Here is a 72089-nt window from a genome sequence, read left to right as displayed (position 1 = left end):
CATAAACACTAATAATATTAATAATATTTGTACCTAATACTAATTTAATAAGTAAAATCCTATCACCCTTTCTACGGACCTCAACTACATTATCTATAAACTCATGACTCATAACAATCCCTACACCATTCCTATTCCTATTTATTCCTGTATACCAAATCTTATATCCCCAAGGTTCTATCACTTTTGCTTTCTCACCTACCCATTTGGTCCCTTGTAGACATAAAATATCAATCTTTCTCCTACACATAACATCTACTAACTCTACAAACTTACCAGTTGAAGACCCTATGTTCCAAGTGGCTAACCTAATTTTATGGTCTTGGACTAACTTCTTTACCCCCACCCGTCCAACAAAGTGAGGGAACCCTTGCCTATTGGACACCACACCCGGGCGCCGGTGTGACGAGTCGCTTCTGGGCGACGACCTAGCAACCCTTGCCCAATTATCACTGCCTCTAGGCCTATAGAGTACAACGCATTGCTCAGTAGGGAACACCCCAACGAAATTCTCATATTGGTTCATATTCATAGGGTATGACTAAGTTTTTATGTTGGCTGTCACAAACCTACCACAATCCTCCTCCTTTATCCGGGCTTGGGACCGACAATGTATAACTAAATAGTTATACTCAGGCGGAGTTAAGCTGATCATAGAAATCTGCCAATTTTTTTACATAATGTCTATATAATCATATACTACTGACCCAAATCATATTTTGCATAAAAATATTAGCCAAATTTATGTATTTTAAAATTTTATGATTTTATTTTCTAAGAAACCAATTTTTGGGAAAAAACATGTTTTTAAGATGGTTTTCCTTCAAAAAACTATTCTTTTTTCATCTTTTGATAGCCCTAAACCAAACCCACGTATATGAGGGTTGGTTTAGGGTCTATGATTATGAAAAATAGGTGTAATTTTTGTTATAGATTTTGTTTCGCAAGAGAAGTATAGATTCACCTATCTTTTATCAAAAAATCTGATCATATGTGTGTTGGTTGATCTTTTTGCATGTACCAACTGGTCTACACATATTAAGACCTCAATGTAACCCTCCTCACTCATGTGCAACCCTCTTTTGTATACCCAAGAGGGAAAACACCAAAAGATTGGGTGCGAAAAGGAGAGAAAAGATGCGAAGAGGTAGGGAATTGGGGGAAGACAAAGGCCCTAAAAACAATTTCTCAAATAGGGAGGGCGTGAGCCCCTCTTCTACATTTATAGAACTTGAGTTGAGGTCAATGGCTGGAGAAAATTTTAGCCCTTGATCTCAATCAAGAGTTACCAAATCTAAAAAAACTGTATTTCTTTTCTTCTTCTTTCTTTTTTTTTCTAAGCTCTTTTTTTTTCTAATCTAAGCACACTACAATATATCTATATTACCTACATTACCTAGTATAATATATGCATAATATGTATTAAAATCATGAGGAAGGGTGGTTGACCCCCTTTCTAATTCTTTTAAAAAGGCAACTTGTTTGCTTGGCAAGCAAGTTGACTTTTCAACCTTTTTTTTCTTTCCTAATACTCTGATGGGGTTTGTTTTGAAAATTAGAAACCTTGACTTTTTCAACCCTCTTTCCTTGTTTTTAGTAAGTTGGATTCTCACCTCAATTTCAAACTTGTTTTTATTTTCACCAATTTAAACTTTAAATTGGTATGCCACATAGGATGGGATGCCCCAACTATGGACTCCCACCATTTTATAAAATCTAGTTAATTTTTTAAATCCATTTTATAAAATTCATGCCAAATTCATTTAAAATTAAATTAGAATATTTCATAAATTAATTTAAAATTCACATAAACTGCTAATACATGTAATTTAATTAAATTAATGCCTACTATATTTTTATTAATAAATTTTCAAAATTTTAAACATTTAAGTTATTTATTTTAATTCATTCTATTAAGGCTAAATCTGAATTTTACCAAAAATGTGATTTGAAATTCCAAAAACTCTAGGCGTGTAGGGTTATATACATTTTTTCCTACTTTTTTTTTAAAATTTTTAACTAACCCTATAAATCTCTTTAGTATATTTCTAGCTAAAATTTAGAATTTATAATTTATTACATAATAATTCAAACACCAAGATTAAAAAAAAACCTCAAAAAAAATGGGTATTACCTCCAAATTCATATTTATGTTTAATCAAAATTCAAATTCAAATTTGTGTGAAATAGAATCTAAATTAAATCCAAATTTCACAAATTAACTTCAATTAAACTCAAATTCACTTGAGATTAAATTTTTGAATCTTTGTAATATGCAAATGAAATCTTGATTTAGTCTTAATTAAAATTCTATATTTCACCAAAATATAAAAATTCATTTATTTATTTATTAATTATTAGAAATTTTAAATTTAGTTCCAATTTTAAATTAATTTATCATTCAAACTTGAATTGACATTCAACAAATCTTTATTTAGATTTGAACCAAACCCAAATCCAACTATAATGTTCGAGACACTGATTAAATTTGAATTCAATAAGACTTCATTAAAACTCAAATTAGTTTTCATTTAAGTTCAACTTAAATCCAGATTAAAATTAAAAACCCTGATTCAGAATAAATTCTCAACTTGAAATTTATTCTGAATCTTCGTTAATACTTGAATTATAATTAAATTTATAGCATAATTTTAAATAATATTTTAGCCATAATTTACTATTATTTCTCATAAAGTATAAAAAAATTATGGGTTTTACAATGATGAACAACGCTCAATGGAAAGTTTTTTAATGAAGGGTTGAGATTCATCCAAGGTATATTGCCTAAGATAGAATATTAATTTTTGTAAAGAGTTTTTAAACTCAAAATATTTTATTCCAAGTTTGGAATGAGGGTATGATAATATCATGTTGGTGGCATGTTTTCTAAAATCAGGGGGAACTATTGATGGCAATTGTTGTTGATGACAAATACAATTTGTCTTCAACAACATATGCTAACAATAATTCATGGAGTATCCTACTCTTGACGACAAATAAATGTGTCATTCAAAATTGATGACATTACTTTAAAAAAAGAGGTTAACTAGTGATGACAAATCATGAAAGTTCTCACAACAATCATTGTGTCATTAGCATAACAAAACTTGTTTTGCCTATAACTTTTGATCCTAATGTCAGATTGACCTCATTTTGGCTCATTAAAAAGCTAAAAATCTCCTCTTTAATTATTTTTTTGATTAAAAACCTAAAAGTGGTTATTTTAAAGGCAAAGAATTTCATTGAAGTTATCCTCGTGTTGGAGTAGGTTGAAAGATATGAATATTTCGTATAAAAAATATCTTGGTAAAAAATATAATGTCTACAACTGATAAGACTTTTTAATAGTCTTCAACTAATCAGGTATGGATATATGTTTAGACCACCTCTCCCATCGACTAAGTAGTGAGGGATGGAGAACCCTTTGATTTGGACAATGATGTGCAATGCTTAGTGTATGGAAATACAGGCTTTGGGGAATCATCTTTAAAGAATGAGATGGGCATCCATGTTAGAACTTGGGACACGATGGTTGCCAGACTCTCTAGTTCAGTTGTTGAAAGAACCTTGACTTTGTTTAAAATGTCCTCAACTTTCCTTTAAAGTCTACAACGGAAAACTGAAAAATCATATCAACATATTACTTTTCAGACTTTAGAGAAACCATTGTATTATTACTCAATTATTCTCATAATATTTAGAATAATAATTCATGAACATGGTCATGTGAGTAAAGGTGTTTCCAACTCTATTAAACTTAATGAACTTCTTTGAAGGCTCAATGGATCCTTCCCCTTGAAAAAAGAATTCACTTGGTGAATACTCCGTCTTAACATTCTGACCTTTGATTTGGAGAGTCATTTGTTTCATAGAATTTTGCAATTCCATAATGGCTTGGCTTTGCTCAAGGAATTTTGATGACTCTCCGCTTTCAACACTTTTTTGAGGGGATTCTTCCCTCTTATGAGATATATAGCTTTCTTTTCTTGAGAATTATTCTTTTTCATACCTTTCTTGAGATTCTCAAGAGCTCTTTTTCTTAGGGACAAACATGTCTAGACCAGAATCCAAACTATCTTTAGACTCAACCACTTGCTTTCCTTTGGTTCTACCCTTTCCTAGATCCCTTCACGCTTTCCTAAGACTTTTCTCATCATAGTCCCTAATTCTTATAGGTAATGGGATGCGGGATACTCCCTCTTAAGAATTTGAACACTTTCTTATTCCTCTGATGAGGAGCCTTCATAGATCTTGAAAGATTTGTTTTCTCATGTCACTTTCATGCTCTTTCTCATGAATTCTTTAAGGTGATTTTATTTTCTTAGGAACATACTCTTCATTTAAAGATACCGCTTCTTCATACACCTTGATAACCTTCTTTTTTTTCTTTTTGGGTTCTTCATTCTTGTAATACTTGGAATAGAAAGTACTTTTCTTAGAAACAAGTTCATCATCATCCTCAAAGTCATAGGCTTGTTGACTTTCTCTCGCTTTTTCTTTTATTTTCTCTTTTTTTTTACGGTCATGCCTCTTGAGTTTTTCCTTTCCTAACATGCACTTTTTCTCATCTCTTGATTCTTCCTTCTTGAGATACCTCATCATTTTCCAAAATTTCTTGAAGAGTTTACATCCTTAAGTTCTCATTTCTCATGGACCTTTTCCTCTTTTTCACTGGATGGCTCTTTCCCCTAAACATTATTTTTTTTTGGGCTTTCTACCCTTTTGGTTTCCTGAGACTTCTTTTCCTTGGGAACCTCTTATTCTTCACTTTTCACTTTCCTCACTTCTTTCTTTCCCTTGATCCTGATCATTTAGGTCCTTCTCTTGTGGGATCTCTTCTTGGATCTCAAACCTTAGGATCAGGGCTCTTTGTGCTCTTGTAATCATCCTAGAAGGATTCATATGTAGGTCATCCTCTTCAATCATAGGCTTTTCGGATTGAAGATCATCACTTAGTCTCTGTGATCACCTCCTTCCTAGATCTATCCATGGTTTAGGACTACTAACAAGGTTACAAACAATAACACCTTACACACAATTTTGAAAAAGTAGGGTAATTCTAGTTAATTAGGCTCTTAGCAAACTCACTTTGGGGTTCTATGAGAGAAAGGCCTCCCTTCCATATGAACCTCTATATACCCAAGCTCATGCTTATGTTACGTGTGAAACAGAATCTGACTCATTGGTCACCTACCAATTTACCTAAGCTATTGCTTCTGGTATAAGCAAAGGGATCTTTCAATCCAAAGATGGGATAGAGGGAAGTTGGAAATCAAACACTCATAAAAATTAAAAGGCTTTAATCCTAAAAGAAGATAAAGAAGAAAGACACAAACACGAAGCACACGTTGTCTTACAAACAAATTTTAGAAAACTTGGTAGGAGTTACAAGATGTATTTCTAAGAACTAAGTGACATGCAAAGTTCTAGCAGTGTGTGGAAGAAAAAAAAACTTAGGAAAGTCAATTCCTAAGCAATATGAACAAAAGAATAGCAAGTCCCACTCGGTGTACCAAAAAAAGAATTATATGACCAAAATCTTACCTTTGAAAAGAAAAGATTTTTATTTGAAAAGATTTAGAAAATCTCTTTGAAAACATTCTTTTTAAATAATTGTGAGATCATCGCTAGTACAAGGACAAATCGTTCTTAGAGAGGGATAATCCAACCAAAGCTAAGATTTATTTAGAAAATAATCTTCTTGAGACTCCTTCAAGAACTTGTGCAGCAAGCCTAAAGTGGTGGTTCCATTTAAGGCTTAAACAAAATAGAGAATGTGTGAAAGTGGGTAGGAAGACAAATTCACATAAAGATAACAAGAGAAAGGAAATCAAATATTTATTGCTCCAGCAGAATCTTCCCATTCAATCGCGAGCCAAAAATCTAGCAGAGTGACACTACTCTAACCTTGAATCCTATATGAGAAGGGTATTCCTCTTAAGAAAACTACTCTATAAAGGAAGAAAAGTAAATTCATACACCTAGAGTAGCAAACTTAAATTTTTCTCATAAAAATGTGCGAAAATCCTTAAAAAAGCAACAAGAAAATTATTCTAGGTAAGAAGAGTGTTAAACACTCTCTATTTTCCCAAGCTTGGTGGCCAACCAACGGAGAAATCAAGCTTAAGAAAGTTGCCAAGGAAACTATCTAAGAAAGTTACATAACCTAGAGAAGAAGAAAAGTCATTACCTAGATGAGGCCACTCCCCAAAGCAAAGGAAGAAGCAAAAAAGCTTGAGAGAACTCAAGATTTTTTGAAAATGAAGCCAAAGGGGTGAGCACATTGTCGATGAGCAGGTTGTCGACAGTTGGGCCAACTTTCTGGTGGTTCAAAATTCGGATCACGCAGTTTCACAATCATCATCATGATATAAAACATGACATAAATCATAATATGCAACAAAATACAAATCATGATTTTCAGCAGATCGAAACAGAAATAGGGAGCAGGCATATCGGGTTCCGCATTACACCAAAATCTAGACACAAGCAAATAGACAAATAGATGCAAGGAACATAATAGAAACAACAAAGACATGTTTAGATTACGTAAAAGACTAAGGCGTACAAAAGTACTCCCCTTAGAGAAGATTCGCCCCCACATATAGTGCAAACAGGGTCCGACGTCCTTCCCTCAGGATACAATAGCCTCGACGATCAGAACGGTGCACTCTGACAGATCGTCCTTCGAAAACAACCTCCACGAACTGAAGTTGCAGAAAAACCCCTTTGGGGACAACTCAGGAGAAAGAGAGAGCAACATGAAGAAGAAAACCGCAGAGCTCTTCTTTTCTGAGAAATCTGTGTTACAGCATGTTCGTAACCCCAGCCCTAACCACGCTTTTATAACCCACGAACGGTTATAAAGCGTGGAAGGAACCCGTTACAGAATTCGAGGAGACGTGGACCCGTTAACGGATTTTGAAGAGTCGAGATTTGTTATAGAATCTGAAGAGTCATAACGAGCACAAACTACAAGGAGTCATGACCCGTTATCATTTCTCGTAACCCGTTGAAAAATTCAAATATCCATAGAAACTTTGGGCAAAAAGGTACTTTGGTCTTGATTGGATATGACCCTAAAGAGCCAATTACCCGAACCTAAACCCGAGCCCGGCCCGGCTCGGCTCGCCACGGTGCGGCGCAACGGGCGGGCGTGTGTGTGTGTGGTAGTCATCCCAACCTCTTGTTCTGAGAAATAAGTGTAAGAGTTTACATGTGGGTTATAAAGCCCACAACAAACTCAAACACAATCAATATGGGACTATTCCACCTCATCAAAACCAACCTTTACCAAAAAGGAAAACAACTCACGTTTAATATTTGAATTTTCTCTTCCCTCACTTCTTACACCTAACATTCCCCCACAAATTCAAAGAATGAAACAGGAGGAAACAAAGATGCAAGATAAGATAATCTGCAACAGGACATATCATGCTTTCAGCAATGGTACCTTCTGGTTTGAACCACTACCTTAGTTGACTAACTTTACCCCCACAGGAACGAAGTGAACTGAAGTCTTAAACTTGAACCTTTGATGTAGGAGTATCCATTAGCAACAACATGATAAAGGTTCTGGTTGTAATCTTTAGGGGCGACGCGTTAAAGGCCATGCGCCTGAATCCTGTTTCATGAGTGACTTCAGGAATAACCCAATTTCTTAAATTGCGGCCACACAGTCAGACTCACATAGGTGGGCTTCTCCAGAGATGCACTGCTAACATCTCACCTAGAAGGCTTTGAACCCATTCAGAGTTTTAACTCTTCCTTAACTTGCAGCTTCAACACCTTTCCAGAGTAATCAGAGGAACAAACACATATACATAGTATCTCATAAATAAGGTGCTATCTAGTTCACCATACAGTTTGTTATTACCACATTGAACCTACTTTGTGGGATCTCCACTCAGATAGGTTGGGTTGCTACTGTAGATGAACTACTGATGAATTTCAGTCACATCCCCTCTCTGAATTTTAGGACCAATGACTTATCTAGTCCTTTCGTTAATGGATCAGTTGTGTTCTCTTTGGATCCAACATAGTTCACATCAACCACTAACTGAGACACCAGTTCCCTTACAGATTTTATTCTGACTTGGATGTGTCTCCTCTGCTTTTGGTTATATTTTGTGCTTTTCATTTTGGCAATAGTGGCCATATTGTCACAATGCACAGATATCGCAGGAATTGGTTTGCACATTAAAGGAAGTTCCTTGAGAAGTCCCTTTAACCATTCAGCTTTCAATCCTGTGACATTTAAAGCATAAACTTCAACCTCAAAAGTAGTCCGAGACAAGATGGTCTCCTTTACTGATCTCCAGGCGAGTGTGCCGCCACCCAAGGTAAATACATATCCTGTCACGCCATAACTATTTGAGTTCATGGCTATCCAGCTTGCATCACTATATCCCTCAAGAACTGCAAGGAATCTCTTGTAATGCAAACTCAAGGAAACAGTTCCTTTCAGGTACCTTAGTATCTTGTCCAATGCCTTCCAATGAGTACGATTTGGACAACTTGTGTATCTACTTAATTTTGTCACGGAGAATGAAATATCCGGTCTCGTGCAATTTGCAAGATACATCAAACTTTCAATAATCTAGGAATACCTTAATTGAGACACAGGAACACCAGTCGTATTCTTATGAAGAGGAATAGAAGGGTCATATGGAGTTGCTACAGATCTCGCTTGGTTATAGCCAAATTTCTCAAGTACTTTCTCAATAAAGTGAGATTGAGAAATGACTATCCCCTCAGCTGAACGAGTCAGCTTTAAGCCTAAGATCACATTTGCAACACCCATATCCTTCATATCAAACTTACTACTAAAAAACGACTTTGTCTCATTCACAATTCTCATATTGTAACCAAACAATAGAATGTCATCTACATACAGGCATAAAATAATACAACCATCACTTTTAACTTTGCAATAAACACACTTATCAGATTCATTAACAACAAAACCAAATGATAAAATAACATTATCAAACTTCTCATGCCATTGTTTAGGAGCTTGTTTTAGTCCATATAATGACTTAACAAGTCTACAAACTTTGTTTTCATTACCAGGAGCCACATAACCCTTAGGTTGATCCATATAGATCTCTTCTTCAAGATCGCTATGCAAGAAGGTGATCTTCACGTCCATTTGATGGACCGAGAGATCACAAATAAAAGCCAGAGCAATAAGCACCCTAATTGTAGTCATCCAAGTAACCGGAGAATAGGTGTCAAAGTAATATATTCCCTCCTTTTGTTTGAACCCCTTGGCAACCAGTCTTGCCTTGTATTTGTCAATGGATCCATCTGGTTTCAACTTTTTCTTAAAGATCCATTTGCACCCAATAGTGGTACTACCACGAGGGAGGTCAACCAGTTCCCAAGTGCCATTAGAGACAATGAAGTCCATTTTACTCTTGATGACGTTTTTTCAATGCCTTGCTTCAGGTGAAGTCATTGTATCTCGGAAAGTGAGAGGATCATCCTCGATTAGGTAAGTGATAAAATCACTTCCCAAATCCTTGGTAATCCGTGGTCTCTTATTTCTTCTAGGTTCAACCACTTCATCAGACTCAATGGGTCTGGGATGAGAACAAGATGGTTCTACTCCCACATCTGTCATCCTTTCCACATGTTCAAGAATGAAACTAGAAGTTGAAGGTATATCTAAAGAAGAAAGATTCTGAGGTACACCAACTTTCATGGGAAATACATCCTCAAAGAATGTAGCTTCTCGAAGCTCAACAATAGAGTTTACATCTATGTCATATATCTCAGACTTAATTACTAAGAACTTGTAGGCATAGTTGTTCTCTACATAACCCAAAAAGACAGTATCTACTGTTTTAGGACCCAACTTCTTCCTGTTGTGCTCTGAGACAAGTACTTTTGCAAGGCACCCCCACACTTTAAGGTATTTTAAGCTCGATTTCCTATTTCTCAAGAGTTCAAAAGAGCTACTGTCCTTATGCTTTTGAGGAATTCTATTCAGAATATGGCAAACCGTATTCAGAGCACCCCCCCCCCCACATATAGGTAGGTAATCCAGAACTCCAAAGTAGAGCATTAATCATGTCAGTTAGGGTTCTATTCTTCCTTTCTGTAATCCCATTAGATTGAGGAGAATATGGAGCAGTAAACTCATGAACTATGCCAACAAATTTGCAATATTCATCGAGTTTATTAGAGGTATATTCTTCCCTTCTATCAGACCTCAGTCTTTTAAGTTTTCTACCAGTTTGTGTTTCTGCTTCATTCTTAAAAATAAGAAACTTATCAAAAGCTTCATATTTTGATTTTAGCAGATACACGTAACAATATTTAGTGCTATCATCTATAAAAGTGATAAAATATTTTTTATGATTTCTGGTTAACACTCCATTAAACTTACAGATATCTGTGTGCACTAGATCCAATATTTCAGAATCTCTAACAATCGTATGAAATGCTTTCCTACATTGTTTTGCTTGCACACAAATTTCACATTTTTTAGTTTTATCAATGGAATGCTCAGGAATTATTTTCAAGTTCATCATGCGTTTCACAGAATTGAAATTCACATGACCTAATCTATTATGTCACAAATCAGATGATTCTATGTTATATGCAACATTAGACAATGAATCAAAAGAAACATCATTTTCTAATTTATTACTGCAAACATGTTCAATACGAAGTTTAAACAAACCATCATCTAAATACCCCTTGCCAATAAAGGTTCCAGAATGTAAAATAACAACTTTATTACATTTAAAGTTAAATTCATAACCTTCTCTAACAAGGCATGAACCACTTAGAATGTTCCTTCTAACTATAGGCACATGGTGCACTCTCTGTAAAGATAGAACTCGTTCTGAAGAAAACTTCAGATCCACACATTGAATCCCTAACACCTTCGCAGTCGTTGAATTGCCCATAGTCACGAATCTGCCTGCAGCAGCCTGGTATGAGACAAAGACAGACTTATCAACTCAAACATGCACATTAGCCCCAGTGTCAACCAACCACTCAGTAGGTTCATAAACGTGATAGATTTGCGGGTTAACAAAAACATACCCAGTACTGGTTCCAACGACCTCAGTCACCATGTTGACTTAAGGCGTTCTATCTGTGGTCCCATGAGCTTTGGCCTTCTTGGAAGGACATTCCTTAGCCTAGTGCCTAACCTGTCTACAATTCCAGCACAGTTTGTTCTTTGCCTTTTTCTAGATTTTTGCCTTAGGTTTAAATTGGTTTTTCATTGCAGATTTCGGTTTTTGTCCCTTGCCCTTAAAAGATCCAGTCATCATGTTCACTTTAGGTTGTTCAATTGGCATCACGACCTGTTTCTGACTTCTATGCTCTTCTTCAATGGCAATGGCTACCATAAGATCATCTAGAGAAATCTTTTCTCTACAGTGCTTGAGAGACATACCAAAGTCTATCCAAGACTTAGGAAATTTCTCCACGATGGTCATAACTTGAAACTTCTCAGGAAGTTTCATATCAGCCTCAGCCAAACTATGGATCAACAACAGAAACTCGTGTGCTTGCTCAGTGACCGACTTGTCCTCAACCATCTAATATTTTAGAAACTTGGCAACGAAGTATTTTTCAAGACCTTGGTCTTCGGTATTATACTTTTTGTCAAGTTGATCCCATAGGCCCTTAGCAGTGGTAGACGAGGAATAATACACATCGAACAACATGTTGGACAAAGCCAACAGTATGTAACCATGGCATATACTGTCCTTTTCTTTCCACTCTACAGCCGCAGTTGCCACAGCAGGGTCAGGGTCAGTATCAAAAACCGAAGGGCAGTCGATTTTCAGAACAGACAACAATCCTATCGTAGTGAACCAGATTTTCATGTGTTGCTGCCAACACTTGAAATTCTGACCGACAAACTTTTTCAGCATCACGGACATGTCAACTTTTGGTACAAACACAGAAGAAGTTGACATGCTTAGAATATTCTCTAAGACTGGTGGTTCGAAATTCAGATCACGCAGTTTCACAATCATTATCATGATATAAAATATAATATAAATCATAATATACAGCAGAATATAAATCATGATTTTCAGCAAATCAAAACAGAAACAGGGAGCAGGCATGTCGGGTTCCGCATTACACCAAAATCCAGACACAAGCAAATAGACAAACAAATGCAAGGAACATAATAGAAACAACAGAGACATGTTTAGATTATGTAAAAGACTAAGGCGTACAAAAGTACTCCCCTTAGAGAAGATTCGCCCCCACATACAGTGCAAACAAGGTCCGACGTTCTTTTCCCAGGATACAATAGCCTCGACGATCAGAACAGTGCACTTCGACAAATCGTCCTTTGAAAACAACCTCCACGAACCAAAGTTGCAGAAAAACCCCTTTGGGGATAACTCAAGAGAGAGAGAGCAACATGAAGAAGAAAACCGCAGAGCTCTTCTTTTCTCAGAAATCTGTGTTACAGCATGTTCGTAACCCCAGCCCTGACCACGCTTTTATAACCCATGAACGGTTACAAAGCGTGGAAGGAACTCGATACGTAATCCGAGGAGACGTGGACCCATTAACGGATTTCGAAGAGTCGAGCTCCGTTACAGAATCTGAAGAGTCATAACGGGCACAAACTACGAGGAGTCATGACCTGTTATCATTTCTCGTAACCCGTTGAAAATTTCAAATATCCATAGAAACATTGGGCAAAAAGATACTTTGGTCTTGATTGGATATGGCCAATTACCCGAACCCGAGCCCGGCTCGGCGCGCGTGCGTGTGTGGTAGTCATCCCAACCTCTTGTTCTCAGAAACAAGTGTAAGAGTTTACATGTGGGTTATATAGCCCACAACAAACTCAAACACAATCAATATGGGACTATTCCACCTCATCAAAACCAACCTTCTCCAAAAAGAAGGAAAACAACTCACGTTTCATATTTGAATTCTCTCTCCCCTCACTTCTTACACCTAACACTTTCTACAACCTAGATCATCAATAGTTTAGCCAACACTTCATTAGCTAGGTCATCAACAATTGGGCCAACTATAGATGGTCAACCTGGATATGGGCCAACCAATCAGACTCGGGTCTAAACCCACTAAGATCTCGATAGTGGGTCAATTGATGATGATTAAATTGGACATGGATCAGAGTCAGGTCAAGTTTGATCCATTCCTCCAAACCTTATGCATATTGATCGTCGATAGTTGGGGCAACTAATGACAAACTGGATGGATCTAGATCCTCTTCAGGTAAAAAAACTGTCTATATCTTGGGTTTTATAAGTTCATTTGACAAACGATTTAGTGCATTGGAAACCTCCTCTTCAATCGACATTTTAGGCTTGAAACAAAATTCAATTATGTGAAATGTCAAGAATGCCCTCAAAGTGGGCTCTAATTTTTGAACAAATTATTTTGAAATCGAAAATCATATTCTACTTTTGGATGAAAGTCGTTGAGGATGTTATTTCACACGTTCAAATACGAAAAAAGCAAACTTTCTTTGAAAAGACCTTAAAAACACTAATAACCTTTTAGAATTATTCTTGAAATGTATTTTATCAAATAATACTTTAAAAAATACCCTTTTAGAAATACTTGAGTGTGCTTAGTGGCATTTGGGACAATGTGAAATTCCTTCTTTTCTGAAAATGCTTTGTATATCAATAAATATTGAAGTATAAAAAATTCACACCATAAAACTCGATTCTGGCATGACATGATGTCAGTGACCAACAGTCGAAGTTGGTTCAGGAACCTGAAAAATTTTGGGTGATCACACAACTTAGATAATCAAAAGCCCCAAGATGAAGTATAGGGTATGGTGACAAATGCACACCAAATACCCTTTCCTCCTGATTCAATGATTGATTATGATGATCTTGAATAAAAATCCCCTTCACATCTAGTTAATGACTACCTATAAGCAAACAACTTTACAGTGAACACAGTTATACAGTTAGAAATAATTGATATATAGAAAACCTTTTGATAATCCTTTGCAGTTTGTCATTTGAAAAAATAATATCTAACAGAAAAGCTATCTCAAACATGTGAACTTGGAGGTCGTTCTTTAGTTCACATTGGGCAACTCCATTTCCTAGCCCTCTTACGTTCCATATGAGAATTTTCATAGGGGCACTTCACTTTGGATCTTGGAAGAGCTAGCATAATTAACAAAAGTCTCATTTTATTACTGCTATTGAGAGAGAGAGGATTAAAAATTAGGACATGTAACATTATTTTTTGACAATTATATACAAATGATTCATACACTTTTTTAATTACATTCTCAAATCACATGGCAAGAATATTTATTAAGAAAAAGTCATAAGCATCTAATTTTTGACACCTATTACTTTTGCTTTTATAATATTTAAAATTTAGAATAGGATTAGGATAACAACATGATTTTATGTATATATGTATGATAAAAAGGCCTAGACTTCTCACATCTTTGGCTCCTCCTAATTCTCTTATTTGTCAATTAGGCGCCTCTCTCTCTCTCTCTCTCTCTCTCTCTCTCTCTCTTTTATTAGCAAAGTAAATCACCCATTTATGTAGTCAAGCCCCAGATAACTCATGTTTGCATTAAATTTCCTATGATAAAAAAAAATAAAGATAGAGCATATACATATTATTTGCAATCATAGCTTTTTAAATGTGACCATAATACTCATGCACACACATGCACCAAATGTGAATCTAATAAATACCCAAAAAGTCGAACACTAAACTAATAGTTTGGAAAGAAAAATAGGTTAATTAGTTCACTACAAGAAAAATGTCAATTAGCGACGGATAGTAGCGACGGCATTTTTCCGTCGCCAATTAGCAACGGCTTAGCGAGCGTCACTAATCCGTCGCTAAGTTTCGTGATATTCACAGATGTAGCGATGGAAAATGGTCCGTCGCTAAGCCGTCGCAACATAGCGACGGACCATTTTTGTCGCAAAAACACGCTACGGTTAGCGACGGATTGGGCGACGGCATTTTTCCATCGCTACTTAGCAACGCCATTAGCGATGGACATATTCCGTCGCTAAGGAGTTGTATATATTTACGCCGGCTTAGCAACGGAATAATTTTGTCGCCAATCCATCGCTAATTTTCGCGTAAATCTGATCAGAACCTTTTTTCCTCTTTTCCTGTTTCCTCTCTCCCGCCCTCCCTACGCAGCCCGACGCCTTCCTCCGCCGCCTGTCGCCCCGCGTTCCGCCCGAGTCGTCGCCCCGCCGACCGATGCATTCCCCGCCGGAGACAGGTTCGCCCTCCCTCCCTACGCGTTTCAAGCAGGGGTTAAACCCCCTGCCTTTTTGGCATGGGGGGTCGACCCCCTGCCGGAAAGGCAGGGGGTTTAACCCCCTGTCGTGCCAGAAACGCAGGGGTTTAACCCCTGCGTTTCCGGCATGGGGGGTTGACCCCCTGCCGGAAAGGCAGGGGGTCAGGGGGGTCGACCCTCTGCCTTTCCGGCACGGCAGGGGGTTTAACCCCCTGCCTTTACGGCACGGCAGGGGGTTTAACCCCCTGCGTTTCCGACAGGGGGGGTCGACCCCCTGCCGGAAACACAGGTGGCTTAACCCCTGCGTTTCCAGCAGGGGTTAAACCCCCTGCCGTAAAGGCAGAGGGTTTAACCCTCTACCATGCCGAAAACGCAGGGGTTTAACCCCTGCGTTTCTAGCATGGGGGGTCGACCCCCTGCCTTTCCGGCAGGGGGTTAACCCCATGCCGAAACAGGCAGGGGGTTAACCCCTTGCGTTTTCGGTAGGGGGTCGACCTCCCCTGCCTTTCCGGCAGGGGGTCGACCCCCCCTGTCTTTCTGGCAGGGGGTTAACCCCATGTCGGAACAAGCAGGGGGTTAACCCCTTGCGTTTTCGGCAGGGCGACAGGGGGTCGACCCCCCTGCCTTTCCGGCAGGTCGACTCCGACAGGGGGTCGACCCCCTGCCTTTCCGGCAGGTCGACCCCGGCAGGGGGTCGACTAGCTGGCAAAAAGGTTGGGGGTCAGTTAACCCCCTATGTTCCGTAAGGGGGTCGACCCTCTACCGGAACAGCAGGGGAGTCGACCCCTTGCCGGAACATCTTCTTTTTTTTTGGCGATTTTTTTTTAAAACTGCATTTTTTTGTGCAGATTTTTCAACAGAACCAGCTCGTGCTCAGCCACGTGTGGTAAGTAAGTGACAAAAACAATGCAAATCGGCTAAATACCTGTGGTGAGTAAGTGATGCAAGTGTATCACATGTTATTTAATTTATTAGATGTAACACTTTATTGTTCACACACTCACTTAGTTGTTGATATTTAGGGTTGCTTTGTTGGAGTTCGGAGATCATGCTGAGCATGATTTTAATGTATGAATATGGAAGTGTTCTTTTTTTTTTAGTACGGAGTCCATGCTAAGCATGGTAGTAGTTAGTGAGATATTGAAGTATGTTTGCTGCAGATACATGTTTGCCATTTGTTTGATATGAATGATTACGATGTATTGCAATATTTGATGTAATTGTATCCATGCTTGCATGTAGTTACTTTCAATTTGATTTTGACTTCCATGTGAAATTTTATAATAAAAGCATGCTTCAAATGATTGTATCGTGTCATTAATAGTTTGCACATGAAAATACTAAGTTATCAATGCATGCATCAAAATTCTTGTTATTGTTTGACATAGTATATTGCATGATAAATTTGATATTTTCTTCATCGTAGCATTCTGATTGTTTTCTTTTAATTCGTTAGGATACTATTTGTAACATCATACGACAGAATGACTGCAAACCGTGAATGGATGTACCGTAGGATAGTGGACAATGAGTTATCGCATGAATATATGGATGGTGTTGACAGTTTTATTGAATTTGCAACGGCAAGTGTCAGTACAGTGGATCCTACAGGTCAGATTAGGTGTCCCTGTAAGATTTGTAAGAATAATCGATTTGTAGAACCTCATAGCGTTAGACATCACCTATACAGGAAGGGTTTTGTGAGTGATTATCAGAACTGGATGTTTCATGGAGAAGAATTTAGAAACGATTTTGATGCACGGGTGAATGTGGTGCACGATAATCCATATACGGATTTGATATTTGATGTCGCAGGAACAGAACTAGGTTCTGCTATGAGTTCTAGTGATGTAAGAACTGCCGTAGATGAAGAATCACCAAACGATGCAGCTAGTAGATTTTATGATTTACTTAGAGATGCTGATGAGCCACTTTGGAATGGTTGTGAGAGTCACACTATCTTGTCTGCAATTCTTCAACTAATGAATTTGAAGTCCGAGTATAATTTGAGTCAATCATGTTTTGACCGTTTGTGCATGATTGTAAAGAGTATGTTGCCCAAAGATGAGAAATTGCCACAAAATTTCTATCGTGCGAAAGTTATGGTCAACGCTCTAGGTATGGGTTACAAAAAGATTGATGCTTGTCCAAATCACTGCATGTTGTATTTCAAGGAGCAGGAAAACAACATATCATGCCTGTCATGTGGGCATCCTCGGTTCAAGCCAAAGACAAGAGGCAATGGTAGCACGAGATCAAAGGAAGTTTCATACAAGTCGCTCCGCTACTTTCCTATCACTCCTAGATTGCAGCAATTGTATATGTCTTCAAGGACAGCTAAACACATGAGATGGCATGCAAATAAAGTTCGACACGATGAAAACAAGATCACGCATCCTGTTGACGCTGAGGCTTGGAAGCACTTTGATCGTATTCATCAAAACTTCGCAATGGAAATGCAAAATGTTAGACTCGGTCTATGTACAGATGGATTTAATCCATTTGGGGGTAGATCAACTCCATACTCATGCTGACCAGTATTTGTAACTTCATACAACCTTCCACCAAGCTTGTGTATGAAACGTCCAAATCTTTTCTTGTCTCTGTTGATCCCTGGTCCGACCTCACCTGGCCAAAATCTTGATGTATATCTAAGGCCATTGATTGATGAACTAAAAGTACTGTGGGATGACGGTGTTACCACGTATGATGCCCACAAAAAACAAAATTTCAACATGAAGGCCGCTGTTCTATGAACAATCAGTGACTTCCCTGCATATGGTATGTTATCTGGTTGGAGCACACATGGGAGGTTGGCTTTTCCGTACTGCATGGAGGATTCCAAAGCTTTTAGATTGAGGCATGGAAAGAAGCCTTGCTGGTTTGAGTGCCATCGTTGATTTCTACCTAGCGATCATCCGTTCCGACGTCAAAAGAATGCATTTAAAGCAGGCACAACTGAAACGGAAGGTCCATCCTCAAGATTGTCTGGCATAGAGATTCTAAGAAGATTGCGATACTTTTCAGATGTATTAACAGATGCCCGCAGTCCTACACCCTTCCGTGGATTTGGGAAGGATCACAAATGGACGAAAAAATCTATTTTTTGGGAACTATCGTATTGGCCGACCCTATTGATACGACATAATTTGGATGTGATGCATATAGAGAAAAATGTGTTTGATAATGTGTTCAATACAGTAATGAATATTAAAGGAAAAACGAAGGATAATCCGAAGGCCCGTATGGATTTAAAATTAATATGTAAAAGACCAGAATTGGAACTCAAAGAGTATAATGGCAAAGTACTGAAACCCAAGGCAAAGTACGTGCTCGGACCTGATCAAATAAAACATGTATGTCAATGGTTGAGACAACTGAGATTTCCAGATGGATATGTCTCTAACATTGCTCGGGCTGTGAAGATTGACGATGGACAGTTATATGGGTTGAAGAGCCATGATTGTCATATCTTTATGCAACGATTGATACCCCTAGCATTCCATGATATGTTAGACAAACCTATATGGGGGGTATTGTCTGAGTTGAGCGGATTTTTCAGAACATTGTGCGCATTGGAGGTCGTTGTATCAGATGTAAAGAATCTCGAGGACTCTGTCATCACCATTGTTTGTCTGCTAGAAAAGATATTTCCACCAGCATTTTTCGATGTTATGGAACATTTGATCATACATCTGCCATATGAACTAAGGGTTGGTGGCCCTGTGCAATATCGATGGATGTACCCATTTGAAAGGTATATGTTTTTTTATATTTGTCTCTTTAATGATAGATATTTAGAATTTGAAATATATATTATTGTCAGATGCATGTTCGACCTAAAAAAAAGGTTCGTAATAAAGCCTGAGTAGAAGGCTCTATTTGTGAGGCGTACACTTTAGAAGAGATTTCAAATTTCTCATCTATGTACTTCGAACCTCATATTCCAACACGTTACACATGCCCGCCCCGTAACGATGATGGAGAACAAGTAACTGTAGCTGACAAGCTGTCGATATTTCAACCACTTGGGCAAGCATTTGGTAGTTGCCGATCAAGGCTATTGACAGATCGAGAGCAAGATGCAGCACACATCTATATTCTTTTTAATTGCTCAGCGATCGACCCATACATCAAGTAAGTATATGTATATGCAACTCAATTATAAATCCTTTTATGTTTTATATGTGGATACATGGCTCGGTAATATAAGTATTTGTGGTTTGCAGACGATTTGATCTAGAGTTGCAAAGCAAAGTTTCACATCTCACTGATGCAGAAGTACAAAAAAAACGTGAAACTAAGTTTTTGGAGTGGTTGAAACAGTTGGTAAAGAAGCTAACATAAATTTTGTACTTATAAACAACACTAAGTTACTTAATTGATCGTGATCACAATCATTGTTTATGTCTGTGCATAGGTTCGCCATGGTGATGTTAAAGATCAAGGAATATGTGATTTAGAAAATGGTCTGACCAAAGTTGTGCAATGCTATAACGGGTATATCGTAAAGGGTTATCGATTACATACAAAAGACTACGGTATAAACAAATCAACGATAAATAGTGGCGTGTGTGTCAAGGGTAGCAGCTACGGTGAAAATGAACATGATTACTACGGTGTTATAGAGGAAATAATGGAGTTGACTTACTTAGGCATGAATAACAGGGTTACAATATTCAAGTGTCATTGGTTTGATCCAACTGTAACAAGACTCGACAAAGCTTCAGGCATTGTGGAGGTGAATCATAAATCTAGGTTTGGAACATATGAACCATTCATATTAGCCTCGCAAGCTCAACAAGTTTATTATACTTCATATCCGAGTATAAAAAAGTCAGATAGAAATGAATGGTGGGCAGTTTGCAAGGTGAAATCCAAACTATACCCCGAGTATGATCAGTTATAGGAAGATGAGTTAGTTGAAGACAGCGATTACTATCAATCAGATAATGTCTATGACTTCGCTTATGGTCACGATGTTGCGCATGATATGCATGTCATATCTCCATTGGCCAATGAAACATTCATAGAGAAATGTGATCCAAATGATGTACCAAGTGGATGGGCAAACAATGAAGAAGAAGAAGAAGAAGAAAGTCAAACTAGTGACGAGGAAGAATTCTCAAGCTAGTGAGCAAAATCTTATACTACAAACCTCTATTTAAATGCATTGCAGTACTTGATGTGAGTTGTATTGCAATACTTGGTGTGAATGATTAAAAATTTTATTTGAATGTATTGTAATACTTGATACGAATGATTTGAATGCATTGTAATACTTGATGTGAATGATTTCAATTATTTGAATGTATTATAATTTATGCAACGAATAATTTGAATTAGTGCAATACTTGATGTGAATGATTTGAATTATTTGAATGCATTGCAATGCTTAATGTGAATGACTTGAATGCATTGTAATACTTGATGTGAATTATTTGAATGTATTGTATGACATATGTTATTTGTTAGAATATGGTTCGTGGAGGTTATAGTGGTCGTTCATCCAGTAGTAGCCAGGCTCAGCCTTCATCTTCACGGTCTCCTGTGATAGGTATATCATATAACTAATTGGATGCTTGATTAGTTCAAATGCGCATTCTGAGAATTTCTAATGTGTTTTTTTACAGATGATGGTGCGCCTGTACACGACCCACCTACACCAGTTGATCACACAAGTCAACAGCCAACACAGGAAACAGGGTTTTCTCAGGCTGGCACAAGAATACTCATTCGAATAGTGTATATCGATAATCGACCGTAAGTATTTTGTTTTCAATTATTGCATATCTTTTAAATATTTTATATTGATATTTACTGTGTAACAATTCATGTGCAGCACAAGGTTTGAGCCACAAGAAATAGTACGAGAGATTAGGAATTCACTTCTTCAACATCTACCAGGACCAGTTGCTCAATGGAAAGAGTACCCAAAGGAGGTGTTAGACAGATTGTGGTCCTCATTCATGGTATACAGTTGTTCCTCATAGTTAATGTGTTTCATATTTAATTTATTTAAGCAATGTCTACTAAATTTCTGAAAATATTTATAGGCATTGAATCGCTTCGCAACTACGGTAGAAGAAAATGATGCAAGGAAGGTGTGGCAGAAGGTGGTTGCCAATCGATTTGCAGACATGCTGCACACTATGAAGACTGCAGCAAAAAAAGCATCTGGCGTAGTAGATGATCCATTACTGTGGAAGGGCCATGGTCCTATTACTATCAGGAGAGATTACTGGGATGAAATGTGCGATAAGTGGGCGGGAGATGCATTTAGAAATCGCTTTGCGAAGGCTGCACAAAATCGATCGAAGATGCCCGAAGCCCATCTACACACAGGTGGATCTAGGACATTTGGGAGCCACCTGAAGAAAATGGTAACTCATTAATATATAATATTAATTTTATAAGTATTGTTGCAAACTGGTGTACTAAATCTTTTGTTATTTAACTTCGCAGGAAGCAGAAAAAGGAGGCAGTGTACCATATAAGGATGTATTTGTAGAAACACATAAACGGAAGACCACGAGAGTCTTCGTATCAGAGAAGGCGAGAACGACAACGGTATGTATTAATTCTATTAATAATCATTACAATATATATGCAAGTTATCATAATGTTATCATTAATTATTAATGAATACTTTAAACATTATTTTGTAGGAGGCATATGAGCAACAGATGGTAGAGCGATATGGCGATGACGCTACTTAACATCCATCATTTGATCCTACAGCATGGGTGACTGCAGCAGGTGAACCCAAAAAAGGTCGCGTGTTCGGGTTTGGGAGTAATATGAACACTTCACAAATTATTGGTTCTTCCAGTTACGGCTCATCGACTTCTTGCGCCGACATAAGCTCCAAGCAGCCGACTATTCTTTCCGGTGATGATGTACGCCAGATCGTTAATGAATCACTGAATAACTACTTCCAATACACCGTCGCTCCCTTTCTTCGAAATGAGATCAAGGTTGCTGTTCTGGATAGGGGATCTTCGATTCCAGGTCCCTCTCAGGTATAATCACATATTCAGTTTTTTGTCTGCCTTAGAACACATATGAGCATAATCGAATCACATATATAACTTTTTGCCTGCCTAAGAACACATATGAGCATGTTATAATCACATATTCAGTTTTTTCACTGCCTTAGAGCACATATGAGCATGCTATAATAACATATAAAGTTTTTTTATTGCCTTAGAGCACATATGAGCATGCTATAATCACATATAAAGTTTTTTTGCCTGCCTAAGAACACATATGAGCATGATAGAATCACATATAAAGTGTTTTTGACTGCATTACAACACATATGAGCATGCTATAATCACATATTCAGTTTTTTGACTGCCTAAGAACACATATGAGCATATTATAATCACATATTCAGTTTTTTGACTGCCTTAGCACACATATGAGCATGCTATAATAACATATAGAGTTTTTTTATTGCCTTAGAGCACATATGAGCATGCTATAATAACATATAGAGTTTTTTTATTGCCTTAGAGCATATATGAGCATGCTATAATCACATATAAAGTTTTTTTGCCTGCCTTAGAACACATATGAGCATAATCGAATCACATATATAACTTTTTGCCTGCCTTAGAGCACATATGCGCATGATAAAATCACATATAAAGTTTTTTGCCTGCCTTAGAGCACATATGAGCATGCTATAATAACATATAGAGTTTTTTTATTGCCTTAGAACACATATGAGCATGCTATAATCACATATAAAGTTTTTTTGCCTGTCTTAGAACACATATGAGCATAATTGAATCACATATATAACTTTTTGCCTGCCTTAGAGCACATATGAGCATGATAGAATCACATATAGAGTTTTTTGCCTGCCTTAGAGCACATATGAGCATGCTATAATAACATATAGAGTTTTTTTATTGCCTTAGACCACATATGAGCATGCTATAATCACATATAAATTTTTTTGCCTGCCTTAGAGCATATATGAGCATGTTATAATCACATATTCAGTTTTTTGACTGCCTAAGAACACATATGAGCATGATAGAATCACATATAAAGTTTTTTTGACTGCATTAGAACACATATGAGCATGCTATAATCACATATTCAGTTTTTTGACTGCCTAAGAACACATATGAGCATGTTATAATCACATATTCAGTTTTTTGACTGCCTTAGCACACATATGAGCATGCACAAATCACATATAGAGTTTTTTTACTGCCTTAGAACATATATCATTTATGATAGAATCACATATAAATTTTTTTGCTTTGCCTGCCTTAGAGCACATATGAGCATGCTATAATCACATATTCAATTTTTTGACTGCCTTAGCACACATACGAGCATGATCGAATCACATATATAGTTTTTTGCCTGCCTTAAAGCACATTTTAGCATGGTAGAATCACATATAGAGTTTTTATAGATGCCTTAGAACACATATGAACATGCTATAATCACATATTCAATTTTTTGACTGCCTTAGCACACATATGAGCATGATAGAATCACATATATATATATATAACTTTTTGTCTGCCTTAAAGCATATATGAGCATGATAGAATCACATATAGAGTTTTTTTATTGCCTTAGATCACACATGAACACATGATAGAATCACATATAGTGTGTAATTTATTTCATTATATTTTGTTTATCAATACTGACTGTTCTTTTCTTGTGTAGGCTGCTAGCGATAATCAGCGTAGTGGAGCTGAAGGGACAAATAAAGACAATGAACAAGAAGACGCACAAAATCTTGGCAATGATTAGAAAACTGTGTTGAAGAAGTTCTATTTTTTTATGTTTCCTAATTGTAATTGTTGAATTGTAAATAATTAAACTTGTTAATTTTAAGGTGGAACGATTAATTGTTGTAGATTCTTGTTATATGAAATTTTTTGTGTGGTTTGTTTTTTATTTACAGGAAATATAAATTGTACAGAAAATATAAATTGTACAGTTCTCGGTATTTAATTTTCAAATAATTTTTTTTTAATTTTTTTTCGTGTTTGCGACGGAACCATCCGTCGCTATTCATATTAATCTAGCGACGGCGTAGCGACAAAAGTAAATCCGTCGCCAAGCCGTGGTCGCCGTTTAGTACCGGCGGATTGGCGACGGAATATAGCGCTCGTTATTCCGTCGCAATTAGCGATGGACCTGGCGATAGAATAATTCCGTCGCCAGTTAGCATCGAAATATTCGCGACGTAAGCATACTGTCGCCTCGTTGTCGCTAATCCGTCGCTACCCATGTTAGCGACGGATTAGCGACGGAATGTGGTCGTCGCTAATCTACTGCTTTGTTGTAGTGGTTATCTAAAGATGGAATGGAAAATCTAAAATAATATTAGATAAAAAAATTATCTAAAATATTAAAACAATAATTAAAAGTAGCTATATAAAAATAAAAGGTAAAATATTAAATAATATAGGTAAAATAATTATCTAAAATAGTTGGGGCGACTTACAAATGTGACCCTTGAGAGAGAGAGAGATTATATTTAAAAATAAAACGTAAAATCCTAAATAATATATGTAAATAAATATCTAAAAATAGTTAAGCAATTTCAATAATTTATAACTTTAGTATGATTTTTCGTGAGAGAGAGTTTAAAAGTTACAAGCATGCTATGTGCGTAACAAATTTTTTAATTACACATGCTTAAATAAATTTATAGTTACATTTTCAAAACACATAAAAAATGTAATTTAGAAAAGCGATAAATAATCAAATTTTGGCTTGGATAATCCTTTTCTGCTTTTATATTCTTTATGATTATGATACGATTTATAACGTTGGCAATAATGATCACAAAAAGTTGGTGGTGAAGAAATATCAACATGAATCAATACAAGCAATTTAAAAAATTCATGAAAAAACATGGAGTTACTATGGGATAGACAGCGTGAGCTGTATTGCATAGGTGTAACTGTTTTCATGCAATATTGTGGTGTGATCTTTGGAGCTAAGGATGCCCATGAGCCGAGCTTGGGCTGGATCAGCTTGGCTCGAGAAGAAATTTTGGCTGTTCAAGCTCAGCTCGATCACCCTGCCTTACGTGAAGTGGACTTACCTCTGAAAGCTATAGACACACTCGTGCTCTAGTGGGGTTTGATCCGATGCCTTTATCTCAGCACCCTCATAACCACCCTACTGGTCACTTGGGCGACCCAAATAACCAATTTGGAATAAACTAACTCGTACTCAGCTCATTTAGCTTGGGCTTTTCATGAGCTCAAGCTCGGCTTGGCTCAATATAAGAAACGTATCAAGCTTGAACATCCTCTATTCGGCTCGTTTACCAGCCCTAGTTGTAACAATGCATACTAAGCTAAGTAGCGTGACATGATGAATGTGGTTCATCTGGGTTTGGTCATGACTCATGCCCCGGTGGATCCATATCTAATCCGGATTTATCCAGAATCACAACCAAATCCGACCCGTTGATTGACTGGCCCACACTGCAATAAGAACGGGAGTAGAAATCTCTCTCTCTCGTAGACGAGGGAGGAATCGATCGACGGGGGATTCAAAGGAAAAAGAAGAATGGTGAGTTCCGATTCGAGTTTACCGTTATTGTTAATGCTCTCTTTCGTGACTCTCTTCTTATCTTTCAAACTATAAGCAAAAGGATTCCTCTTTTTTAATTCTAGGTTTTTCTCTGATCTGAATTCTTGTTTATATACCTCTTCATATTTATTTGTATTCTCCCTTCGTCCATACAAGGGTTTCCCCTCCCTTTTCATATGCTCGATTTTATGGTTTTCCCTTCTTTAAAATTTTCCGAATTGGGCTGTTTTATTCTATTAAAAAAATGCTCACATGAGTTTTTTTTCCCTGCTTACCCAAAGTCAGATTTTTCTGATGAACGCCTATAATACATGTTTTTTCAATGTATTTATGAATCTTTGATTTAGGCTATGATATATGTTTTTTGAGTTGGCCGGAAATAGGAGTTTTACTTCTGTGGTAAATTTTGTTCGTTTTTTCCCTATGCCCACCTTACCTTGATCGTAATTATTGACTGAAACTTTGGTCTTCATTTGAATGCCACTGCGATAAAATCTCGAAAACAGTAAATGTGTTTGTTGTAGATCTTGGATATGTGTCCTACCGAAGCTAAATATTGATCACAATGACCACCAACTTGGAGAAGTTTGTGCTTTAAGAGCCAACTTTATCATAGTACTCTTTCTAAAGAATTTCATGACTGAGTTCGGTCCCCTTCGGATAAGTTGAATTATCTCTTACTTCCTTTCTTGTCTTCCTCATTCATTCTTTCCAATAAAATAACTTTCTTTTCTGGTTCATTCCCCTATAGTACCATATTCATATCAACCATTTCCCTGAGTAATTTTCAGATTTTGAGATAAAGACTTCCTATGTCAGTATTGTAGCTATCAGGAACACAGTTTGGAACATTAGAATCTATGTCACACTGATACTCTATTTTGGCTTCCATTCCTCTATCCCATTATATAAAAATCATATTGGAAACTTCATAAAAATGGCCATATCCCTGTATCTGGAGCTGTATCCATGTGACATAGCTTAGAATTCTTGACAACAAATCTTATCCCGTGACATTTATCTTGCACTTTAGGATCTCTTTTTCCCTTTCCTTTTTCCTTCCCCACAAGGATCGGTGAAAATTGGTAAGTAGCGTGTTTGTGTAATTTTCCTCTTGGACAGAACACTGATTGGATATTGTAGGTTCACCGTTCACACGTTCTAGATAATGATTATCAACCCTTATGCTTGACGAGTCAAAAGATTTTAAGTGGATTTAGTCTCACCTTTGATTTCTTAGATACATTTCTTTCCTTAAGACCGTATACTGTTTCCAAAGCTCGTTTCTATCTCATTCCCCATCTTTGTTCTCTTCATGTGTATTACCTTCTGCATGATCATAGATCTCATATATCCTTATCTATGTTGAGAATTTTGACTTGCATTTCTTCCTCCATGATTGTAGATGGCTTCTCCAAGATTTTATCTAAAGTTGGAACATTCGGAATGCTTACTTGGAATGAGGAAAAAATTTATACGAGTTCCTTCATAGAACTATTTGATATCATTACCACCTATCTCGTTCTTGGCAAGTTTATTTTGGGGAGTTTTTGTCTTTTTAATTGTTTCTCTTGGTAAAAATTTCACTAAATTTCTGACATTTTAACAAATTTAAATATGCAAAGAAAAATTTAAAATGATATAGGCTTTAGCAGTATTTTTTATGAACATATAAAGAAACAATTACAAAAGTTTAAAAAATAAAGTAAAAAAGCAAAGGTATATACTTAAAATGTATTTTTTTTTAAAAATATCATGATATCATGGCAATAATATCGATATATGTATGTTATAATCAATACTCTGAAAATATTGCGATATTTTGCCAATAATATCAGCTGAAGCTGTTTTCCTGTTAATATCGTGATATTTTCCAAAAATTGGTGGTATTTGTGGCTCTATTTGATATATTTTCCTTGTTGGTTTGTCAAAAAGTTTATGATATTCAAAATTTGATATCATGTCCCCTTTATTGTTTTTGTCTTTAGGAATATTGATGTGCATTTAGTTCATATTGGTGGTCCTATGTTGGACTCTGTTGACAATATGCTTGTAAATTCCTTTTCAATTGAGAAGTTGACTGAATTTCTGCCGGATGGTGGTATAAGCTAAACATGAAACAGTGGTGGATGGAACATATATTTCCTGGTAGGACTTGCATTTATATTTGTTTATATACCTTCCATTGCTTTGGCCCAAAATCTTTACTCACTGGCTCATGTTTTAATAAGTTTCTTTAGAAAATCATAATTTATTTTTATCTTATTTCTGATGTTATCTCTTTGTGATTTGTCTTATCATCTCAGTTGACTGCTTCTGTAATTTCTTCTCACTTAACTAAATGAAAATTTACTTATGTGGGTATGTGTTTCTATTGGCACTATACAGGAAGGAAATCCGGAGGCATCTATAGATTCTCTTCTGAATGTTGAAAAGCAGATGAGGCTTGCTGGCGATGTTGCTGGGACTAAGAAGGCAGTCATTGAAATTGTGCAGCTTTGCTATGAAGCCCGTGCATGGAAAACTCTTAATGACCAAATTGTTCTTCTATCAAAAAGAAGGGGTCAGCTTAAGCAGGTATATTTGTTTCTTTTTATGATTTTGATCTTTGATGTTTGGTACAGCATTACCATGTCTTGGATTCTATTAATTATGATAGTTTTGTCCTGTACTTTAGAGGTTTGCTAAGGAAGAGGAAAAAAATATTCATACTTCTTTGCTAATGCTCTGACACAAGCCTAGATTTTGTGACCTGATAATGCATATTTGCACACCCTCCCACACAGAAAGTTACAGTTATTTTATTCTATTTTGCAATTAAGATGTATAAAGGGAAAGTGTTTGATTGGTTTAAAGGAACTGTTGTGTTCTTATAATATGCTTTTGCCAATAATTGTTATATGTGGTAGAAGAAAGATAATTAGACCAAGAAAACCTATCTGATATTTCACAATTAAGGAGATGCAACCAGCTTTCTATGCCATTGGTGTCCATAAGTATGGGGTGGCTATAGGGCAGGGTTAGCTTGATGGCTAAAGGGAGCTAAGTCTATTTTGGCTGGACTTGGTCTGGCATAGAAGAGTTTCCAAGGACAACTGAGCTTAGGGTCCTGCATGGACTACCTCAGTTTATCTGTCTGATAAGCATGATAGGCTTGGCCTTCCATAAGCTATTTGGTTGAGCCAGGTTTTGGTTTGAAATATTGGCTCTTTAGGTGAATTGTCTTGATCTTCAGATTTATAGTGGCTGGATCTTTGTCACATGTTATGAAGTTCTCCAATATGACTAGTAAATAAGGTGATATGTTATGTAAGCGAAAAATGGAGTATCTGTGTGACATAGGATTGCATTTGGGTGGACAAACTGCTGCATCTCTTGAATGTAGCCTTTTTGCGCAATTGCCTAGATTACATGACTAGTGCTTGTCATCTTATGTAGTTTCTAGCGTGGTCACTTGTAACTTTCAAGGTAATTTCTTGCCAAGGGTTTTTCTTGGAGTTTTTTCCAATAAGTGTTTTTTCTTAGAAAGATCTCAAGAAAGGAGTTTTAAAAGTTAAAATAATAGAAAAATAATAAGATAAGAAAGTAACAGGTTTTGTACCATTTTTTTTTTGTAAAAATATAAGGAAACGAGTTTGAAAAGATTTTAAAATACAAAAGAAACAAAAAAATACAAAACTGGGATTAAAATCTATAAAAAAGTTTTTTTTTTTAAATATCACAAAAATATCATGATAATATCGCGATATTATGAATTTTGGTGATATTTTTGTTAAAATAAGTCAACTACTTTAGAGTTTTATCTATGCTTAAGGTTGTTTTTATATTTTATAAAGAATAAGGGACCTAAATGTAATTTTATTCTTTTGGCTAATCTCTACTTAAACAGGAGATTAGACCTAATTCAATAGTGAGAACGTCTCTTCCTCTCTCTCCCTTTTTTTTTTTTCTCTCTCTCTCTCATCTCTTAGTCTTCTACTGTACCAATTTACATGGTATCAGAGCGGACATCCTTGGGAACGTGACTTCTGGTTTTGCGCCAAAACTTGAGTGAAGGTCATCGGATCACGTGAAGGTGGATCGCGTGAAGAAGATCGGGTAAGGTGTGTTCATTTTTTTTTTTGGTAGTACATATCTGATAACAGATCTGTAGTCTGACAAAAGTCATGACTCAGATCTGTAATCAGATCTAAAAGTCGTGGTGAAGCGATGGGTTTTCGGTCAACCCGATTTGGTGAATATAGGTTTGGGTGCTGTGCAGACGTCGTGAAGCAGGCGACATGCGTTATCTGTGTTTATGTTTTGGTGATAATGGAATGACAGTGTGGAACTGCATATTGTATCAAACTATGTTATGGTGTTGTGCAGACGTTGTTATCAAGTTTTTTTTGTCCAGATCTGATACAGATCTGCAGTGTGGACCTGCATATTGTGGAACGTCGTATTCGTTTTTCTTTTGATTCAAATCTGATATAGATTTGGGTGTCGTGGTGAAGACAAATCACCGTCGTCGATCTGCGTATTGTGGAGCAGATCATTATTTAGTGAAGAACTCAAATCTGATTTCATAGTGGATTGGAGAGTAGATCTTTTTTTTTTTCTATAGTCGATCTGACTTTCAACTTGTGAGAGTTTTTTTTGTGCTCGTGGGCTTCTATTGCAGCAACAACATTTATTGTGATTTCTGAGTTATTGTTAATCATTATGGGTGAAGTTCCCAAATCTAATTACAAGAATGAGGCTATTGGGGAATATAAAGCCTTCGCCAATCCTTTCTCATATGGTTCTTCCATGAAATTGAATGAAACAAACTATGCAATGTGGATCAGGATGTTTATGATGTCGGTGTCTGGACATCGTAGAAAACATATTTTATTGGAATCTGAGCCAAATAATAAAACAAGAAAATATAATACTTGGAAAGCAGATAATGACATTGTTATGTTATAGATCATGAATAACATTGAACCTTACATTGCAGATGGCCTAATTTATTATAATATGGCTAAACAAATGTGGGATAATATTCGAGATACATATTCTTAAGAGACTAATGTGAGTCGTATTCTCTAAGTTGAACAAGAGATATATAATTTACAACAAGATGATTAGACCTTGGCCTAGTTCTATGCCTCTGTTAAGGTTGCCTTTGAGAGACTTAATGCTTACAGATCTCTGTGTTGCTCAAAACAAAAAGATCATCAAGAACAAACTATGGTTGCTCGGTTCCTCACATGCCTATCCTCAGAATTCACAGTTGCTAAAGTCCAAATGTTGACCGGGACTGATGTTCCTACTCTTGCTGATGCATACAATCGATTGAGTAGACTTGCCATCTCTCTTCCACAATCTCAATCTGCATCTCAGTCATCTGCTTTAGCTGTTCCATCTAGTTATGGACGAGAAAATACTCTGAATGTTAGAGGCAGAGGTTGTGGAAGAGGTTTGGTAGGTAGAGGCAAATTTCAATGTACCTATTACGGAAAACCAGGGCATTTAGAAGATCGTTGCTGGGATAAACATGGATGGCCTACCCTTCCTCCATTGAAGTCAAATGTTCCAAAAGCTAATGTTACAAAACTTGAGGTAGAAAATGAAATCAATTCTCCTAGTGATTCGATCACTCTTAGTCGTGCTGAATATGATGAACTGGTTGCTCATCGTCCTTCAAGTTCCTCTTCTCCTGTAGCTGGTGTGGCCTTCTCAACAGGAGACCATTCTTCTCCTCATGATAGTAAGTGAATTATTGACTCTGGTGCATCTAGACATCTATGTGGAAACTCTCAAAATTTTTCAGAGTTAAAGGCTATTACTGCACATCGGAGTGTTTCATTAGCTAATGGGAGTTCCTCCGCTGTTATTGGTTAGGGAAATGTTCCTATATCCTCTTCCTTGCAGTTGAACAATGTTCTTCGTGCTTCTTCATTTCCTCAAAGTTTACTCTCAGTTAGTTGCCTTACAAAAGAACTGAATTGTAGATTGATATCTGATCCTGTGTGTTGTCATTTTCAGGATTTGCTGACGGGCAAAAGATTGGTGGAGGCTATGAAGAAAATGGAGTCTACTATCTACATCATCCAGTGAGAAATATTTATGCTGCTGTCGATTATTCCTCGAGTCCTGTTCAGTGGCATCGTCGTCTCGGACACCCTTCATTGCAGAAGCTTCGTCGTGTCATTCCTCAAATTTCGTCTACTACATCATTCTATTGTGAAGCATGTCAATTGGGCAAGCATCATAGGTGTTCGTTTCCCTCTAGTCAGAGTCAGTCAAGTCAAAAAGTCTTTGAACTTCTTCATGCTGATGTATGGGGTCCTAGTAAGATTCCTACCAGGACCCAATGTCGTTATTATCTTGTTATTGTTGATGATTTTCTAAGTTGTCTTGGGTGTTCTTAATAAAAGAAAGATCTGGAGTTCCTAACATTCTAAAATCTTTGGTCATTGAAATAAAAACTCAGTTTGAGTCAGTTGTTAAGATTATTCGCATTGATAATGCTCTTGAGTTTAAAAACACAACACTGTTGCAATTTTATCGGGACCATGGTATTCAACCTCAAACCTCCTGTTCCTATACTTCTCAACAAAATGGGGTGGCTGAACGAAAACACAGGCATCTCCTTGACGTAGCACGCACCCTTATGATTCAATCCAATGTTCCTGCTTCATATTGGAGTGATGCAATTACCACGACCTGCTGTTTGATCAACCGCATGCCTTCATCATCTATAGAAGACCAAATTCCTTTACAAATTCTGTATCTGAGTGCACCTCTCTTCCCTCTTTCGCCCAAGGTATTTGGGTGCGTTTGCTTTGTGCACAGACTCAGACCTGACCGTGATAAGTTAGCAACTCAAGTCACTAAGTGCATATTTATTGGCTATCCAAAAAACCAAAAGGGGTATCAATGTTATGATCTGATTTCCCGTTGGAAGTATGTCAATGCGGATGTATCTTTCTTGGAGTCCATTCCATACTATTCTAGTACTGGTGTTAGGCTGCAAACTGATCAAGATGACTCTCTTCTGCTTTCTGTTCCTCCTTTTCTTTTGGAATCAGTGCCCTCATTACCGAATCCAACTCCATCTACCTCACGGTTTCACAATCCTCTATTGGTGTATGTGCGTAGATCTCCACCTCCTCTGGTGCCTCCATCTTCTTCTTCTCCTGAGATAAGTACTCCTGATAGCAATGACATTCATGTTGATGATGACAGGCCAATCGCTCTACGGAAGGGGACACAACAATGTACCTTATACCCTATGTCTAAGTTTGTGTCAGATGCCAGACTCGGTAATCAGATGAAAGCATTTATTTCAGCCTTATCAACTGAAACTATTCCTCTGAGTTATCAAAAGGCAGTTCTCGATAGTCGATGGAAACTGGCTATGCAAAATGAAATGGATGCTTTACTGTTTCAACAGACATGGGATCTCGTTGATTCCCCAGGGGATGTGGACATTGTTGGATGCAAACGGGTATATACCATTAAGTATAACTCAGATGATTCAATTGAAAGGTATAAGGCCAGATTAGTAACAAAAGACTATACTCAGACATATGGGGTTGATTTCTTTGAGACAATTTTCCCAGTAGCACGAACGGGCACTATTCGTCTTGTTCTTTCTGTAGCTGTTCATCGTGGATGGAGTTTGTGTCAGCTAGATGTGAAAAATGCATTCTTATATGGAGATTTGTCTGTGACAGTCTACATGCAACAACCTCTTGCGTTCGAGGTTGAGGGGGAGTGTCAGAAGGTGTGTAGATTAAGAAAAGCGATATATGGTTTAAAGCAAAGTCCTCAGGCATGGTTTCAAAAGTTGTTTGAGGTGATGTCAAAGTTTGTTTTTAATAGATCAACGTTAGATCACATATTATTTATTAAGAAAACTAACTCAGGCATAATAGTTATGGTGGTATAGGTGGATGACATCATCCTTACAGGAGATAACATGAACGATATTGCAGCTACAAAGGCTCATCTTCAAAAATATTTTGTTACAAAAGACCTTGGTTCCCTTAGATACTTTCTGGGCATAGAAGTGGCCAGGGGCAGTGAGGGTGCGGTTTTGTCTCAACGGAAGTATGTTCTTGATTTACTAAAAGAGACAGAAATGTTGGGAGCTAAACCAACAAATATTCTCATGGATAACAAAGTTCATTTGTTGGATGAGGGGTCAAAACCTGTTGATAGCAAGAGCTATTGCTCATTGTTAGGGAAGCTACTATATGTGACAGTGAAGCAAGGTTAGCCAATTCATGGACAAACCGACTGAGGTACACTGGAATGCTACAATAATGATACTCAGGTACTTAAAATCCTCTCCTGGAAAAGGGTTGTTATTCAAGAAACGAGGCACTCTGGAGGTAGTTGCTTACTCTGATGCTGATTATGCTGGGTCTGTAGAGGATAGAAAATCTACCACATGATTCTGTGTATTTGTGGGAGGTAACTTAATCTCCTGGAGAAGCAAGAAGCAAACGGTGGTTGCTAGGTCAAGTGCTGAATCAGAATATAGAGCTATGGCCCAAACAACAGCTGAATTAATGTAGGTTTGAACAATGCTGATTGATTTTCAAGTGAAGGTTTCATCTTCTATGGTGATGATGTGTGATAACAAGGCATCCACATATATAGCCAATAATCCGGTATTTCATGAGAGGACAAAACATATTGAAGTTGATTGTCACTACATATGAGATATGGTTCAAGCTGGACATATCTCTACCAAACATGTAATATCTGAGGATCAAGTTGCAAATATTTTTACAAAGCCTCTTGCTAGGCCCAGTTTCTCAAAATGTTGCGGCAAACTGAGCATGATTGATATCCATGCTCCAGCTTTGAGGGGGAGTGTTAAGATAAGTCGACTACTTTAGAGTTTTATCTATGCTTAAGGTTGTTTTTATATTTTATAAATAATAAGGGACCTAAATGTAATTTTATTTTTTGGCTAATCTCTACTTAAATATGAGATTAGACCTAATTCAATAGTGAGAACGTCTCTTCCTCTCTCTCTCTCTCTCTCATCTCTTAGTCTTCTACTGTACCAATTTACAATTTTGAAAATATCACAATATTTTTTTGATATCGGCTTACCTAAAATCGCTGATAAAATGGCCGGTATTTTCAAAATATCAGCGACATCGCTGACTATGGTACCTAGATTAACATGACTGGCACTTGTCCTCTTGTATATCTTTGAAAGATGATGAGATGAGGGGGGGATCAAAGGTGATTATTGAGATGGAAATATGATTTTCTTCCTGGATTTATTTTCTTTTTTGAAAGGTCATGCGATGCCACTTTATGATTTATTCATTCATTTTGTTATTTTTTTGGGGTTTTGGTTGGGGGCAACGTGGGGTTTAGTGACCTAATACGACGAAGGAAGTAGATAATATCTAAGTAGTGGTGTCATGAGTACCTTGTGAATGAACAGATGATGCCATGGAGCATTCTTAAAAATATCTGTTCTTCCCTATAACACCATGTTGGTTGGAGCCATCTTGTCCAAATGACATGCCACTTATTTTCTTAGAATCCCAAAGATTTTTCCAAGAACAACTTAGTTGTAAATTTTCCTAAGAAATGTTATCATTGTTAATATATATATATATATATATATATATATATATATTGCTGTATACAGTTTTGTAATAAGTAATGCCCATCAGGGGCATTTTTGTCTTTTTCTTTGTTGTAATAGGTGCTGTCCTCTAGGGATGTTTTTTGTATTTTTATTTCTTTTATTTTTGTATTTTTGTATTTGTGTATAGGCTCTATGGTCATTTCGACCATAGAGTCGTTGGAGCCCCAATGGTCATATTTATGACCGTTGGAGGGCTCCCAACAACTCTATTGGGAACCCCTCCTCTCTCTTGTGTAGGCTATTTAAAGGAACCTCTTGTCCCTATTTCTTAATACTTTTCTCTTAAGCATAATTATCAATAAATATAATATTTTTTATGTTCTTGTGTTCCTTTTTTTGACTCTTTGAAGTCCTTGTATGCACTTTGTGTTTGTATAGTGCCTTAGTGCCTTTATATTGTCTCTTAGTGGACTTTTATTTGTGCTTGTACACTTTGTATTTGTATTCTCCACGTACTTCATTACATGGTATCAGAGCGAAGGAGCTTGGAGCGTGTTGCTTGAAGAGATCAAGGATCATGTACTTTGACAAAAGCAATTCTAGTCCCTTCTTCTTCTTCTTCTTCTCTCTCTCTCTCTCCAAGATAGATCACTTTTTTCAGCGAGAAGATGACGACGAGGAGGTATGCCCCCCAGTCTCTCTCTCCCCTTCTCGTCGTTGTCTTTTTCTTCTCCACTGTTCCTCCTCCTCTTGCTGTCAAGGGTGGGAAGGTGAGGGTTTCGACAGGAAAAAATAAAAGAGTGTGGGCTTCATCTTTTCTTCTTCCTCCCTGCCTTGAACCCGAGGCAAAAAAAAAAAAAATTAGGTATAAAAAATTTAGCTTGGGTTGGGTTCGGGTCTGGAATGGACCCGACTCGATGTCACAAGCTGAAGTATATGCCTTGATGTGCCACTTATGGGCAAGAGAACACTTAGAGAATATGATCTCTTATGGGAACACGTGAAAACACAAGAATGAGTTACTAAGGGCTAATAACACATAAAAATAATGGATATTATAGGGGAATAATATCTTTGAGAAGTGATAAAAAATGAGAGGGAGTGGACCCCATTATATACAAGAGGGAGCTCGTAGAGAGCTGTTCGGACCTACCCAGCTGCTGAAAATCTAGCCGTTGGGTAAGGTCCAATGACTCTTTGTTAATTCCCCAAAAGCCCATGAAGTCTGAGAATTATTACATTAGAAAGAACAAAAAAAAATGAAAATAAAAACACTTAGTTCTGCTTCACATAAGAAAAAACCAACATACCCCTGAACTACGAATATATAAAAATGTACAGAAATGCATATGTAAACATATATATACATATATGTTTACATTTAACACTCTCCCTCAAACTTATAGTGGGATCATCGAAACTTTGTCCAACATGAAATGAAATCTTGGAGAAGGTAAGGTTTTTGTGAAGAAGTCTACAACCTGATATTCTAAAGTCACATATGGTAGTGAAATAATCTTAAAAAATTCTTCACGAACATAATGACAGTCCATCTCAATATGCTTAGTGTGCTCATAAAAAATATGATTTTCAGCAATGTAGATAACATTTTTGTTATCACAACTTAGTCTTGATGGCTCTGTCACGAATACTCCCATGTCTTTGAGAAGATGCCTCAACCATACAATTTCAGTCGTGGTGGTTGCCATGACTCAATATTCAACTTCTGTGAAGGATAGAGATACTTTCTGTTGCTTTTTATATTTCCATGACATAAGGAAATCTCCTACAAAAACACAAAAACCAATAGTTGAGCGTCCGTCATTTGGGTCACTTTCCCGATCAGAGTTAGAATAAGCTATTAAATTAAGGGGAGAAGACAAAGATAAAAATAATCCTTTAGAAGCTGAATTTTTTAAATATCTAATAATACACATCACAACACTCATGTACACAGAGGTAGGAGTGCTGAAATCAGTGTTATTAAAAATGCGCCTCAAAGCGCAAAAAGCGCGCCTCGCCTCAAGGCGAGGGCCTTTGTGCCTTGAGGTGCAGTCATGAAGCATAAAAGCATCGAGGCGTACACCTCATATGCCTTGAGGCGTGCACCTCATACACCTTGAGGTGTATGCCTCGAGGCGAGGTGTGCCTCAAGGCGCCTCGCCTCGAGGCGCACACACCTCATGTTGTTGGTCAAATGAGGGTCAAAGCCCTCATTTGACCAACATTAAAATGTTTCCCCCGACCTTAATGAGGGTCGGGGCCCTAATTTGTCTCTCGTAGCCCCTCTCTCTCGTCTCTCACAGTCTCTTCCTCTCTCTCTCTCTCGTCTCTTGCAACCCCTCTCTCTCTCTCGTCTCTCACAGTCTCTCACCTCTCGTCTCGATCTCTCCCACCTCTCTCTCTCGTCTCTCACAATCTCGTCCTTCTCGGCCTCCTCTTTCTCGCCGAAAGCAGCCGCGACGCCGACCGCCCTTGCCAGACCCCAGGTAACCCCAACCCCCTTCATTTTTCCCCTTCGTGTCTGCCTCCCTCTCTTCAATCTCTCCATCAGGCAGGGGCACGACCTCTGTCGTGCGATTTATTCTGGCAGGCAGGGCCCTTGGCCCCTGCCGATTGTGGTCCTTGTCAGGCAGGGGCCAAGGCCCCTGCCATTTATTGTTTTAAGCAGGGCCCAATAAAAAATTTCTTCTAGGGGGCACTGCCCCCCAGAGACCCTAATGAGGGTCGGGACCCGCGTCAGAGGGGAATCCCCGGACCCCCTCCCTGCAAGGGCAAAAACTCTGAATTAGGCTCCACAACTCATCTTGTTGGTCCTACATTTGGTGTCCCTGTCAACTGCAAGCTAGGATCTGTAGGAGTCTGTCATGTGTTATGCTTCTTTTGATCTTGTTTCTGTAGTAAGAAGTCAACTTCAACATGTATTTGATCATCTATGATTTCATGTGTTTCTAATTATGACATGATGTTGTTGATGCTAATATGCATTTCATTGTTAATGTTAATTTTTTATTAAATGAATGCTCATATTTTATTTCTTAGATACTTACGTAGATCAAGTTGTTGCATTAATGTTACTTTTACATGTTAATCTCATATTTTTTCAGTATTTATTTGAGATTTTTTATTTTTTGTTGGTTGTTGCTTCCTCACTAAAGCATTTTTTATTTATTTATAATTTTAAATATTTTTTTATATTTTTTTTAAGTTATTTTTTTTAGGCTTACGCTTTACGCCTTAAGGCTTACGCTTTACGCCTTGAGGCTTACGCCTCGCCTCAGATTTTGGTGGAGCGCCTCACTACGCATCAACGCTTTTCACAACACTGGCTGAAATCGATTGGTCGTGTGAACTGCATGTGCTATGTCTGGTTTGGTAATAGTAAAGTATGTCAATGCTCCAATCATATGCCGATATGGAGTAAGATCTTCTAGAGGTTCTCCATCATCAATTTTCATCTTTGCATTTATCACTTCATTTCTGTCTACTCTTTTGTCATTTTTTAGACCTATCAATGATTTTTGTTGCAAATTTGGGTTGAGACATTGGATACCTTTTAGGAGAATATGCAACCTCAATCCCTTAGAAAAATCTGAGAAAACCAAGGTCAGTCGTTTTAAAACTTTGCTTAGAAATGCATTTGACTTGATCTACTCCCTGTTTATATGCTTCATTAATAATAATATGATCAACATAGAGTAACAAAATAACAATACCTACAACAAAATTCTTAACAAACAAAACAATGTTAGTATGATAAGAAGTATATCTAAGTCTAAGCATAAAATAACTAAAACGATCATACCAAGCTCTTGATACTTGTTTAAGGCCATACAAAGCTTTTTTAAGGCGTCAAACATTTCCTTTAGGAACATTATATCTAGGAGTGGATCCATATATACTTCTTTTAAATCACCATTTAAAAATGAATTTTTAACATCCATTTGATAAATTGGTCACTTCCTAACATAGGCTATGGTTATGAGAATTCTAAGAGTAGTCATACGTGCTACAAGAGCAAATGTTTCATTATAATCAATACCTTATTCTTAAACATATCATTTAGCAACTAACATAGCTGTATGTCTCCAGGGATCCATCACTTTTAGTTTTGACTTTAAAAACCCACCTACATCCTATTGATTTCTTGTTGGTTTATATCAGTCAATTCCCAAATTGAGATTTTTCTAAGGCTCTAATTTCTTCACTCATTGCATTTTGCCACTCAAGGTAGTCCTTTGCTTAATTATATGTGGCAGGTTCAAAGTATGAATAAATTTTTGCTGAACAAGTTCTATAGTGAGGTTCGAAAGATTCATGTGACACAAATCTATCTGGAACTCTACGTGGTCTCTCTGAGTGCCTAATTCTTGTGTTTTTTTGTTCTTCTATGGTTAAATATTTTTTCAAAAGAGCTTAGTTCATTATCTTGTCTTCTTTGATATTGAATGACATTTGAATGATCATGAGGCTCAGTAGCTTGAGATTTGTTGCAAGTTATTTCATTAATGTCTTCATTTAGTGGGGATATCTCTAAAAACTTATTTTCACTTTCATCTTTAGACGAGACAGTGTCAAAATCATTTTCTTATTCTAAAAATGTGGCATTCCTAGAAATATAAAGTTTGTTATTTTTAGTATTGTAACACCTAAATCCTTTTTGGCTTTCTCTATATCCTAAGAATATACATGGAATTGCTTTAAGAGATAATTTATCATTCTTAGGGGCGACAACAAATCTTCTACACCCAAAGACCCACAGACTCTTAGTCTAGGATAATCAGAAGAAACATTATAGATTTTTTTATATGGTGAAAGATTTTGAATTTTTGAAGAAGATATCCTATTTATAAGATATACAGAGGTAAGAGTTGCTTCACCCTAAAAATATTTGGGAACACTTTTAGCTATGAGAAGAGTTCTAGTGGTATCTATTATGTGCCGATGCTTTCTTTCGGTCAAACCATTTTGCTGTGGTGTATTAGCACATAACCTTTGATCAAGTATTCCATTTTCTCTTAGATATTGTTGAAAGTCTTTAGACATGTATTCACCCCCTGAATCAAGATGAAAAATAGATATATTGGACTTTAAAAGATTTGTTACTGACTTATAAAAGTTTTTAAAATTCTCAAATACTTCATGTTTATGTTTGATAAAATATATCCAAGTATAGAGGGAGTAATCATCCACAAAAATAACATAATAAGTGTATTCTCCTTTGGAGGCAGGACCCAAATATCAGAATGAATTAATTCAAGCTGTTTAGTAACAGAGAAAGGCCTCTCTTGATATGAAATTGATTTCATTTTTGCAAGAATACAATCGGTAGAAGAGATTTGTTCATTACAAAAGATTCTCAGATGAGAAATATTGGATAATTTATACATACTAGTGTATCCTAGTCTTTGATGCCACAAAACCTTATCCAATTTTTGAACATTAAGGCAAAAAGTCTTGTTAGGAATTTTTAATTGATTCATATAAGTTTCCTTTTCTATGCCCTTCCCTAATCTGCCTTTCGAACTAGAGATCCAATATTAGCATTGGTTAAAAGTGAAGAAGACTCTACATTCATGATCAGTGATTTGAGAAATTGAAAGTAAATTTAAATTTAGTTTTGGAACAAACATTTTTTGAGGAATACTAAAACTAGGATATTTTTTAAAATTTTCAATTCCATTAATATCAAGAGAGGTTCCATCGGCAATGCCAACATTTCTTTTACTAGTAGAACTTCTACAATTGAAAAATATAGATTTATCATATGTCATATGAAATGATGCACCTGAGTCTAAAAGCCAAGAAGTCATGCCTGGATTAGAAGAGGAGGAGACAATGACTACCATCACCACTTCTTTTTCGGCCATAGAACAAAAAAATATAAAGCAAAAGAGGAGGAAAAAAATAAATACTTAAACTTTCAACTCTTTTTGAAGCACCAATGTCTCTATGCATTCATAAGAAGACCAATGTTCAAGAAGGTTGGTAGGGACGCTTCCTGAGGCAAGGTCCGATCTTCACGCTACCTCAAAGTACACTTGAGAAAGAGTTGAATAACACTAAAGAGTCGATAGGCTCTGATACCATGTCACAAGCTTAAGTATATGCCTTCATGTGTCACTTATGGGCAAAAGAACAGTTAGAGAATATGACCTCTTATGGGTCAACACATGAAAACACAAGAATGAGCCACTAAAGACTGAGAACATATACAAATAATGAATATTATTGGGGACTAATCCCTTTGAGAAGTGATACAAAATGAGAAGGGGTAGACCTCATTATATACAACAGGGAGCTGTTAGGACCTACCCAATGGCTAGAAATCTAGCCATTGGGTAGGGTCCAACGACTCTTCGTTAATTCCTAAAATGCCCATGAAGGCTGGGAATTATCACATAAAAAAAAACAAAAAAAAAATGAAGATAAAAAACACTTATTTCTGTTGGACATGTGAAAAGACCAAAATACCCTTGAACTACAAATATACATAAATGTACAAAAATGCATATGTAAACATATATGTACATATATGTTTACATTTAACACTCGAAGCAGTCCGGGACCGGCGTACCCGCACTGCGTTCGGTACCAGTGCCCATGTCGTCACGTGTTGACATAGGTACAATAGTAGAAGTGTCGTGTCTATGTTACATAGGTTGGGATTGACTTACCTGACTTGGTCTAGATCGAACTAGGTCTGTCACAAGGTTTTGGTCAGCTAGGGTAGGTCTGGATGCACGAAATGGACTAGGAACACAAGAGTTGTTGCTGAGGTTGATTCTGTCCACTGAATGTCTGGCTGCGACCTTGGTCTATGTAGCGAGCTTGACCACAAGGGTCCAATCACTGAGCTAGGTTAGGGACAAGCCCTAGACAAAGCGGGAGACGAGTCAGGGGTAGGGACTTGCAATGGAGGAGAGAGAGAGAGTGGGACACACCCAGTAGAGAGAGAAGAGAGGCTCATACCCACTAGAGAGAGAGAAACAAGATTTCATTTCCATTTTTCATATCTACATAGGCACCACCTTTGACAACAAAGGTTGTAAATGGGCATTTAAGGTTAAAACCAAGAGTGATGAAACTCTAGAAAGATATAAAATTAGGTTAGTGGCAAAAGAATATTCCCAAGAATACAAAATTGACTATGAGAAAACCTTTGCACTTGTAGCTAGGATAACTAGTGTTAGGATTCTCACAACAGCTTCATCTATTAACAAATGACCTATATATCGACTGGATGTAAAACATGTGTTTTTTAATGGAAAACTAAGTGAGAAAGTTTATATGGATTCTCCACTGGGATTTGATATCGAAAATGTAAAACTCTTAGACTTAAGAAAACCTTATTTGGTCTTAAATAAACTTCTGCGACCTAGTATGATAGATTTAGTAATGTTATGACTCATATGAGTTTTCATTTTTGCTATATTGACTCTGCTCTTTTTGTCAAAAGTACAAGTTCTAATGTTGTACATAGATGACAGGATAATAACCAGAAATGACAAACATGGAGTTAGAGATATTAAAAATGTTTTTAATTTTTTTTTGATATGTCTGATCTGGGTTTTTTTAAGATATTTCTTAGGTATTGAAGTTGCTTATTCTCCTGGAGGTTATATTCTTTCTCAAATAATGCTTATTGTAGATATTTGTGCTAAATCTGACATCTCAGATGATAAGAAAGTGAAGACTCTTGAAGTGATCAAGATTCTTCTTGAAGATTCCATACACTCAGCGAGTCAGTTTTAGCATGCTCCAACCACAGTGCACATGAGTGCTGTATTAAGGGTTGTCAGGTATATAAAGAACTCAATACTAAAGGACTTTTCTTATTCTCCTCTTTATCCTTGGAGTTACTTGCTTATACTGATGGAGATTGAGGAGAAAATCCTAATGATAGAGTCTCAACTACTGGTTTTTGTGTTTTTTAGAGGATTTTTGAATTTTTTGGAGATGCAAGAAGCAACAAAAAATATCATTATCTTCAACCGAAGTTGAATGTCGAGCGATGTCTATGATAACAATGAAGCTTGAATGGCTAACAAACCTTCTTAGAGACATGTGAGTAGTCATCTCAAAACCTTCAAAGATGTGTTGCGATAATAAGATTGCAATCCACATTGCAAGCAACTGCAACTTTCATGAGCGAATAAAGCACATTGAGATAGATTGTCATTATGTACGTGATGAATATCTGAGCGAATAAAGCATATTTTTATTTCGGTAACTTCTCCGAGGGTGGGTGTTAATATATATATATATATATATATATATTTTGCCGGATACAGTTTTGTAATATGTAGTGCTCATCAAGAGAATTTTTATCTTTTTCTTTGTTGTAATAGGTGCTGTACTCTAGGGACAACTTTTGTATTTTGTATTTTTTTTTTCATTTATTGTATTTGAGTAGGGGCTCTATGGTCACCATAGAGTCGTTGGAGGGCTCCCAACGACTCTGTTGGGAGCCCCTCCTCTATCTTGTTGTTAGATTTTCATCTGTACCTGCATTAAGAGAGAGAAAACAGAAAAAAGGGAGAGAGAGAGAGACGAGAAGGGGAATGCAAATATCGACTGCGGCTGTAAGAAATCGTGACCTAATGTTGTTTGTATTAATATACTTAAGTATACAGAGTGGGTCGGGTTGGGTTTGGTCTGAACCCAGATACAAATATAAAACACTTATGCACTTACACAGGAATGAACTCGAGTCTGGGCAGGTGAATAGTGAATTTGGGTCTGGTACAGGATCCAGACCCGAAACACTATTCACCTTTTTCACCCCCCCCTCAAGTTGATCATGGTTATGGACCATGCACAACTTGCCTTTAAGCGTCCAAAACCGATCCTTTGTTAACCCTTTCGTAAATAGGTCCGCAACTTGTCTTTCAGTATTGACGAACTCAGGCCCAATCTCTTTTTCTTTGACTTTCTGTCTTACGAAGTGTTGGTCAATCTCAATGTGCTTAGCACGACTGTGATGTACTGGATTGAATGACATGTTTATAGCACTTTGATTGTCACATAGCAAGATAGTGTGGGAGATCTTTTCTCCTACTTCAGTCAGTAGATGTCTGATCCATGTGACTTCGGCAGTAGCAGCAGCCATAGATCTATACTCAGCCTCAGTACTTGATCTAGCGATAGCCTTTTGTTTTCTACTGCTCCAAGAGACTAAACTTCTTCCAATGAAGACGCAATATCCGGATGTAGATCTTCGTTCATCAGGATCTCCTGCCCAGTCTGCATCACAATATACAGTGAGTCTATGCTCATCTTTGCCATATGGTTGTGGTGAGTATGTCAGTACATCCCCAATAGCCCCTTTTAGATATCTAAGGATCCTCTTGACAACTTCCATATGTCCACTACGTGGCGCATGCATAAATTGAGACACTTGATTGACTGAATAAACAATATCAGGTCCAGTGAATGTGAGGTACTGTAACATTCCTATTATGCTTCGATACCTGGTGGGATCATCACGCAGATCTCCATCATGGACACTAAGTTTTTGATGAAGCACACTCGGAGTTCCCAGAGGTTTGCAGTCTTGCATGCCTGCCTTGCGGAGAACATCCACGGTGTACTTGTGCTGAGTGAGTGTCAAGCTATGAGTCTGATTATCAACTTCTACACCAAGAAAATAGCGTAGAGCTCCAAGATCTTTCATTTTGAACCTCTGACCTAGTAAGTCTTTTACTTCTTGGATGTGGACCGCAGAGTTTCCTGTGATAACAATATCATCGACATAAATTAATAACAGAGTGGTCACAGTCTGACTTCTGAAAATGAACAATGAGTGGTCCAGCATGGAACGTGAAAATCCATGTTTCTGAATCTCTAGTGAGAAGCTATCAAACCAAGACCGAGATGCTTGCTTCAGACCATAGATAGCTCTCTTTAACCTGCACACATGGGTTTTACAATTTTGTTCTTGATATCTAGGGGGTTGCTTCATATACACTTCCTCCTTCAAGTCCCCATGCAAGAAAGCATTCTTTACATGAAGCTGACTCAACTTCCACCCATGTTCAACAGCAGAGAGATAATAATCCGAATTGTTCTCATTCTTACAACCGGACTAAAAGTCTCATCATAGTCTTGCCCTGCTTCTTGAGTAAATCCTTTTGCTACGAGCCTTGCCTTGTATCGTTCAATGGTTTCATCTGGCTTGTACTTTATCTTGTAAACCCATTTACATCCGACAACATTTTTGTCAGGCGGTCTGGGAACAACTTCCCAAGTTCCACATTCATGCAAAGCTTGCATTTCATCATTCATGGCTTCTACCCACTTGGTAGAAGTGGCTGCCTGGTAGTACATAGTGGGCTCATCTTTCTTATTGAGAGCAGTTAAGAACAGTTGAAGATCCAAAGAGAAGTTGTTATAGCTAACCCACCTGTCAATGAGATGTCGTATGCGGCTCGATTTTCTGACCTCAAGAGTGTGAGAAGGAGTTGGATTGTTGACTGAGACATGATCTGAATGGCTTGATGTTATCGGTCTCTGTCTAAAATAGACAATGCCTTTGTATCTGCCCGGTATTTTTTCTGAATTCTGTGGCCCCGACGTCTTAGTATTTTCAGACATCTCTTCTTCTTGCTGCACGCAATCTGATGAACATGCTTCACTGGAACTAGCAAAAAGTTCTGAACTCAACCAAGGGTAGTAAACTTCAGTTGGTATATTCGTTGCATCAACTTTGTCATCAAAATTTTGTTCATCAAAGACAACATTTCTTGAGATTCTGATACATTTGTTGGTGGGATCATAACACCTATATCCTTTGTAGTCATCTGCGTATCCCACAAACCTACACTTCTGGGCCTTGTCTTGAAACTTGTTTCTCAGGGACCGATCAATATGCACATAGCAAACACATCCGAAAACACGTAGATCATGATAACTAGGATGAGCTCCAAAGAGGCAGTGATAAGGAGACTTATTTTCCAGAACGACCATCGGCAATCTATTTATCACATGCATGGCAGAATGAAAAGCTTCTGTCCATAGGTTGATGGGAAGATTGTTGTCATGAAGCATACTCATGGCACTTTCAACGATATGTCTATGTTTTCGTTCAACAATCCCATTTTTTTGAGGAGTGTGAGGGCAGGACACCCTTCTTCCTATTCTGTTATTTCGAAGAAAAGAAATAAAATCACGGGATGAAAATTCCCCACCTCCATCACATTGGAAAAACTGAATGGACTCAGAAAATTGGTTTTTGACCAAAGAAAGAAAACTTTGAAACAAAGAGAAGACTTCTGACTTATTTTTTATGAAATATATCCAAGTGTATCAAGAATAACTATCAACAAAGATTAGATAATATCTGCTTCCGGACCCAGAGACAATTGGGGCGGGTCCCCACACATCAGAACAAATAATCTCAAAAGGTTTTGAAGCTCTCTTATTAATGGAATGGAAAGGCAATACATGACTCTTGTATAAAAGACAACTGGAACATTTATGACTGCTCTCATCCCCACTAAGGCTTTCTTTTGGAATGAGATTATTAGAAACAAGTTTCTCAATAAAAGGACTCCCACAATGTCCTAACCTACTATGCCATAAGAATGACTTATTACATTCAGAGATACTAAAAACACTAGTAGAAGAGGATGAACACGACTCTGATGGAAGCTTCGAAATAAGGTGAGAAGAGCGAATATCATGACATGGAGCTTCTTCAAAGACATACATGTTGCCTCGTCTCTTTTCTTCAGCGAATGTTTCCCTCGTGCGTAGGTCCTTGATCTGCACAGAGAAGGGAGTGAATTCAACTGAAGCATTATTATCATCAATAAGTTTGGAGACAGAGACAATATTTTTCTTAATGTCTGGAGCATGAAGAACATCAGAAAGAGTAAGAGTGGAATGTGACATGGGAATGACAGTCTTTCCAACATGTGAAACAGGATGGTGGGATCCATCTCCAGTGACAATCTTACTTTTTCCAAAATAAGGAATAGGATTAGAAATTTTACCTGCATCGCCTGTCACATGAGTCGCTACCCCGGAATCAACAAACCAAGTGCCTTCATCACTCTGCTTCAACTTTAACTCTGACAAGGCAGATATCAACAAATCTTTAATCTCTCCACTGTCTCTGGTATTTGTGAACTTTCTCTTGGTTTCTATCTGTGGACTCTTTCCTTTATTCTCTGGATTATGCCAACAATTCGCCTTGATGTGCCCCTTTTTGTTACAAAGAAAGCAAGTAGGGATGGATCTTGTTCTCTGCGCATGAGTAAACATGTTTGGAGTGGGAAGTAAACCACGCCCTCTGTGTCCACTTCGCCCTTGTCCTCCTCGTCCCCGTCCTCTACCATAAGTCACTCCTGTAGCAAAAACTTCTTGTGAATTTGGATGATTATGAGTTTCTTCAGAAAATCTCTTCAGAGTCATTTCATACTGGATCAATTTGGCTCGTAGCTCATCAAAGGTAGGAAGAACAGGAAGGCACAATAGTGAAGTGACTATCATATTGTAGTCAGATCCCAATCCACTCAGGGTTTGTTGCACCATATCATTGTCACTAATGGCACATCCTATAACTGCAAGCTGATCTGTGATGACCTTTATCTTGTTCAAATATTCCATGATGGTCATGGAATCTTTTCTTAACAATTGAAATTTTCTTTTTAGAAAAACTACTCTTGCTTGAGAAACCTGCGAATACGTTTGAACCAGTCTTTTCCAGAGTTGTAGAGCTGTACAATTGTCAGGAATGGCAAGAAGGATCTCTTGAGATAGGGTTGATGTGATGTATGCAACAACTGATTGGTCTTTTCTTTCCCAATTGAGAAACTCAGCATTCTTGATATACACGATTGAACTCGCCCCTTTATCATCTTTTTCTTCTCTCGGAATAAATTCTGGTGGAACTGGAGTGGTTCCATCCAGGTGGCCTAAGAGATCTTGACTCCTTATGAAAAGAATAATTTGCCTCTTCCAGATCAAGAAATTTGAGATACTCAACTTCTCAGAAACAAGCTGGTTGAGAAAACTTGAAGAAAGATTTGATTGAGAGTGATAGGGATCCATAGAGAATAAGAATCAACAGAAATGTTCAACCCTCGTTCAACACCTTTTTTTTTTGCGGCTGTCAGAGGATCACCGACTGTTAAATTCAGAGAATGAAGGAACTTGAACTTTAGAAGAAGATTTACGCAAAAAAAATCACACGTTAAGTATCTCTTTTTTTTCTTTTGTTTTTTTTTGCTGGTACAGTAAAGAATGAGGGATTATAATGCACAGCAGACACAAGGAATCAAGAGAAACATTATAGCATCCGATTATATAGAGATAAACTTTGGAGAAGGTAGAATAAAATGGAATCAAATAATCAATAGGGATAAATTTAATGACTCACGTGAATCAATTCACGAGTTTAATGGCTGGGAGAAACTTGATGCCTCACGTGAACCAGATCACGTGAAATGCTGCTGTCCATCCACAATCTGGATTCACGTGAATAGGGTTCACGTGAATCACAGATTCACAAAGGGAGAACTCGCGTGAGGTGTGAGTACACAGGAGGTTGCAGAAAGAGGAACAGACAGAAAAAGAGGAGACGAAGGAGAACAGAAAGAGGGAGAGAAGCGAAAACCTCAAAATTTTTTATCTTTGTCACGAGCCAGAACCTCTTTTTTTTGCCTCTAGATGGATCTACGCTCTGATACCATGTTAGATTTTCATCTGTACCTGCATTAAGAGAGAGAAAACAGAAAAAAGGGAGAGAGAGAGAGAGAGAGAGAGAGAGAGACGAGAAGGGGAATGCAAATATCGACTGCGGCTGTCACGATTTCACTTAAGAAATCGTGACCTAATGTTGTTTGTATTAATATACTTAAGTATACACAGTGGGTCGGGTCGGGTTTGGTGTAATATCCGAACCCGGATACAAATATAAAACACTTATGCACTTACACTGGAATGAACTCGAGTCTGGGCAGGTGAATAGTGAATTCGGGTCTGGTACAGGATCCAGACCCGAAACACTATTCACTTTTTTCACTTGTGTAGGCTATTTAAAGGGACTTTTTGTCTCTATTTCTTAATGCTTCTCTTAATCATAATTATCAATAAAGATAATATTTTTAATTTTCTTGTGTTCCTCTTTTGGACTCTTTGAAGCCCTTGTATGCACTTTGTGCTTGTGTAGTGCCTTTGTTTTGTCCCTTAGTGGACTTGTATTTGTGATTATGCACTTGTATTTGTATTTTCCGCATATTTCATTACAATCTTGAGACTGATATTGGTGGCTATAATTTATTGTAGCATCAATAGCTTATCAATAAAATTCTTTTCATTACGTGTGTTATTTTACCATTATATTGCATAGAGTGTGATTATCGAAAAAAAGCATACAGTGTCTGTGACCGATATTGTCTGATCAATTTAGCAGAAAATGGTATATTTTATCCACTACATGGTTCTTTTTATTATCATCATCTTTACCTTGCGTGTGCTGGCTTGCAGGCAGTAACTGCAATGGTGCAGCAAGCTATGCAATATATAGATGAAACACCTGATCTGGAAACGCGTATTGCGCTTATCAAAACATTGAATAATATCTCAGCTGGAAAGGTTTCTTCTTATGCTTGGGGCTGTTACATTTTACCTGTTATCTTCTTGTAGCATATTCTGTTTATGATCATTATTCCCTGCCTATATTATGTAACAGATACATGTTGAAATTGAAAGGGCGAGGCTTATAAAGAAACTAGCTAAAATCAAAGAAGCGCAAGGACTTATTGCAGAGGCTGCTGATTTGATGCAAGAAATTGCTGTAAGTATCAACTCAAGCATCATATTGGGGATTTAAGGAGGATATCTGACATTCTTTTGACGACCTGTGATATCTATTCCAAAAGAACTTTCCTTTCCAATGCTCAATAGATATCTATTCCAAAAGAACCTGTGATATCTATTCTCCGATTGACAACTCTGGGTCTTTTTGTAACTTTTTTTAATTATTGTTTTTATTCTTGTTGCAAATTTACCTCATATTTTTGTTGCTTTTTTTCTAGCATCATATTTTTGACATGCTGTAGGATGGTTATGTTATTTATGATTGATACCACTTGCATATTTTCTGCTTTTGTTATTGCTCTCCGAGGATACCAGTGGTCTTTGTTTTGGTTAATGCATGGTTTTCTACCTCCTTCAGTTAGTTATTTATTATTATTATTTTACATTAGAGTCTAGGACTCTAGGCTTCCTTTTATGGGCAATCTAGCCATGTTGAAGAGAACATGCTTTGAATTTTTTGTACAGCATCATTTTTGTCTTTTACATGTTTAATTGCGCAGTTGCATATTCAGTTCTCTGTTTGCTGGTTCCATTTTATACCCCTAATCTTATGGAAATGGTGTTTTTTCTTCTTAGATCTTACATTTTCAAGCTTCCTATGCTTTTGTTCTGGTGACCGATTATTGAGAAATGGTTTTTGCTAGAAATAAACTTATTGATATAAGAGGGTAATCTTTTCTGATGTCTCCCTTTGGCAACAGAATTATTTATTTCCTTATTTTTTCTTCTGCTGGAAATTTGTCTCCATCCTTTCCAGAACAATTTCACTGTGGTTATGGTACATCTGTTTCTTCATAACATGTGTTGGCTATACCATGCTGGTGTGGTTACAATAGATGCTTGTATTGCAGTGCCCAATTTACAGGAAATTCATGTTTTATTTGCCAATTTCTGATATGATACCGGAGTAAATAAGCTTTCTTGATGTTTTCACTAATTCTTTGATCATTTTGAACTACTTTTGACAAGTTGCTACTTTTAATGATCTTTAATGGTGTCTAACCAAGGTTGCCAGACCAGGAAGCGGAAGCGGGAAACGATACGGGAAGCGGAAGCGATGCATTTTAAAATGTATAGAAAGTGGGAAGCGAGAAAAAAAAAAACAATATAAGAATTAAATGAGAATCGAAATGGAACACAAATAAAAACTAAAATAAAAGTGACTATTCTTAAATTTCATGGTTTTTTAGTTTAAGAATTAAATTTTAACAAAATCTGAAAATGATGACTGCCAATTTAAAGAAAGCACATGTAAGTGAGTGAGAAACATGAGAGAAAACACATAAAAAACATGCAAAGTAGAGTGAGAGAACATATAAAAAGAATAGTTGAAACATATGGAAAACATAGAAGCATGGGAGAATCGAGATTCTCATCAAGTTTCGGAAGCAAGGAGTATCACTCTTCAGAAGTGAGTTTCTGGGAAGCGGGCTTCCCACCTATTTAAGCGGCTTCCTGTAACTTTGTCTAACACTACAGGCTATTAGAAACCTTGGTGATTTCAAGTCTTGGTTTGGCTATTTGACTGAAGAATCTGAACTTAAGGTCGAAGAGGACCTAGGCTTCTTAAGCTACTTCGGTTGTGGGTCAAGAAGTGCCAAATTTGTCTTAGTCATGAATTTGGTAGTTCTAGTCTTCTCATTCTTCCAATTGCTTAAGACCATATTGCTGATTGTCTATTTGCGCCTGTGAAGAAAATACACAGATTGGAGAATCTTAATGTTGCACAATTGGTGCTTTTGTAATTGCAATCACCTAAACTTGTCAAGCATTATAATTTTCTTTTCTTTTTTAATTTGAGAAATAAGCCAAACGATTGTTAGTGAATGTGATCATATAAAGACATGAGTGTCAAGGGATTCCAATGCTGGATCAAAATTTGGAGGACATGTGGAAAATATCAATTTTGTAATTGATTCTATAGCAGCAGCAAGCGTGATTATAAATGAAAAAAGGTGACACTTTTTCCTTTAAAACCAGTCATTTTGAAATAAATTTCCACATTTTTCGTAGTGCTTCATCTTCTTATATGTTAATCATCAGGGAGAATTAGTGGTGGGGAGTACTTTCTTAGAAGTTGAAGAAATAATTTCGGTTATATATGATGTGAGCTGTACTTATATTTGATATTTGCAGCATGTTTTTTTTGTAACTTGAGAGAGGAAATATACTATGCTTTTTGGAAAATAATTGCATGTATTTGTGCATTCATGCCTGAGTGTGTAGAGTTTGAAGTTTGAACTTCCATGCCATAATATTGTCATGGACTCATGTGTATGTTGTTAAAATGTAATATATATATATATATATATATATATATATATATATATATATATATATATATATATATATATATATATATAATTTTTGTAATATCCACTAGGGGTAAAACAGTTTTTTCCTTATTTCACACATTCCTTTTGAATACGCTCTTTTCTTTTTTGTATTTCTTTATTTCTATTTTTTTTATTTTTTATTTTACTTTTTGTATTTTAGTCATAGAGGAGCCCACATCATATAGATGTTGGCCCCCTCCAACGGTCAATAATATGACCGTTGGAGGGGCTCCAACATCTATATGAGGGAGCCCCTCCAAGGGTCCTCATTTGTATATAAATAGGGGATTCCCTTCTTTCTAAAAGTAGGCTTTTGTAAATCTCTCTTATTCAATAAAAGTTCTCTTTATTTTATGCCTTTTTGCATTTGTATTCTTTTGTGAGTGTTCATCTTATGCCTTTGTGCACACATTTCTTATTGAGAATCTAGTGCCTTTATGCACAGTCTTTTTGAAGACATTTTCACATGGTATCAGAGCTTGGTCTTTAGAAGAGTGTATTGCGTCATCACAATGGTTGCCTTGAAAATTGTGCCCATTCTTCATTCTTGTATTTTGGCATGGAAAGCTCTTGCAATCTACTTCCAGCGCTACATCAAGTAAGCTTAAAGAAGACCCGTTGTAGTAAGTTGTCCAATTAAAAAAACTCTTTTTCTCATAAAAGCCTCTCAATGAGGGAAAAGGATTCTCAATTTTCCCTAAGATTCAAACTCAATGGGTCAAACTATCATGTTTGGGCTATAATATGGAAGCTCATATCAAATGAAAAGGACTTTGGGGCTACGTCAAAGGTACGATTCTGGAACCCGAATAAAAAAATATTCTAGTTGAAAAAAGAAAAATTAAGGTTCTTGATGGAGAAGAAAGAGAGAAAGCTTTTGAAGAATGGGAAATGAATAACTACAAATTCCTTTCATGGATTTTTTTATTATCGTGGAGGCTAGAATTAATGCCAATATTTTGAAATTCAAAAAAGTATTTTAAGAAAATTAAGGTTCTTGATGGAGAAGAAAGAGAGAAAGCTTTTGAAGAATATAACAAAAAACATGAAGAATAAGAAATGAAGAACTACAAAATCCTTTCATGGATTTTTTCTACTGTAGAGACTAGAATTAATGCCAATATTTTGAAATTCAAAAAAATATTTCAAGTTTGGGAATATCTTGAAATGATGTATACCTCAAAAGATTTATCCCATAAATATTATCTTTAAAAAAGGGCATTAACTCTTCAACAAGGAGAAATGTCTATTAGAGAATACTTTGCTGAATTATCGTCAATTTGGGATGAACTTGCCCTCTTTGAACCAAAATGGAGTGGAGAAGCCATTAAGCTACATCACAAGCAATTAGAAGATCACTTCTTCATTTTTTGAAATGGGCTTAGAACCAAATTCAAGCAAACTAGATCTTCTTTTTTATCTTTTTTTATCTCTCCACCACTAGACGATATTCTTACTAAGCTAAGTGGAGAAGAAACTATATTGAGAATGAACAAATCCAATCAAAATGTGTTGGTCATGCCTTCAACCAAAGATGAAAATGAAGGAGCTTATGTCGTTTCTAGATCGGGGAATAATTTGAAAACATATAAACCCCCTCACTTTAATAAATTTTAAAATCAAAATCAAGGAGTAAGAGAAGATGGTGGTGAAAATGGTGGCCAAAATGGAAGATACCAAGGAAGAGATTATAGTAAAATCATACCATTTTTGCAAAGAACCCGGACACATTAAACCGGTTTGTCCAAAATGGACGGAAGCTATGTCTACAACATTTCAACCACACATGGAGGAGGGTCCATCTACTTCCAACAATGAAGCGTTATCATTAAGTCAAATTATGGAGGCTCTTCAACCTCTTCTCAAGGGATCCATTTCCGAAGCCGCCATGTCAACCTTCTCTCCTTCTGGTAAGACTTCTTGGCTTTTAAATTTGGGTGCATCCTTTCATATGACTCAAAATATTTTTGCTCTTTTTGAATACACAAAAAATGTATTTCCTTTTGTTTCAACCGCGGATGGTGCTTCTCTTGAAATAAAAGGGATTGAAAATTTTGAAAATCAGTAATTTTTTATTCTCAAAATTAGATTTATACCAAAATTAAATTTAAATTTGCTTTCAGTCTCTTAACTCTCGGACCATGAGTGTGATGTCAAATTCTCATCAAATAAATGTTGGATATAGGATCGCCGGTCGGGGAAGTTGATTGGAGAAGGCTCTAGGAAGAGAGATCTATACTACATGGAATTTCTTCAAATTTCAAAACACTCTTTTTGTAACATTGCCAACATAAAGATATAAGTATTTATCATAAACGTCTTGGACATCCCAATATTACGAAGCTCTCTTATTTATATATTGTTAAGGATCTTTGTAAAAGAGATTTCACTTGTAATGATTGTATTCTTGAAAAAATGAGAAGCTTGCCTTTTAATTAAATATCTATGTTCATAACCAAACCTTTTGAACTTGCGCATTCGGATGTGTGGGGACCGACACCCGTTATATCTAAAGGAGGATTATCTTATTATGTCATTTTTGTTGATGTTTACTCTAGATATTGTTGGATATACTTTCTTAAGCATAAACATGAGGTGTTTGCATCATTCAAGACCTACCATGTGATGATTAAAAATCAATTTCATGGTAACCTAAAGATTCTTATAAACTGACTTCGAAGGTGAATATCTTTCAAATGAATTTAAAAATTATCTTGAAATAAATGGATTTGTTCATAAAAAATCGTATCCTAAAACACCTCAACAAAATGGTTTAGCCGAAAGAAAACATAGACATATAGTTGAAACCACTAGAACCTTGCTTATTTCTCAAAAAAATTATAAAAGATTTTGAGCCGAGGCGGCTCTTGCATCCGTTTATCTTATAAATTGTTTTCCCTCAAAAAATTTAAATAAAATCTCTCATTTTCAAATTGTATATAAAAAAGAACTCGACTACAATAGGTTAAGAGTTTTTGGATGCAAATGTTTTGTTCTTACCGATGAAAATGACAAACTTTCACCAAAAGCTATTCCTTGTGCATTTTTTGGATATTCCGAAACACAAAAAAGTTTTAGATGTTATAATGTCAAAAATGATAAATTATATGTTTCTTGAAATGTAACCTCATGGAGATAATATGAATTATTCTTTTTTGTTTGAATTGTTATCAAGAAATGATGATGAATCTAGTGATGATGAATTGATATATGATGCTCCTAGTAATGATAAAAATATACAAGAGAGCAATGATTCTCATTTTAAAACTCTTGAACAATATACCGAGATGGGAACATTCAATGAAGCTATTACCTATACCCATAGAGATAGAAACACTGTTAGAAGTGCAATTGAAAAGTATAGTGAATCTAGTGAACCTATTTCCACAAATAATATAAATCATCGTAGGACTGAAAGAGCTAGAAGAATTCCTTCTAGATTTATATCCATGAATCTTTCTCACCTAAACATAGAGCTTGCCTTAGTTCTATTTATTCATATGTGAAACCTAAAATTTTTGAAGAAGCCAAGAAATTTGTAGAATGGCGGGATGCAATGGAAAGTGAACTTAAAGCTCTTAGAGAAGCTAAAACTTGAGAATTTCATGATCTACCTGAAGGTAAGAAGACAATAGGACATAGGTGGGTTTTTAAGGTCAAGACTAAGAGGGACGGGTCTCTTCAAATATATAAAGTTCGTCTCGTTGCCAAAGGATATAGTCAACAATATGAAATAGATTACAATGAAATTTTTGCTCCTGTTGTACGTATGGTCACTGTTAGGTGTCTTATTACTATTGCCTCCATTAAAAAATAGAACATATATTAAATAGACACTAAAAATGCATTTTTAAATGAAGACCTAAATGAAGAAGTCTATATGGATGTTCTTTCAGATATGGATGCTCCTAAAGGAAAATTTCTCCTACGAAAAACTTTCTGTGGTTTGAAACAAGCTTCCAAGGCTTGGTATGATCGATTTAATAATTTAATGATAGAAAGTGGTTTTACTTCATGTTATACCGACACTGCCTTGTTTGTCAAGAAATTTAATGCAGGAATTGTAATCTTGTTATTATATGTTGATGATAGGCTAATCACTGGTGATGATACTAAAGGGATTAAGAGTATCAAGTCCACATTGACAGAAAGATTTGAAATATCAGACTTAAGTTTTCTGACATATTTTTTAGGCATTGAAGTTGCCTACTCTCACCGGGGTTATTTTTTATCTCAATCTAAACTTGCTCTTGAGATTATTGACAGGTTAGGAATTATAGATGATAATATTTATGAAACTCCTGAAGTAGTAGGAACAAAGATGAAGATTGATGATGGGGTTCTTCTAGAAGATCCCACCCCTTACAGGCAACTTGTTGGATCTTTGATGTATCTTAGAATCACTAGACCTGATATCTCTCATGCTATACATGTCGCAAGTCAATTTCAACACGCTCCTACATCAGCTGAGTGTCATCCTTCGAATTTCTCAAATATATGAAGGGGTCCATAAACAAGAGAGTATTTCTATCATTATCTTATGAATTAAATTTAATTGTTTGTACTAACTCTGATTAGGGAGGTGATCCAAATAATCGTCACTCCACCACTGATTTTTGTGTGTTCTTAGGTGAATGATTAATTTCTTAGAGATGCAAGAAGCAACAAAAAATGTCTCGAGTGCAATATATATTGCTAAGAACCATACTTTTCATGAGCGGATGAAGTATATTGAGATGGACTGCCACTATGTTAGAGAAGAATATCTTAAGAAAGTCATAGATCTACTTTATGTAACATCAGAATATCAACTAATAGACTTTTTTACTAAGGCACTCTGTTCTCCTAGATTCAATTTTCTTCTTGGCAAACTTTTGGTCATTACACCGTAAGTTTGAGGAGGATGTTAAAATGTAATATATATATATATATATATATATATATATATATATATATATATATATATATATATATGTATATCTCTCTATATATAATTCTTGTAATACCCACTAGGGGTAAAACAGTCTTTTCTTTATTTCACACATATTCCTTTTGAATATGTTCTTTTCTTTTTTGCATTTCTTTATTTCTATTTTTTTTATTTATTATTTTACTTTTGGTCTTTTAGCCATAGAGGGGCCCACATCATATAGATGTTGGGCCCCTCCAACGATCAATAATACGACCGTTGGAGGGGCTCCAATGTCTATACGAGGGAGCTCCTCCAAGGGTCCTCATTTGTATATAAATAGGGGATTCCCCCCTTTGTAAAAGTAAGATTTTGTAAAGCTCTCTCACTTGTTCAATAAAAGTTCCTTTGTGCATTTGTATTCTTTTGCGAGTCTTCAACTTGTGCCTTTGTGCACACATTTCATATTGAGAATCTAGTGCCTTTGTGCACATAATCTTTTTGAAGACATTTTCACACATGTATGTGTGTGTCTATGTTACCTTGACACTTCTAGGGGGCCGTGTCAGTGTCCGACACTTGGACACCGATTGCTATACCCTTAGACACTTTATGGACACTTCATTTTTCAACATACAAGTGTCCAAGAAAAAAATGGACATTTTGTGTTGCCTGTCTGACACTTTTGGGTGTCTTAGACACGAAGTGTTCAATTGTGGACACTTTGTGTCAACATTGTTTAAACCCTATTTTCTCTTGTCTTATTGGGTCCTAACTCCATGAGACTGAGTCGGCATGCCCCTTTACTATACGAAAAGGTCTCTTTCTCTCTCTGTTGATGGAGTCAAGCTAGTTGGTAAAAAGACTCTTGCTGTTACCACAGTTGAAACCCTCTCAGTCCCATTTAAGAACAAACTCTCCTTTTTCACAATTTTGATGAATTGTATAGTGTTCTCAATGCTGCTTCATTTTTTCTTTTGAAATAATTCTTTTACTTTTAGCTACTCTCTCTCTCTCTCTATATATATATATATATATGTTATAGCCATCTCCATGTATCTAGTTTTTCAAACCCGCTGTGTCTGACACCAATACCCATGTTAGTGTCCAAGTAACATAAGCGTGCGTGCATGTGTGTACAGAGTTCAAATTTTCATGACATAATCTTGTAACCATGTCCTTTATAGTCAATTTTAATGGTTGCCTAATCTGTTTTGTTCTAACTAAATCCACGTACTGTTGTGTTCCCAACATCTCATTACATGGCTAGGTTCTTTAATTTGTTTTTTCAGCATGTTGATGTCCATAGGCTTCATCTATATTTGGGTATCTTGAGGTCGATTACATACTGATGTTGGTTATTGCTGGTAAAAAGCAATATATGGTTCAGTTAGATTTTCCCAAGATAGTTTGGATATCAAGAATTTCTTGTAGCATTCATTTTTTGCTGTTGTAAGTCAGATCATATGCATTTCGAGTTTTTAGAGAATAAATTAGGAAGAATTTGGCACCTTCAGGGAAATGATATTGAACCTAGATGCTGTTTCAAAGTGCTTTTTTTGCTGAAAATGAGGAAATTGTTGGTTTAAATCTTCTTTGGCATGTTGATTTAGGTTCTGATTTACTGCTGGTTGAAGTGATAAAATGTTTTTCTAGTGGAAATTAGAACGCATAGGGTTTCATGTTACAACTTTCAACCTATACTTTACTTCATTCTGTAATAGAAATAAACTATTTTATTTTTTTTATTGGTTCTCTCTTGCTAGGTATCACTCCCATCACAATGATTACCTAGATATTTGCCGTAGTTACAAGGCAATTTATGAAATCTCTTCTGTCAAAGAAGACCCGACGCAGTGGGTGCCAGTAAGTGCTATTCTATTTTTACATCTTTATGGCGGTTGTTTCTGAAATTCTCTGCCTTATGTTCCTTATATGATGATAGGTTCTGAGGAAAATTTGTTGGTATCTTGCATTGTCTCCACATGGCCTAATGCAATCTAGTCTTCTTAACTCTACTTTGGAAGATAAGAATCTCAGTGAGATCCCTAAATTTCGGTAAGCTTTTGTTTTTTATTGAGTTTCCGTCTACAGGGTTATTCAATTCACCATCTGTGTTGCTACTCCACCTATTGTGTTTGATGAATGACTTATCCTTTTGCTATTCTTGGATTTGTGCATAATCAAGTTTGATGTTAAAGCAACTAGTAACGATGGAGGTCATCCGGTGGACAACTCTTTGGGAAACATACAATGATGGGTTCGAGCATGAGAGAGAGATGCTAGGTGGGCATTTGGGTGAGAAGGCAGCTGAAGACCTTCGTCAACGGATTATTGAACATGTAGGTGTTCACCTGTAGTCTTTTACTGTACTTATTGCCTAGGTTATGCTTCTATTCTCTGTGTTGAAATATGCTCTACCTTTGCAGAACATTTTGGTGGTTTCAAAATACTATTCGAGGATCACCCTGAAGAGGCTTGCAGAGCTGTTGTGCCTTGGTTCACAGGTTTGTGACTCGTATATTAGAGTCTGCACGTATCGACCTTTCATTTTGAACTGTCTAGATTTGCAGCCTCTGACAATGATCCACAGTAGTCATTGAACCAGTACGCCATCTGATTTTTTTCAGTTTATTTCTAGGAAATTGCAAAAAGTTTGCATGAATTCATGGGCAGGGGAGAGCAAAAAAGCTGCTTTTAGTTTTGGTGATTCAGCCATTAACAACAAACAAATAGAACACCTCTTGGCCAAGTTGTGCAAGTATAAACTCACGGACTTGATAGCTTTGTCACGTTTGCTAACGAATGAAACTGTAATTTAAACACCAGCGTCTGCATGTGGAAGATGGTCACAGTACACCTGATAGGTTGAAAATTGTGCCTTGGAATTTGCTGTTTATTTCATGAGTCTTCTCAAATTCTACATATTCTGCTACCGTAGGTCTCTACTGCACCTGTTTGATCCAACTCTTTTTCAAATCTTCAACAATGGGCTAACTCAACTTACATTATTGGCTTCAACCTTCTATTTTAGGAGACAGAAAAGTACTTGTCAGAAATGGTTGTATCCTAATCACTTATTGCGAAGATTGACAGGCCAGCAGGTATCGTTTGCTTCCAGACTGCAAAGGACAGCAATGACATTCTTAACTCATGGGCAACGAACTTAGAGAAGCTTCTCGAACTTGTGGAGAAGAGCTGCCATCAAATCCACAAGGAGACCATGGTTCACAAAGCGGCACTTAAAGTTCAGTAAGGGATATTTAGTCATTCACGCACGCGTATGGCCCACAAATCATAAGGTGTTACTGAGATTATAAATCTGCGCCTGCTTTTTTATTGCTCAACTGGGTCCTGTAATTTCAGATACTCGAGCCAAATTAGATATTCATTTTTTATATTTCTTGGTTTTACCTTATTATTTACAGAAGCTTTCTGCATGTGGTCATGGCTCTTCTTTCAGACTTGCGCTTGTGTGTTAATTTTTTTGGTTTTAATTTACATTGGGAGAGAAAACAGGTAGTCTTTTACGTTCACTCAAGTTTAACTATATCTAAATGTTTTTTTTTCCATGGATGGAGAAACCGCCCTCAGGACCAGAGACCTAATCGCACTGGCTAAACCTGCCATACGATTGCTGTCCCAACAGTGTAAATCTGTGGCACACCCTTTCCCCCGGGCAGTCGCCAAGCTTCGGCTGAGCAAGGGCTTATCCCTTTCCCTCATTAATGCAAGGGGCTGACAATCATGGGAATGGAAACCTGACCACCCGCCTAGTGGCCAAGGACCCCTCCACTGTGCCAAATCCCTTGGGGCTATCCTGAGGGTGTTTTTAACTTTGAAATTAACTGAAGCATTTTTGTTTTGTTTTATATGTGATCTTCCATATTCCCTTTTAGGCACTCTTATGCTGCTTAGTGTTATTTTGGCTGCATGCCTTCAGCCATTGTGAATTGACAATAACAATGTGGTTTGCAAGACGCCTCAAGAAAGTAGGGCAAGTTTACCTGCCACAAGTTTAGACTGCTACCTGATTTCAGCAGCATTGATTTCATGTCATCCAATGCTGGGAAATGATTGCTTTACTTGGATCAATAAGAGGCTGGGTGTGGGGTACTGGGCCTGGGCTCTGGGAAACAAACAGAGCAGCTAGTGGGTTGGCTTGATTTGACAAATCATGAAATTGTTCATATTCAGTTTGAGTAGCTGGTGGACTGAGTCACAATCTGCTCATTTAGCTTAAATGAGTCTAGAACAAAGGGTATTAGGCTCGCTTTAGCTTCTGTTGTAGGCCTTAAGTGTAATGTGTTCCATAAAATGCAACATGGTACAACCAGATAGAGTGATGCCTCTCAAAATGGAGGCCCATGATTGAAATGTCATTTTTATCCTATAAAATACATACATCTTTTTACACGGGCCAGCTTGTGTTGGGCTCATCTAGCTCAAGGTCAAACCCGACTTTTGGCTTAGCTCATTTCAGTACAAAACAAGCACGAGTTCAAGCACCTTTTAATGATAAACGAGCCAAGCCTAACACCTTGTGTTCGATTTGTTTGGCTGGCCCTGGACGGATGCTGCAAATGCATACTGCAACCCAATTACACTTGAGCTTAACATGACCCGACTTTTAAAAAAAAAGAAAAATTTCTCACCAACTGTTTAACATGTATTAATTTTTGGGGTGAGTTTAGTAGTCAGATTGGTAAGTAGTACTATTTTCATTGGCAACCTTTTTGGGGCCCTCAAGCATATCTTTAGCTGCACCCTTAATAGTCCAAATCATAGTTACCAGAAGCTTGAGGAAGCTCGCTTTAGGAGCGGGAAATTCTCCACTTCCTTGAAAAGAGTGAAAGCTTTTGAGAAACCCGCTTTTAAAATATGAAAAACTTGATTTCCTTTACTGTAAAGCCCACATCTTTTTTCTGAAATCGATTTCTTATAACTTAACGTTTTTTTCACTTTTTATCACTTTTCATTCGTTTTTCCCTCACATCCTATGTTTTTTATATTAAAAAATAATAAATTTTTGAAGCTTGCATGTTGGTTTTATATTATTTTATACTTGTATATATGTCAGGTGCATCTGGATAACTGAGCCTGCCCATGGCTGCCACATAAAGATCGTGTCAGTTGCATGATGATTCTGTCCATGCATGTGAACAGCCTAGTGCAATGCACAGACTCATCCGAAGCATGACGGTGCATGTTTGCATAATAGGTCCATGGGACCCACTAGACCATATAAAGGGATATGTATTTTCTATGATTAGTTGTATCTAGCTAGAATTTCATGATGCAAGTCGTTCAATTCAATCAAACCATATCTACTTTGCATGATCGATTTGCCCCGTCAATCCTTTGATCATGTTTTTTTTTCTTTCAGAAAATAACCCTACTATCCAGGAAATTTAGCACATTTACGCAAATACTTACTAATTCGCCAAAATTCTCTGCCTATCAAAAAATGTAGATTCTCAACTTTTCTTAGATCATTTTATCCTTCACAAGTAAGTGGATTCACACTTTTATGAGAGCTGTGTATCTTCAGTGCACCTCTCTCATATAAGATTCAAAACACTTGAGGGGATCTGGATCTATTAGTCTGAGATGTTAATATTTAATAAGAGGTTAGTTGAGTCATTGGATCTTTTTGAATTCACTCACCCATTTCTAGAAGTTTAACAATTATTGATGCGCAGCAGAGGAGATGTACATCTAGTAGTCTTAGATGTGATGGTATTTAAAAGGCAGATTCATTGAATCATTTTATATTCACTCATTCATTGGATTGTCTTGAATTCACTCAGGCGTTTATAGAAAGTTTAAACACATAGTTGATGAGATGCACATCTATTAGTCTCGAATGTGATGGTATTTAAGAAGAGGATAAAGGATTCATTGGATCATTCTGAGTTCTCTCACTCGTTCATAGGATATCACCAACTATTAAATACATAGCTGAGGAGAGGTACATCATTTAGTCTTGAATGTGATGGTATTTAATAAGAAGTTAACATATTAATTAAATTATTCTGAATTCACTCACTCATTCATAGGAGGTCAATAACTATTAAACGTGTATTTGAGAAGATGCACATCTATTAGTATTGGAGATTTGCATGTATTTATCTCAGATGTGATATTATAAATACAATAACCCTTAGACAAATTCATTCGCTATTTAAACTTTCACAATTGCTTCAGGTTTTGCTACGCTTTGGGTTTGTGCTCTAAATTCTCAATCTAATTATTGACATTGATTTCCCGAATCTCTATCGTTCCTCTTACAAGCGGAAACATCGACGTTCTTGCATGACATTTGTCCCTCTTTCAAAACTCTGGCAACATCATTCGATGAGTTTTTGGCTAGTAAGCACATTATCTACATATTTTTTGAACAAATTTTGTTTGAATCAAATGCTAATCATCGTTTCCTACATTGCTTCTCAATGACACCCTTTGACTCAAGTACCCTAACCTTAGTTGGTTAAAAAATCATAAGGAAAAGGCTCAGATGCTCACCAAAAAGATGTCAACCAGAAAGAAGAGTTCAACAAAATCCTTGGATACTCCATCAAATGCACCTGGAAACCAAGTTATTATTTTATTATTATTTTATGTTTTCCACATTTAATGTTATTTATGAGTGAATATTCAAATGAATGAGCATTGCAAACACAATTTTCATTTATAAGTCGTGCCTCATATTTTGCCAAAAAGTTGCTAAACGATTGGTTGATCCATCATATGTTGATGTTTATATGGAATTGACTGAGTGGATTGAAAGGGTGACTATGACATGTACACAAGCATGGGTGTCAGATCTATTATATAAATAGCTTCTTTTGGATGCAATATTACCACCCCCTCGAATTTGATTTAGATTAGACTCTAAATTCAGATCTATTGTTTGAATTTCGGGTTCAGATTCAAATTAAAATGAAAGTTTTATTTTGAGAGCTAACCAATTAAATACCACCATATTTGAGACTAATATATGCAGATATCCTCAAGTACACATTTAGTAGTTGCTAAATACCTATGAATTAGTGAGTGAATTCAGAACAATCTAATGATTTCGCTAACCTCTTATGCAAAAATAATTACATTTGAGACTAATAAATGCATATCTCCTCAATGTTTAATAACTACTAACCTCATATGAACGAGTGAGTAGATTCAAAACAGTCTAATGATTCCACTTATATCCTATTAAATACCATCACATTTTTCTAATATACGCATTTATTAGTTGCTAACCTCTTATTTAATCAGATCACTTTCAGAATTAGTATGAAAATACTTTCTTGAATATTTCTTTTTATTAAGACAATCTTTGACTTTACAGAACAACAATTAAAACTTACAAAATATATTCAAACACATAAAAAAACTAAAACTAAAATACATGAATAACATAAACTTTACAAATTAAAAACTTATGTACCTAAAAACACAAAATGATACTTAACAATTTTTTTTCTGAGTAGAGGGAGCCGACAACTAATGGATGTAATCCAAACTAGTGTTAGGGGAGGTGGTATGAGAACTTCTCTTCCCAAATTTGTAATGTTTGTTTGACGACAGGTGGGGCAACACAGATTGTTCATCTATAACCATATGACTACCTATGTTGTCTTCCTTGTCTTCCTCGTCCTCATCCTCACCCTCTTCTTTCTCATCCTCCTCTTCTTCCTTATTCTCCTCTTCATTCATATCCTCTTTCCCATGACCCCCTGGCTAGGCTGATTGCTGCCTTTCAAATCATAGTTAGGGAGTGGAAGAGGTCGGTTTTCTATGGGCAAGCCTCCCTAAAATGGTTGATGAGTCCCCTTCTTTTGCCCATAGTGAAACATTGTCAAAACTTTGACACCGCTCTTACAATTCTTAGTGGAGAAATAGAGAGGGGCTCAAGGTCGAAATATACCCTAGCACAATCCTTTTTGTCAATATTGTTATTATAAGAATGAGGCATTTCCCACCAATGACACGTCTAAGTTTCTTAAAAATGCCATATTTTCAAAATTAACTCTCAAAACCAACCCAAACCCATATAGGACGGAAAAGGGTGAAGAAAAATTTCTCCACTTGGTCCCTGACTAGGAGCACGATAACATTTACCATGTACATTGGGTCATTCACTTTCTCCATGTCATCTATATACTCAAATGAGGCATAGATAGCACCAATGTTGTGGTTGTCCTCCTGTAGATCAAAATTCACCAGCCTCTAGTGTAAACACCCCAAAATTTTCAAAATCTTTTAAATATTCCTTTTTTACCCCTGATATCATTTTCTGAGCAATTGAGTCACTTTTAAATCTAAATTCTAGTTCATTTCTCAAGTTTTACTGAAATTAAATTCATTTTATATATATGACTTGATTTCGGATCCGGATCCATTGTCAAGATCCAAATCTAAGTCTCGTTGTTCAGCTTTTAAATTAAAATTACAGAAAATACCAAAAATACTTTTAAATAGCTCGGACAATCCATCCGACATCTGTTTGGATCCATCGCGTTGTATTTCTCGATTTGAGTTTTAAAACTCGAACATTGTCGCAAAACTTGGGTCCAACCCCATTTTTTTGAAGAAATTTCCTCAAAATGGTCTGAAATTCTCGGAAAAACACTTTTGTAAATATTTCTCAGAAAAATACAAAGAATTAGTGTTTAATCTTTGTTTTCCCGTAAAACTTTAGGATTTTATTCCAAAAATACAAAAAAATGGGAAAACAACAAAAAAAACCAAAAGAAATTAGAAGAACTATGCGAGGAACAAGTGGTTTTTAAACCTCTTTAAATTGGTTTTTCTAAAAAATGCTTTTAAAACCACTTTTTGAAAAATTATTTCAAGGAGCCTTCTCTTTGGAAAATTGAGAAAGATGCAACGGCTCACGCACATCTTCCTCTCGGTTTCCACCTTCAATCGCCAACCATCTGAGTCTCCTCCATCCATCTCCAACATTCTGCCTCTCTCGAACTCTCCTTTTGTTCTTTAAAAGAGGAGCACGCAGGAGAGAGGAGGCATCCATTGACTTCATCCACCCCCATTCATTAACACCATCGAGCATCCACCATTCGCCTTCCGATCGCCTTCCTCCTTCAAGATTTTTGCAAAACTCAGGTAAAGAATCCCTTCTTTCTTTTTCTTCTTTTATAGATTTCTTTGAAGTTTAATGTATATTCAGAATCAGACTTCTTTTGTTTTCAATTTCTCTATGCCATTCTTAATCTACATTTTTTTTTCTGTAGATCTTAGATTTCTGACTAAATCCCTTTCCTTACATGCTGATGATCAACGATGCCTCGCGATGGCATCGTCGATCCATTCAGACTCTGAGTGTCAGTTTACATCTGAACTTATTTCTTTGCTTCTCTTTTAGTTTTGGTTTCTTTATGATTTTCAATCCCCTTTAAATTTCATTTTTTTTTCTCGCTGGAAGCACCCATGTAATGTCGGCTTGCTTATAGCAAAAACCAACTTACATAGTGCGAGATTGATGGAATGTCTATTATTCCTATATTAAAACTTCCCTCCCTTGGATTCTTTTTTCTTTCTCATCTTCTGTAATTGTCATTTTTCCTATTTCATTACCTTTTGGTTTTAGTTATCAGTTGATATTATCGATTCACAATTGATTTTTAATTCTCTGCCCCATCATCGTGCATTGATATGAATGCGATCTGGTAGCCTGCCATTGGATTGAGTTCCAAACAGAGAGATTTCATATTAATATCCTGTAAAATTCTGGTGAACCATTGGTTGCTGGCTCTCATCGTCTCTTATGTTGGAAAAGGGTTTTTCCCAATTTCTGAGGTAGGGTTGCAGATGAATCTCATGATTCCATCTGCAATAAATCATCAACAGAGGTTCATATTCGCACCTAGTTCATAGAATTTTGTTTAATATTTCATTCGTTTTTTAGCAACTCTCTGTTGATCTTGTTCTCAGTAATTTCTTGCCTTAATAGAATTTAATAACATTCTATTCACTATGTTTTCATTCATTTTAAATACAATACATTCATTGCTCGTCTTTAGTATCTATAGCATCAGCGTTTTTTTTTTATCTAGATTGTTTAATGTCATTTGCACCCATGAGATGATCATTTTGTCGTCCCCCCGAAGGCCATGGCTGCTTCTTCAAAATCCCTACCCGTTTACCTACTGTATGTATTACCATCACCTGGTGCTAATATTGTTGGCATTAGTTAAAGCTCCCCTAGGATGATGAAAATGAAGCAATTGTGTTGGTGACATTTTAAAAGCTTAAAAAACCATTGAAGTGACTGATGGTCTTTCAGTAGGATTTGCATGCTCTATTTTCTCTCGCCTTAGCCAAGTATCATTGCTTGCCAAAGATATTGTTTGGCTGGCTATAGACTCACGTGGTGTAGAATGTATTTGGGTGGTTTCATGGCTCAGAGCTCAATACGATCCTGTTCTCTTCAACAATTTAGAGAATGCTATAACATCTAGTTATGTCAGTCTCCTTCTCAAAACCCATAGTTATATCGACAAATTTTGCAATGTTGGTTCGGATCCTGCAATTCCTCTGCTCAAGTTTTGGTGAGAATCTGGAGCTCATCTATAGTCTTTCAACCCCTTCGTTTTATCTGAACAGGTTTTGCAATTCCATTTTGGGGCAAGAAGCATTGGAAGTAATTCTAAAGCTATACAGGGTTTTATGCATTTTTGTTTCATCCCCACCTATCTTTAGATCTCATCATATCCGGGTAATTGAAGCCATGAGTTTCTTTAGCTGGACTCATTTTCTTGCAAATCAGGTTTGGTCATGAATTCTTGGGGTGATATAGCATTCATGGCCTACTATTTTGTCCAATTTTAGAAGGAAATCTGGTATATCATCTGTAGGTTGCAAGACAGATTCCTTGAATCAATGGGTCAACTCCAGCCTATCAAGTTTAAAAAGTCATGTAGGCCTCATTACACTTTTAGAACCTCTTGCTATTGTAATACAGTTAATTATGTTTATGAGAATGCAGGAATAAATGGTTGGGTTAAAATACAGAGATCCTCTAGGAATTTCATTGCAGTGAGTAGTTCTTTTATTAACTGTCTAAAGAATGATATAGGGTGAATTATGACCATCGGTCAGATGATGAGGCATGATCAATCTAAATCCAAGCAAGGTAAGTATGTCAGGGAATGCCAAGATGCAATTTCGACTGGTAGCATCTCTTAAGCTTAATATATCCAGCTTGCAACCAAGGTTCGTCTATGCCACTGGTAAGATTCCTTTTACACTAAGCTATGACATTGAATCATTTTTTTATCAGATATAGCAAAAAGTCACAACAAATAAAAGGTTCAACAACCATTGGGGGTCATTATGAAAGTGGGAAGTATGAGGTTCGAAATTTCCAAAATCAGCATCAACAGAGGGTGCCCTTACACGTTACCCTCCTCTCTTCACAACTGCACCCACTGTCACTTCACTGTTGTCATCCCTACAAGCATTGTCCCTTCATTTGTGTGCACAATAGTCACTATAATCCATTAACCCTGTCGACCTCCAACATGTCTACCACCTTCCACATTCACACAGTAGGCATGCATGCATCCCATTCACCTTGCCATCTCATCGCATATCGCATCCATTCACCATAGGTTTTGCATAAGCATCACATTTATTCCCCTATTCCACTACCATTGGTACACCAACCCTGCACATCTCCAATAGCACACCCGGTGTCAGCTGCTGCATTCTCCAGCTTCTGCTTGCATTCTTAGCAATGTAAGGTGCAACTGTGATTTCTCTAAGCCCACAGTAGTGCAATACTGTATGTATCTGGCATTTTGCAGCAGTACATAGTACTGTTGTGGTATACTTACATTCGCAGTAGTGCAAGAATACTGCTATGTCTCCCATTATTTCACTATCAGTACATATTATTTTCCCATCACTATATACCTACTGCTACCCTGTTTCCACCTTCATTACTGTGCATGAACCCTCACAATTTCCTGCATACCATATATTATCTGTATGATTGGTGACCTCCACGCATTAGCACTATCATTGCACAACTTCGGGCTGAGCACCACAAGGATGAAATAAATGCTGGAATTGATGTCATCTCCGACTTTGTTGAAGACATGGAGAAGCCTGGAATATCAGATTGATTTGAGGCTAAGCAAGCAATACTACTCTGCTACGGAGGCTGCTGAGATGATACTCAGAGTTGATGAGATCACCACCTGTGGCTGTGCTTGCTGCAACAGCTTTCAGAAGTACATAACCTTTCTCATATTACTACCCTGTAAATCCATGGTTCCCAGCTATTTCACTAGTTGTCACCCCTTTTTCCTAAAATCTCTACCCAGTTCCAACACTCAAATCTCATTCTTTCCATTCCCTGTGTCTATTCCTTACACTTAGTCCACCAAATAGTTCAACAATCCTGTCAGTCATCCACACCCACCTACTTGCAGCAAACTAAAACCAGATTCCATAAGGCTGAAAAGATAACAAAATATTGGTTTTTCTGATATGATGGATCTTTCAGGTAGGTATGCAGAACCAAGGCCAATCGGCTGTCATGATGGGAGCCAGTTCACAGGAAATGAACGGTTAATGTATTTCAATTATGGTTACTATTCATGTATATACCTGCATTTGCATTTCTTATATTATATTCACCCTGTGTGTTTATCACTTCATCTTCACCATCATATTTCAGCTTACCACCACCGTCATCCAGCTCCACTACCTACAGTCCATTAGCTCATCTCCTCCCTCATGCCATATATATCTATATATATATGTATATATATATATACCTATATGTATAACATATGCAGGTATATATACATATGTATGAGCATATATATCATCTTTCCGTCATTCATATCTTGGTATATGAACATTTTTTAGATATCCATAAGATATATGCCATTTTTTTCTATTTTCATGCTAACCCAGTTGTTTTGCAGGGAATATATGGAAAATGTCATTACTTGGAGTTGTAAATTTGATTTTATATGTTGTAATAGCTAGAACTGAATGAGAATTTATATTTCTTGTCTTAAGTAGAATGAATGAGCATTGTGAATATCATAAATTGTCTATTTTCATGCCTTCGCCTTTATTTCTCAAAATCTCACAATGGTAAAACACGAATGACACGTGCACCATTTCATAAGAGGTAATTAATCTTAAGTTGATGATTTACATCAATGACCATAGTCAAGATGTAAACAAACTTAAGATTTTTATCTTTTATAAAATAACACTGGATCCACACTGGATTCTTTTTCAAAATTTATCATATTTTTTTAATATTTTCCTCTTTTATCAGAGTTTAATTTAAAATTAATTTAATATATATACCAATGGCCATAGTCAGGGTATATTGAGAGTTAATTTCATTTTAAATTCTATAAAAGCACCAAAAATATATTTTATTTTTCACTTGAATTTAAATGTGATTATTATATAATAGATTCACTGACCATAGCCAGGGATGTATTATATCTTCAATCTCATTTTTAATTCATTTAAAGAATGAAATATGATTTTCAAATCCAATTTCAAATTCTTTAAATTCATTCATCATTTAGGATAGAATTGCATCATATTTTCAAAAATTTCTTTTTAAAAAAAAAAAAATCCAAGTGATTGTGAATATTTCTTCTTCAATTTCTATTTCAATTTATCAATTCTATCTCATTTTTCAAAGTCCAAATTTTGACTTTGAAATCAAATTCAAAGTTTAATTCAACTTGATTCATTTTCTAAATTCCAAAATTCAAGCTTCAAATTCAAAGTCCAATTTGACTTTGAAATTCATTTGTATATTCGAAATTTAATTCTCAAATCAACTTTGAAATTCCAAATTCATTGTCTAGATTCAAATTCAAATTCAATTTAATATCTCAAAATTTTATTTTCAAAGTTCAATTTAACTTTGAAACCTTTGATTCCCCTTCCCATTTCAAATTCAGAACCAAGTTTATTTTCTTATCTTCAAAATCAATGTTTATTCAGAATCAAGTTTATTTTCTGGGTTTTCAAAACCCAGATCCATTTTCAAAAGTCCCATTTTGACTTTTAAAATCCAAATCCAAAGTTAGAACCCAATCCATTCTAGGATCCAGAATCCAGTTCCACTTTGGATCTCAGACTTCAGATCCTAAATCCATTTTAAGATCTAAAATCCATCTTAGGATCGCTCAAAGTCTAAATTCCATCCTGATTTTAGACTTTAAATCTAGAATTCAATATCACTTCAAAATTTTATCTCCTTCTCTTAAATCCATGTTTTAATTCAAACTCAAAGTCCATTTCTGACTTTGAAGCTTCATTTCTTTTTCACTCATCTTCCAAACACTCTTTTCAAATTCAAAGATCTATTTTTCCAACTCTAATCATTTCAAAGATTTAGAACTTCAAATCTCTGATCTATCGCAAGTTCTAAAATTAGATTCAACCATTTCTTTACTCCATTATCAAATTCATCTCAGAAGCACTTGGAGATTTCCAAATCATTTTCAAAAAGAGCATATATCCCTGCATTGCACAAACATGATTCTTTGTGCA

The 72089-nt window shown here is 36.5% G+C and overlaps 1 pseudogene across 1 annotated transcript; it reads left to right on the top strand.

Moving 5' to 3' along the window:
• The first annotated feature begins 25810 nt into the window (after positions 1-25810).
• On the top strand, positions 25811-60921 carry LOC149830093 (26S proteasome non-ATPase regulatory subunit 12 homolog A-like; annotated as a pseudogene). Its single transcript, XR_016433542.1, has 12 exons — positions 25811-25837; positions 28247-28435; positions 49944-50051; positions 50149-50253; positions 51756-51899; positions 53089-53210; positions 54433-54522; positions 59288-59387; positions 59467-59579; positions 59710-59863; positions 59951-60028; positions 60556-60921. The product of XR_016433542.1 is annotated as a 26S proteasome non-ATPase regulatory subunit 12 homolog A-like (transcript).
• The last annotated feature ends 11168 nt before the right edge of the window (positions 60922-72089 follow it).

The sequence above is a fragment of the Nuphar pumila genome, chromosome 8, assembly GCF_984573655.1.
Source record: "Nuphar pumila chromosome 8, dmNupPumi1.hap1.1, whole genome shotgun sequence".
NCBI lineage: Eukaryota > Viridiplantae > Streptophyta > Magnoliopsida > Nymphaeales > Nymphaeaceae > Nuphar > Nuphar pumila.
The sequence above is the reverse complement of the archived record's forward strand: the minus strand, read 5'-3'. Positions and strand labels throughout refer to the sequence as shown.